Here is a 72,089-nt window from a genome sequence, read left to right as displayed (position 1 = left end):
TTTCTACAACCTTTCTTTGTTGAGGTGTACCATGACAAGATCTCCTACTTGGAATTGTAGGTTCTTTCTTCTCTCATCAACCTTTTGTTTGATCTTAGCTATGTTATCCTTCAAGACTTGCTTTACTGTTTCATGTATCTCCTTCATTAACTGAGCAAAATCTTCAGCATATTCACTCCTTATTGCTATATTCCCTAAGTTTCTTAGTTCAAGAATACCCCTTGGGTGATTTCTAGAGATCACCTCAAAAGGACTTTTGCCTGTGGTCCTATTTATGGTATCATTGTAAGCATATTCAACTTGTGCTAACACTTGATCCCAAGTCTGGCCATATTTCTTGGTAAGGCACCTCAAAATATTTCCTAAGATCCTATTTACCACCTCGGTCTGTCCATCTATTTGGGGATGGTATGCAGACCCAAAAGATAGGTTGGTGCCAAGTTTTTGCTAAAGTGTCTTCCAAAAATGACTCATAAACTTTGAGTCCCTGTTTGAAACAATACTCATGGTCAATCCATGTATCCTAATCACTTCCTTAAAGAACAAATAAGAAATATGGCATGCATCATAAGTGGTCTTGCAAGGTACAAAGTGGGCCATTTTGCTAAACCTGTCCACTATGACATAAATGCTATCAAATCCCTGCTTTGTCTTGGCAACCCCACTACAAAGTCCATACTAATGCACTCCCAAGGTCTGTTTGGTATGGGAAGAGGTTAGTATAAACCAGCATTTGAAGATGTTCCCTTGGCCTTTTGACAAACAATACAAGTTTCCAAATAATTTCTGACATCTTGATTCATCCGAGGCCAATAATAATACCTTTGGACTAACTCCTGAGTTTTGTTGACTCCAAAGTGACCACTGAGACTTCCATTATGCTTCTCTTGTATGATATTTTCTCTTAATGAACCTCTAGGAACACAAAGTTGCCCTCCCTTAAACAATAACCCATCTTGCAAGGTATTATAAAAAAACTCACTATGGAAATGGTTTTGATACTCTTTGCATACCTTATAAGCATCGGAGAAATCTTCATCATCTGGGTATATGTCTTTAAAAATGTCAATAACTATGCTTCTTAGTTGAATTTCTTGGATTGTCAAGAGTCTCCAACTCAATGCATCATCAACCTTGTTTAGTTGACACTTTTTGTGCTTGATTGTGAATGTGTAGGCTTGCATATACTCTACCCACTTCGTGTGTTTATGACTAAGCTTGTCTTGTGAGTTTAGGAAGCTTAAAGCTTGATTGTCTATGTAGACTACAAATTCCTTAGGAAGGAGATAGTGTCTACACTTCCTCAAAGCCTGCACTAATGCATATAACTCCAATTCATATGAGGAGTATTTCCTCTTAGCATCACTTAGCTTCTCTCTACGGAAAGATACTGGGCTTTCTTCCTGACTTAGGACAACACCTATTGCAACATTGCTTGCATCACACTCCGCTGTGAAGAGTTTTTCAAAACTAGGTAACACCAAAACCAGTTGAGTGGCTATCTTTTCTTTCAAGGTTTCAAAACCTTTATTTTCTTGTTCATTCCACTAAAACTTTGCCTTCATTCCACCTTTAATAGTAGCCAACATTGGTGCACAAATAGCATTGAATTGCCTAATGAATTTCCTGTAATATTGAGCTATACCATGGAAGCTTCTCACCTCTGTTGTTGACTTAGGAGTAGGCCAGTTTACTATAGCTTCAAATTTTCTAGGATCCATCTTGAGATTCCCATTTGAGAACACAAACCCAATTTAAACTAACTCCTGCTTCATAAATTCACACTTATCCAAATTTATGGTTAGTGTCTTTTCATACAATCTTTGCAGTACAAATTGCAAGTGTTTAACACGATCTGCCCTATTTTTACTGAAAATGACAATATCATCTAAATATACCACCACAAATTTACCTATGAATTCCTTCAACACCTCATTCATGAGCCTCATGAAGGTGCTTGGGGCATTTGATAAGCCAAATGGCAATACAAGCCATTCATAAAGACCCTCTGTTGTCTTGAATGTTGTCTTCCATTCATCACCCTCCTTGATCCTAATTTGGTGGAATACACTTTTAAGGTCAATCTTGGTAAAGTATTTGGCTTCCCCTAAACAATCCATTAGGTCTTCTATTCAAGGAATTGGAAACCTATATCTAATGGTGATCCTATTTATAGCTCTAGAGTTGGTGCACAATCTCCAAGTACCACCTTTCTTTGGGGCTAAGATAGTAGGTACAACATAAGGGCTAATGCTCTTCCTAATTAAGCCTTAGTCTAAAAGCTCTTGAATTTGTTTAGCAATTTCAACATTTTGTTGGGGAGTCATTTTTTAGGCCGCCTTATTAGGTAAGGATGCTCTGGGTATGCATTAAATTTGGTGGCTTATGGCTCTTTTAGGAGGTAAGGTGGCTGGCTATCCATACTCACTATGCCTTTGAACTTCTTCAATAGGTCTTGAACCTCTATTGGCAAATCTGGCTGCTCTTTCTTGTCTTCCTCCTTAGGCTTCACTACTAATGCAAACCCTATACCTTCACCTTCCTCAAGTGTCTTCAAGAACTATTTTTCACTCACCAAAAGAACATTAGGACCTGCTGCCCTCTTTTCACCTTCTTCAAGGATAGACTGAATCTTGAATGTGAGTCCATCTTTCTTGAATGAGTATGCATTCTTGGCTCCATCATGAATAGCTTGTCTATCAAATTTCCATGGTCTTACTAATATAAGATGGCATGCATCCATGGGTAGGACATCACATAACACCTTGTCCTTATACCTCCCAATGGTGAAATCCACCCATGCTTGCTCATTAACTAGGACATGTTGGCCTTTGTTCAACCAGGTGACTCTATATGGGTTGTTGTGAGGTATCCTTTGCAATTTGAGCTTACTCACTACCTCTTTTGACACAATGTTGTCTGTTGACCCTGAATCAATGATCACTTTGCAAACCTTGTCCATAATCTTGCATTTAATCCTGAATAAGGATCTTCTTTGGCTAGGCTCTTCTCTGACCGATTCTTTGATCAAAGTTCTCCTTATCATCAATTTGTCACCTACCTTTGATTCTAAGGAAACCTTTGAACTCTTGCTGCTTGAAGACTCGTCTTGAAGATAGTTCACTCTCCTTTCACTACCTTGTGATGATGATCCCTTCTCTAGACACCTATATGCTAGATGACCATGTTGGTTACAATGGTAACACTTCATTGTTGCAAAATATGAGGAACCTCTACCTTGTCCACTAGATCTTCCTCTAAAACCACTATTTGACCCCCTTCCTCTTTTGAATCCTCCTTTACTAGTGCCACTCTCTTGTTGCTCAGTGAGTTTAGACTCACCTTGTGTTCTTTGTTCAAAAGTTCTTCCTCCAAAGCATCCCCTACGGCCTCTATTGTCTTTTCCTCTACCTCTACCCCTATTGTTACTCGAGTGATGCCTTCTTTTCAGTTTTTCTTCCACTTTAAGGGCAATTTGATAGGTTTGATGAACTATCTTTGGGCTCATTAGACTAATTTCTTCTTGGATGTTCCACCGTAGACAATTTAGGTACCTAGCAACTTTGAGACTCTCTTCTTTCACTGCATGAGATCTAAGGCTAAGTTTGTGAAACTCCTCCGTATAACTACTAACATCAAGGTCCTTTTGTCTTAAGTTTTATCTCTTCCTATGAATTTGCACTTCATAGTCATCAGGGAGATAGACTTCTTTGATTTTGACTAACATCCCTTTCCAAGAATAGATGGGTGCTTTGTCCATTTTCTTCCTCTCATCTTGCACAAATTTCCACCATGTGAGAGCAACTCCTCTCATCCTTGACTTGGCCACTTTAACTATTTGGTCTTTAGTTATGCCTTCACATTCAAAATGGTTCTCCATGCCTTCTATCCATTCTAAGACCACTTCTGCCTCCATCTTACCAGTGAACAATGGCAATTCTTGTAGTGATTTACCACTTAAGGCCTTCAATGCTTTCAAGAAAGGTTCTTGTTATAGGACAAGGTTAGGTTCAGGTAGTTTGTCAATCTCTGACACTTCCTTACCCTTCCCTTTTGCTCCTTCAACCTTTACCAACACTTCATCTGCCTTGGTTTCAATCTCACCAATATTACTCTCCAATTCAATCAACTTCTCCTTCAGGAGTCTATTCTCTTCATCTTGATCATCCACTTTCTTTGCCAACTCTGCATTGGTCACCATGCTGTTGTCTCCTATAGATTCCACCGAGGACATCTACTCACCTAGCCCAAATCTTATCGGTTCTGATACTAATCTTGCTTGAGTCAGCTTGACTCACTGCAAGGCCTTTTCTCCTAGCCTAGTCTGGGGATACTCTTTTCTATTCCCCTAATCCACTCTAGAAACTCACTATCAAGGTTTGTTCCTCACTCCTCATGAATTCACTTTTGTAAATTCATCAACACATTAGACATCTTGCAGGGTTGCTTTGCCACTGATTAATCTTACAACTTCTCTCAAGTTGTTTCTCCATAACCTTAGGATCTTCTCTCCATTTGATCCCATTTCCCCTATTCTGAGGCTAATAGCCTAGACTCCAAAACAACCCTGCATATGATTTTTCTTAGTCACTGGTACCTAGCCAGGTTATCATCAGGCTCGCCTAGGGCCAGTCTGCTGAAACGATTGTCACAATTCCCTAGAATTTTATCAATGGAACCCTATAGTACATGTCTGTCTCTTCTTGACAACTTCCAATGATCGTGTGGATCCCATGATGGAGCTTCAAGATAGAGCCATGGCTGCAATTACTTGTCACCAACAAGAAAAACAAGAAAACAGAACAACAACGCTATCTACAGAGCCAAACTTGGCGCGATTACAGAATTGAAACTCACACAATGCAGGAAAGAAACTTCTACACTACCTACATCACCATTTGAAAATTTAAGCCAAAATTAACAACAGAGAGGAAACCAGGAAATGATGTTTTTATTTATTGTTCACAAAAAAACTGTCTTATGGAAAACTCCAAAATCTAACCGAACCCTTACAAAATGCTCATTGGGTCTTATATAGCTTCTGCACATGTTGTGCATCATCCCTGAATGAATGAGATGCACCCTCGACATAATCAGTTGTCTACAGTAACCGTCCTTCAATCTCCATCGGGTCATCGGGTCCACGCCACAGAAACACTTGGCTTCTGAAGAGTGACATCGAACAAACTTAGGCCATGATGAGTCCCGAACAAATTCCATCGATGGGTCAGTTTCATCGACGTCGAGAAAACTGAAGGTAGTTTCATCAACATCGAGCAAACTTCAGGTGGTGTCATTGACGTCGAGCAAACTTCAGCTACAGTGAGTTTCAAAATCATTTGATCGAAGGCTTTGTTTCATCGACGACCTCCGATAGGTGCTTTTTCCTCGGGTCTGCAAAATAGCTTGAACAAGATATGCCTAAATCTGATAGTGGGCTCCACTGCTGGTGGTTTAGGGAATATTCACAAAAAGAAGACAAAAAGTGCTCCAAGCTGCTCTAAGCTTGAAATGTAGTCCTTAGCCAAAAATGAAAATTTTCAAAATTTCAAAGGGTATTTTTTCACCCTTAGGTGCTCCTGCACCAGTAACTAATTACAAAAGGGCATTATCATTGACATAGATGTCAAGAAAGGGTATTTCTCATTATTCCCAATCAATAAGCTCATGGTGGACAAGTTGGAGATCAGATGAGGTGTAAGGGGTGATGAGGGTGATGGTGTTAATGTAGGCATCATCAAATATATCGTCAAGGTACTCGAAAGGTACTTCACAAAATTCGTCTTCATCAGAGTCTTCGATTTTAGTAGGAGGGTCTGTCGGGGTACCATTGATAGTGATGTTAGGAACATGTTAGTAACCCAAGCCCCTATTATGCTTGTAAGAAGATGGAGAGATGGGTTCTTATCTCGTTCTTATGGTCCAAGACCATGTCCTTTATAGCTTATCTTGTCTACTATATAAAATGCTTTAGGATACATCTGTTTCAGGATATTTGTTGGTGCTTCATCTTCTTCTTGATATAACCAAGAAGTGACATTAGTTTCTAGGCTCTCTTCATCAAGTGGGCCCCACTACTGAAAGGTGGGATTATTTCATTTCATAGTGGGTTTCTTTTGAATTGTTATTTCCTTTGGCTTATCATATGACTTAGGAGAGGGTTGGAGTTGACCCACATAGAGATTTTGAAGGGTTTACTCTCCACAACCATTTTCAATTATCTTGACTTTGATCTCAGATTTGGATGAAGTGGATGCAACATTTGATGGATCGGATGGAGGTGGTAGAGTGGGTGTATTAAGTAGGCAATGATAAGGGTGTTTCCCTTCAAGGAGTTTACAATACTAGAAAGGATGTGGATCAGTCGAGATGGTAATGTCTTTATTTGTAACAAAATTTTAGGCATTGATAATAGGGGAGGGAACGGCTTGAATGGAGTGAATTCATGGCCAACTAAGGAGAATGTTGTATGGGAGATCAAGGTAAGACTTGACATGTTGTTTCCACCATTGCAGGGCCCACTTGAAGAGGTAGTGTTATGGTCCCTTTTGAGACCCTTTCTGCATCATCATAGGCCTTTATTGTGATCTTACCGAATGGATCAATCAAGTCTTCAGAGATTCCCAGTTGTTTAATCAATTTGTATGTACAAAGATTTATACCAGATCCACCACCTATAAGGACCATCTTGATCTTATGCTTTTGGACAATAGCCTCAACATGGAGGAGTTTTTTGTGGGATGGGTCAGTGGGCAAGGCATGATTGGATGTGAAAATGAGGTGATGTTGTGCAGAAAGGTTACCGATGAGGGCTTGGAATTGGGTTGCATTAATGTTATCCACTACATGGGATTCTAGAAGGGCTTGCTCAAGGATCTCTTTATGGACGGGTGAAGTCTTGAGGAGTTACAAGATGGAGATCTATGGAGGTGTCTTACCGAGATGATCAAGGATATCATAGTGGTGGGTGGATGACATGGAGCCTTCTAGAGGAGGGGGAGGAGATCCTTGAAAGGTTACTCTTCCTATATGGGTAGTGACATGACAGTCATTCTGAGAATATGAAGTAGATGGTGAGACACCTTGAATGACTATCTTTTCTTGGGAGGGTCAATTTGATGATTATGGTGGAGGGAAACCTTGAATGGTAACCCTGGGTTTGTGAGAAGAAGGGGGAGGATTAACTCCTTGGATTGTGATGGTGTTGATATGGGTATCGATAGGTTCTATGCGGCCTACCAAGGAGTCAAAGTAAAAAATGTAATTGATGTAATCATAGTGAGCTTCATGAGATGATGAGGATTTGTCTTTACCATGCTTAGGAAAAGGGTCCTAGTACATCTTAAGTTTGTCACTCGAATTACTAGGTTTAGGAGTTGCAACCTCAATATCACCCCTATCAATTAGGTCTTGGATGGAGTTCTTCATCTTCATACACTTGCATGTATCATGACCGTTGACACGATGGTAGTCACAATATTCATTCTCATTATACCACTGAGGTTTATTTTGATTTGCATTGAAAGGGCGGGTCATCAAAAAGACACAACGTGAGCCTTAACAAGCTTCTGGAAGGTGACCTCAATGGGTTTAGCAAGCAGAGTGTACTCATGCCAGGGTTGATTGTTGGAGAGAGGAGGTCGACCTTAGACAAAGACATTGTTGCGAGGGTTAGGTTGAGTGTTGAATAGATTGTTGGTGGTGGTAGGTTTAGAAGGGATAGTCATGGTAGGGACATGCATGGCATTGGTAACTCCATTGATGATGTTCTTATTTTTAGGCCAATACTTGGGCTTGTCATTGTATGAGGAAGCACCTTGGTTAGATTTTTTATAATGTTTTAATTTTCCTTCCTCTAGGAGGACATACTCTAAGACTAGACCTTTCTTAGTTTTTTGTTCAAAAGTATCCAAGCATAAAAAACTTAATGGTTTAGATAGTTTTGGTACCAGGTTACGTTGGAATAACTCAATTTGGTATGACTCTGGTATGTCCCAAGGAAATTTCTTGATAAGATTCCACCATCTTTGAAGGAAATTGGTGAAGGTTTATCTAGGTATTTGCTTTGTATTGCATAAGTCCATCATAGAAGCATCATTCTCAATGTTGTAAGTGTAGTGGGACACAAACTTTTCTATTAGGTCTAGGAAAGACTTGATGGAGCCATGGGGTAGGGTGGAAAACCAAGCGAGGGCATCCCCACTAAGACTTTTAGGGAAAAGTTTTCTAAGGTAGACATTACTATAGGAGACCTCTTGACAAAGCATGAAAAATTCACGGACATGGTCTCTAGGGTCACCCTTACCTTTGATCTTCTCAAAGCTGGGTATTTCAAAACTAGGGGTATAAGGTGTGATTGAAATGGAAGGGTCATATGGACAAGGACATATTACTTTGAAAGTATAAGGTATCTTATTAGTCCCAACCTTAAATTGTTTTTATAAGGTCCTTCATGTCCTGAATTTCCTTCAAAAGATCAGGTTTTTGATTGTGGACATTAGGGATATGTTAGACCCTGGGATTTGGTTGGACATGGATGAGATACCACCACCACCACCAATATATTGGTAAGAGGAAATGAGGTGTTATGAAGTGATTTGAGGGTGTGACCCATGAATGGTGCTAGCGAGAGGTAGACTAGTGTTGATGTAGTTGGTCGAGTTGTGAAGGGGTATGGATGATCTTAGAGGATTAGAAATGTTTGGAGGAATGTAAATCAGAGGTAAAGTGGTCGCAGGTGCATAAGTTGTAGGTGGCGAATGAAGAAGAGGATCAAGAATGGACTTCTTTATGAGTTCACTTTCCAACGGTCTATCAAAATCTAGGGGAAAATGTGCCCCTTGGGTGATGAGCTGAGCCACAAGATTTTTGTGGTTGTATTTGAAAAATATTTCCATAATTTCTTGATTTTAAGGGTCTTCTATGAAGATTGCATACATGGATAAACCTTAGGTTGATCAACAAGTTCTTCTTCTTCTTCTTGGGTTTTTTTTAAAGGGGTGACTAGTCTCAGGCATCTCATTGCCTTCAGTGGCCATCTTCGCTTTTTGTGAGCGATTCAAGGCCATACACGGGTAATCTTAAAGATGAAAGTGATGAAAGGGTAGTTTGGAAATGATTTGGATTTTATGAGAAAAGATGATGAAAGGACTTAGCAAGATTTGGATTTGTTTTGAGTTGGATTGGATTGAAATTGATTGGGGATGGTCCTTGGATTATGACAAGATTGATTTGATTAAAACAACACCTTAGCCCTTGGATTAGGACTTATATGGGGATTGATGATGTTGACCACAAAGCTAGGTGACGACCAGGATAGGAAAAATTCAGACCTTTGGATTTAGGTGCAATTGATCAAACCTTCTTCTACTTAGGATAGGCTTACGTTCCTAAGAAAAATAGGGCAAAAGGATTAGGGTTTTGACCAACCCAAGTGATTAAGAAAAGGAACTTGGGGGATATTCTTTCCCAAGCACAAAATCCATTTAATAATTGATTAAAGATAAATGTCTCAATCAAACTTTCACAAAGTATCGACCTTAGGATGAGGTTGATTGATTGATTCAATGATTCAATTGATTTTTTGGAAGATTGGATGATTAGATTGATTAAGGTTGGTGGTTGATTGTGCTAAGTCCTTAGAAAAGATGGAAATGATTATGGAAGAAAAGGGGATTGATTGAAGGAAAGAAATGTGAGAAAAGAAAAGGTTACCTTAGATGGACAAGTGACTCAATATGTGATTTCAAGATATGGAAAGGTGAGGGAAATTTGGACAAAGGGATTCAACCACTTTGATTGAGACTTTGGGATAAACTCGATCTTTGATGGAAAGCACAAATTCTCAAGAATTCCTCATCAAACTCGTTGTTGTGACCATGAAGGTAATCATGGAAACAATGAAAAAAGGTTCTATATTTCAACAAGAGTTTGCAGTTGATATACAAGAATTTATGATGCTTGAGGATGTTAGAATAACCGGTGGACAATTGAGAGGGGGGTGAATTAGTTGTCAGCAGATTATATTAATCAAACCACTTTATAACCTTTAACCAGAGCAAATAAACATTGAATACCAGAATAGCAGAAATAAATACCAGTAAGAAATAAAACTTAAGAATGAAACAAATAATTAACACAATGCAACCATACCACATAACACCATGATTTGTATGTGGAAAACCCGATAAAGGAAAAAACCATGATGGAAAGCCTACCCACAGTCAGATAATACTTCTACACAAAGTATGTGATACAATAAGGGGTCTGCACATGCAGGAAGGCACATTGCCTAGAGCGTACTGCTCATTACAATGGAGTCTCATTGACTGCAAAGAGGTTATAATCACCTTAATATAATTGGACAACAATCTAGAAGAATGATCTGCCAATGATATCATCTACCATGCCTGATTATAGTCCCGGTTAAGCTCAATACCAGAGGCATTTGACCTCTTACATAAACCCAATTTGATCACCTATGATCGACCAAATCTCCTTCGCATATGATATTTCATTCCATGACCATTACCACCACAATCTACAATGAGATCTTACATCAATTAATACAAACCCTAAGGCCTAAACCAATTAGGTCGGCCACCTAAAAGATATTACAATAAGATCATTACATACATCCACATTACAATGATATGCCATGTCACCTTTAGACCAAAACAAAATTAAGCGATTCATAAATCATCCCAGTAACATGTAGAGAACGTGTTACATGATATTGATCCATAACTTGGACCCAAATAGATTCACCATGCCAAAGAAATGTCTCCAATCAGTCAAGTTATGAACAAAGATCTGTTAGGATAACTGATGAACAACTGAGAGGGGAGGGGTGGTGAATCAGTTGTTAATAGATTATAACATTTAATCCACTTAATAACCTTTAACCAGTACCGATAAGGGTTTACAAGAGTGTATGATAACATCCGATTACCAAGTCAATACCAACTAGCCAAAACATGCTCTAGAAGCATGTACCACATGTAACCAAACATATTCCATAGATCCAAACATGCTAGAAGTGTCCAACATATAGTCTCTTCTGCCGGTAACACTAGATCTTCTACCGGTAACCAAAACCTGTTTGCCGGTAACCAACCATAACAGATAGTGTTGACATCAATGACAAAGCATCAATGCAACACATAATCAATTCATCCATAATACCAACTGATGCTCTGCAAAAAGGATTAGAAAATCTGTTTGATGGCAACACACACAAGAGCACAAGAAACAAACGTTAGTGTTAGCAACAAAAGATTATCCTAAACAGGCATATCAAGAGAGATATTAAGCATGAAATAGAAAGCATATAAACATAGAATGAAATAGCTAATCAAGATGCTCATAGTTGCTCCTCCCTTGTTCCTCTCCTCTCCAAGTCCCAAATGAGTGTAGCTCTCAGCTTTTAGCACTAGCCATGGATGCCATATGGAGATTCAAGATAGTTGAATATGATAAGCAAATACTATGCAAGAGTAGATAGTGATGCTATGAAAAAGCTCTATGCTAATGCCAGTATAACAACAATACTCTAAAATGCTTCCCCTCTTTGTTTGAGGAGAAGGGTTCTATTTATAGAAGAAATAGGGAAATGAAGGGTTAAGATTGAGCAATCTTAACAAGGGTTAGGATTGAAAGTTGGGGATCCATGTGCACAATTGGCACCAATAAAATGGTGACAAGTTTCAACATAGGATTGGGTTGAGAGAAGAGGTTGGAGGCATTAAAGGCCTAAGAAGACCTCATGGTTATCTAGAAGATAAGGGTCAAGTCTAAATTAGGATTACCCACTGGATTAGGAGTTAATGCAAGGATAAACCTTTGTGCAAATGATTAAGAGATAATCATGGTCAAAGCATTAAAGGCTTGATGAGACCCTTGGGTTGGGTAGAGGTTGAGTCAAAACAAATGTTTTAACCATGTGGGAGGGTTTGAGGTAACCATTAATGGTTATTGGAGACTTTGGGGATTAAGTGGTTGAAGGTTGAAAGCCTTCAATGGTTATCAAAGACTTTGAGCCATTTAGTGGTTGAAGGTTGGAAGCTTTCAAAGGTTATCCAAGACTTTGAGGGTTAATTTGTTGAACACACAAAGCATTAATTGCTTTTCAAAGACTTTGGAGTCTTTGAGAAGTGACTCCAATTTTCTTAGGAATGTGACAATATTTAAGGGATGAATTTAGGCTAATTAGGAAGGGTTTAGAAGAATCTAGAAGGGGTTTAGGCATACAAGTGGATTTTGTAGGAAAATGCAAGTGGGAGAAATTTTGGTATTTTCAATTAAAATAAAATCATTTATTTCAATTAAATGGTGTAATTTGCATTTGGATAAATATTCAAATAAATATTAATTTATTTAAATGAGAAAATGAAGATAAAGCATTTAAATGCTTGAAGACTTTGAGGGAAACCATTAAAGGCTTGAAGACTTTAAGGAAAACCATTAAAGTCTTAAGAAGACTATAGAAGGAAGCCATCAAGTTTGAAGACTTTAAAGCCATCAAGTTTGAATACTTTAAGGGAAACCATTAAAGGTTTCAAGTGGGTGAGGATAAATAGGATTTTAAATAAATAATTTATTTAAAATAGTTGTGCAACTTGCTTTTGTAGGAAAATACAAGTGGGTGGAGGATAAAGGTGATTTAAATAAATTATTTATTTAAAATAATTGTGCAACTTGCTTTTGTAGGAAAATGCAAGTGGGTGGAGGATAAAGGTGATTTAAATAAATGATTTATTTATTTAAATGTGAGAGGTGGGATTTTGGGGGTTTTAAATAAATATTAATTTATTTAAATGTGAGAGAAGATTTAATTAAATAAATATGATTTATTTATTTAATTAATGGTCTGAATTTGGTTAAGTGAATTAAATCAAATAAATTGAATAATTTATTTAATTAATAGGAGAATAGGGTTAAGATGAATTAATTAAATATTAATTTAATTAATTATTAATTGATGGTTAAATAATCAAATAAATACTAAGTATTCATTTAATTAAGTGGACAAATTTATGTGACTACATTTGCCCCTCTTTGAGACGGTGCGGTTTATCGCGTCGTTTCAAAGAAAGAAAAATAGGTGTGAAGAAATGCCCCATAAAATATAAATTTAATGGGTGGTATGCCCCCTCGAGAGATGGGCCGAATTGTATTTTGAAAAATCGGGCGATCTCTCGAAAAAGAATGAAAAGTGGAGGGGAGGTAGAATAGAAGAAATTAGAACTAATGATGAAAGAATGGGAGAAAATGGAGTGAATATGAAGAAACAACAAGCCAATGAATACCCTGAGGTCATGCAAGAGATACATAGCAGATGTAGTGTGGGGTTTGGATTGATGCTATACAATTGATCAAAATTGTTTGGACAATCTGGTGCAATCGGTTTAATTGCCCCGGTCAAGTCAAAGCGTGACAGTTGATGTCAGTTGGTCGCTTGGACATGATAAAGTCTGAGTAAGTGAATCAAAGTGACCTGATGTGACTTAGACAATTGATGTAATTGCCCGATGAAGTCAAGGTATATGAAGCAAAATACTCGTTGAGACTTAGACAATTGATGTAATTGTCCGTTGGATTGTGTTTGATTGGTTGATCAATTGATAGTGTGTGCATGTGATGGATGGTTGTGGGGAATCATGGCAGCCCCGTTGAGACTAGGTCATTATGATAAATGCCTGATGTAGTCTAGGATTACCATAATCAATTACCTGTTGAGACCCGAAGATACATGATCAGAGTATCTGTTGATAGTCTAGGTGTGTGGGAGTCGATGTATCTGTGTAGACAGAGTAACTGGCCTAATTTTGTGGATGAGTGAGGATGGGAAGCGATGAAGGGATTAGGATGATGTTGATGATCAAGATAGGGAGGGTGAGGGGGGATTTGATGTTAGATAGAAGATATGGAGGACTTATGACTCATTCCTATGGAAGAAGAGGAAAATAGAGTATGCATTATTATGACTATGTATGCATGATATGCAGCTATTATGAATGTATGGTTGGTTGGAATGCAACGAAATGCAGTATATATAGATGAGATGGAATGACGATCCATGGTGCTTTATTTTTCATCATTGAGCTTTAAAATGTTGTAAGAAAATACAAGCAACTTGACATAAAGATTCAAGATGACCAAAGTATTTCTTACATGGATTTTTATATAGCAAGTTAATACAAGCAACTTGATATAATGGATCAAGTTGACCTGAGTATTGCTTGCGGAACAGATAAGGATTATCTCCTTTCATGCATGACTTGGAACGTCCTCCTTGATCTTAGGCTGATCATATCCTGAGACAAGTGCATACCGTAATAAGAGATAAAATCTTTATCCAGTTTGGATGAGGTAGGAGGAACCAAAGGAAGAGCATTGTACCTGCAAACAAACAGTATATACATAAAGAATAAAGAATAAGGATCCTTGGTAATGGTTCATGCTCATATGGTCGAGGTATACGCTGTAGTCAGCAAGCCGTAGTGATCTATGACTGCATTTTGCATAAGATCACGTAGCTTGGTGAACTTCCCACGTATACACCATTAGTACATGCCCCAGAACTTCATCGGAAATAATGCGCAAACGATACAAAACAATGCTGAAAGATCCCGATACAGATAAACAAATGATTGTACTCATAAATCAACCAAGTATTTGATAGATTAACATAATTTTCTTGTCAAAGAAAATGTCATCTTGTCTTTGTTTTGATAAGGAAGGATGCATCCTTGTTGAAGACAGTTTTGAGTGTTGATGTTGTTTGGTTTGATTGATAAATGGTCATTTTGTTAAGTATGTCGCAATGTTTGTTTTGGTATCTGCATGGATGAGTATGTACAAGGTGTTGCCATGTTTTTGTGTGATTTTTCAATGGTTTTGTCGATGTTTTTGGATTTTGAATTGTTTTGAATGTTTTTGGTATTTTTGTGAGATATTTTTGAATGTTTTTGGTATTTTTGTGAGATATTTTTGAATGTTTTTCGATTTTTGATGATTGTTTGAATGAAGAACTTAATGAATCATAAGACAATGTAGAATCCACTTCCATCAATAGGTTAAAGGCATTGCCCCCAGTTTTAGACATGACTATGAAAAAGCGGGATGCAAGATGTATGGAGTACTATCATAATTGCAGAGGAATAACAAGCCATGGTTGATGGATGGATGGATGTATGTATGAAGTAGATGTGATCGCCACAAGTCTGAAAGATAATGGAGCCATAGCCTTTACGAGTGGCGCCTGTTTGCCAGGTTTTCACCATCGTTCTTACCCAAGGTGCCACCGGAGTGGTTGTTCACCGTTTGGATGCATGATTTTTCTTTACTTTTTTGAATGTTTTTGTATTTTCTTCAAGAATTTTTTGAATGTTTTTGGTATTTTTCTGATATGTAGGGGAGCCTGATGCTCTGTACACCTTAGGTATAAAACCGTTTGAGGTGCATGCTATTGATTGGATCTGCAAGCGGTTCGCCTTCTGATGTAGCCAACTGATATGCCCCGGACCCGAATACAGCAGTGACAACATATGGGCCCAACCAGTTTGATTCAAACTTGCCTTGATGTTCTCTGTTTGGTTGGTTGCGAGGATTTTCTCGAAGAACAAGATCACCTACCTCAAATGTACGAGATCTAACTCGGTGATTGTAGCTTCTACTCATGCGCTGCTGATAGGCTTTGAGGTGATTGTATGCAGCTTGTCGCTTCTCATCAAGTAACTCTAAGTCCTGAAGACGTGAGACTCTGTATGCTTCATCATCGATGAGATTATGCAAGGAAACTCGTAATGATGGTATCTCAACCTCAATAGGTAAGATAGCTTCTGCACCATAGACCAATGAATAAGGAGTTGCACCTGTAGGGGTTCGAATGCTAGTTCGATATGCCCATAATGCTGGATTCAATTGAACATGCCAATTACGACCGGCATCATTGACTGTCTTCTTTAGGATTCTCAATATGTTTTTATTGGATGCTTCGGCCTGACCATTGCCTTGTGGGTAATAGGGAGTGGAAAAGCGGTGTTGGATATGAAATTTCTCACAAAGCTCACGGACATCCTGATTTTTGAAAGGAAGACCGTTATCTGTGACAATGGACATGGGCACACCATACCGGCAGATGATGTAATTGAGGATGAATGAGGCGATTTTCTTGCCGGTGACTTGGGTAAGTGGAACAGCTTCGATCCACTTGGTGAAATATTCGGTGGCGGTAATAATGAATTTATGGCCATTGGATGAAGATGGATGGATTTTACCCACAAGGTCAAGGCCCCATTGACAAAAAGGCCATGGTGTTGTGATTGGTTGCAGTTCTTGAGCTGGTGCATGTATTAGGTCGCCATGAACTTGACATTTCTTGCATTTCCTGACAAAGTAGTAGGAATCCTTTTTCATAGATGGCCAATAGTATCCAGCTCGCATGAGTTTCTTGGCTAGTGACGGACCACTTGAGTGAGTCCCGCAAATTCCTTCATGTACCTCTTCCAAAGCCTTTGTTATCTCATCTTGTTCCAGACATCGAAGGAGAGTACCATCAAGACTACGTCGGTATAGGGTTTCAGCAATAATGGTATATCGAGCAGTTTGGCGAATGAAGGTTTTACGTTGATTATTTGATTGGTTGGGAGGAAGGGTGTGATCACGGAGATAAGTGTAGAACTCACCATACCATGGGGATTCAGAACCGACAAGGCGACATATCATTTCGGATTCGGGGATATCATAAGCGGGAATCCAAAGCTGTTCTACCAAGAACTCGTAGCGTGTTGAATTTTGTGGAAGATCTAAGAGAGATGCGATGGTAGCCATGGCGTCAGCAGCTCGATTCTGATCTCTTGGTATCTGCTCAAAAGTGATAGTAGTAAATGATGTCTTTAGATTGTCCACCATTTGCTTGTATGGCATGAGTTTATCATCCTTGGTCTGATATTCATCGGTTGCTTGTCGAATGACTAGTTGTGAGTCGCCATATACTTGCAATTCTTTTAATTTCCATTGTACGGCTAACCTGAGTCCTATGATCAAGGCCTCATACTCTGCTATGTTGTTTGTGCATGGAAATGTGAGCCTGTAAGACTTCGGGATGCTATCACCTTGAGGTGTGATAAACAGAATGCCTGCCCCCGAGCCGTGCCTAGTGTATGAACCATCAAAATATAGCTTCCATGGTTGTACTTCTGTGAGCATGAATATCTCTTCATCTGGAAAATTGGAAATGAGGGGATGATCGCCTATGAGTGGTGCATCGGCCAACTGATCTGCAATAACTTGACCTTTGATAGCTTTACGGTCCACATACTCAATGTCAAATTCACTTAGAATCATCACCCATTTGGCCAAGCGGCCTGTCAATGCTGCTTTGTTAAGTAAATACTTGAGTGGATCAATCTTTGCAATGAGTTGCACCTTGTGTGTTAACAGATAGTGCCTCAGTTTGGTGGCTGCCAAGATTACTGCTAGGCAAGCTCGCTCAATAGGTGTGTAATTGAGTTCATAGCCCACTAGTGTGCGAGAGATGTAGTATACAGCACACTCTTTACCTTCTGCATTATGTTGTGCTAGTAGTACACCCAATGCTGTACTTGTTGCTGAGATATAGAGCAATAATGGTCTACTTGGATCTGGTGGCATCAACAATGGTGGATTCATGAGATAGTCTTTAAGCGCCTGAAATGCTTGCTGGCATCGGGCATCCCACTGAAAGCGGATGTTCTTGTGTAGCAGGTGTGTGAAGGGGTGACACTTATCAGCCAATTGTGCAATGAATCTGCGGATAGATTGAAGCCGTCCTTGTAGTGTTCTTAGCTGACTGATATTCTTTGGAGGTGGCATGTCCATGATTGCTTTAACCTTTGCTGGATCGACCTCAATGCCTTTGCTTGAGACAATGTATCCTAGAAGCTTCCCGGAGGTCACTCCGAAGACACATTTCTTTGGGTTGAGTCGAACATGATATTGTTCCAGTCTATCAAAGATTTTATCTAAGATGTGAAGATGTCCTTCTCTAGTAAGTGATTTTGCTAGTAAATCATCCACATAATCTTCCATTATAGTATGCATCATGTCATGGAAGATGGTGGTCATTGCTCTTTGATAGGTCGCTCCTGCATTCTTTAGACCAAAAGGCATTACATTCCAGCAGTATGTGCCCCATGGACATGTGAAGGCTGTCTTATGTTGATCCTCTGGTGCGATCTTTATTTGATTGTATCCTGAAAAGCCATCCATGAGTGAAAGCATGGCATGTCCTGCTGTCAAATCTACTATGATGTCAATATTTGGTAGAGGGAAGTCATCCTTTGGACATGCTTTATTTAGATCTCTGAAGTCTGTACAAATGCGGATGCCCCCTTTTGGTTTGCCAACTGGTACAATGTTGGAGATCCATTCTGCATAATCAATTGGTCTAATGAAACCAACATCTAGGAGTTTCTTGAGTTCTGTTTTGACTAGCACTGCAATCTGAGGATGCATCTTACGAAGCTTCTGCTTGACAGGTTTGGCTCCTTTTGCTACTGTGAGATGATGCATGACTAAATCAGGATCAAGCCCAGGCATGTCTGCATATGACCATGCAAAGTTGATCTGACGCTGTTGGAAGAACTCTATAAATTGAGGCTGTTCCTCTGGAGTGAGAAGAGATGCCAGATGTATGATATGAGGGTTTTCAGGAGTCCCCACATTGTATTCTTTGGTCTCCTCAATGAGGATCGTTGATCGTTCCTGTTGTGTATTAGCAGGGAGAATGTCAAACCCTTCATCCTCAGGCACCTCAGAGAGGTTTTCACCGTTGGATACGCTCTTTCTTTTTACTTTTGTTGGATCAAACAGTGCCACAGTGTGGTTTTCACTGGAAGATCCATGTTTTAATGTTATATTTTTGCAGCTGAAGGGTTTGGCATCCGCTCCGAAGTATGCTGCGCTATTAAGTTCAATGGCGAATCCAGCTTTGTGATCCCCGCTTGGTAGATTATCCCTTAATTCCAAAAAGTCAATGATAGCCTCATCATTTTGGAAGAGGTCAAGACATGGGGGATTTGGTTGATTCCATTCGATGAGTTCAGGGTGGATAATCGGCATTACTTCATCGATTAAGTTAAGTGCGGGAGATGTATCAGTGAGGGTTAAGACGGTGTGGTGAAGGTCGTTGATGGTACTCTCCCTGTCAGAATCAGGCGTAGGATGAGACGTAGGGTCTGTGGAAGATGTTTCCAGCTCAGGTACCCAAGTGGTCTTTATCTGTGCTTCTCCGTAAACAGGAATGTCTTTGCGTGGCGGAGGTGGTGATGTGTCTTCCTCATCTGAAGTGTTAAGTTGCACTGAATCGAATTCCCACTCATGTGAGTCGGTCTCTGAATCACTCTCCAGCATCCGATTGCTATACCATACTGGGATGTCTTTGGAGTTAAACACGACAGGTGTGATTGGTTTATGTATCCTTGTAGTGATCGGTGCTGCAGGAATTGTGATGGGGTTTAATGGATTTGTCACTGGAAGTATCGGTAATGGTGACTCAGTGGCTTCTGCTGGAACTACTGGTGCCATAGATGCTGCTGCGGGTTCCAATATAGTTGCTGCTACAAATGGTGTTGCTGATAGGATTACTGGTTCGTTTGATGGGATGAGTGACATTGGTGATGGTGGAGTTGTGAGCCTTGAGGGGGCAGTGGGGATAGTGCTTGATGGTGCTTTGATTATGAAAGGTATCCTCTTTGCAGTAGGTGGGCAAAATGGTTTGCTGGGTTTTCCTTTGAATCTGAGTTTAGGAAGGATCTCTTTTTCAAAGCCTAGGCCTGTATTACCTTTGGGCTTGAACTCTGGCAGCAGCGGTTCATGTCGTCCTTGTTTGCAGTATCCCAAAGCACTCTGACCATCATATCCCATTCTTTGCATAATGAGGAGGCCTTTGCCATATTGTTCCGTAGGAAGTGTAACTCGCGGTATGTCGGTGGTGATGGGATCCTTATAGATCCAGTCCGCTAGGTCCTCATCTTGTGTTTCTTCCTCTTGACTCTTTCCAAGGATGAAAGGCATTAAGGCACATGCTGGCGTGTTTAGTGGTTGCTGGAGCAACTGCTGTGGTTTACCATGTGTTCTAGGAGAAGTGGGCATTTGTCCCACACAAAAGAGCTGACTCAAGTTGTATTCTCCGGGACCTTCCTCTGCTACTTTCATCTTAAGCTTTTCTTGCTTGGGTATAGGGGTGTTTGAACTGGCAAGAGAGGCGGGACTTACATATGACGTGGAGGAAATGGCTTCCCTATTATTAGGAACAGTAATCTCTGGTTGATGGCTGATATTATGGCAAAATGCAAAGGGATTTGCATCGCCCAGGATTGTGATCTCTGCACCATTATGTGGGAACTTGATACATTGATGGTAGGTAGATGGAACGGCTTGCATGGCATGTATCCAAGGTCTCCCTAATAATAGATTATATGGCAGAGGAAGGTCCAGAACCTGACAAATGATATGCTTTACCACAGGGCCCACTCGGATTGGTAGTACCACAGCTCCTTTGGATGAACGCTCTGCATCATCATAGGCTTTGATGGTGATCTTCTTACGAGGATCCACTGATTCTATTGCATATCCCAATGCTGTGACCAACTGTAGTGTGCAAATGTTTAGGCCTGCTCCATTATCGATCAAGACTCGCTTGATCCTGTGTTGGTTGACAAAGCCTTCAATGTGGAGTGAGGCGTTATGAGGTTGTTGGAAAGAAGAGTTGTCGCTTTCAGAAAAAGTGAGACAAGGTGATGACTTTAGATTTCCAACCATGGCTTGAAATTGGTCTGTATTCAAGTTTGCAGGGACTGACGCCTCTTGGAGTGCTTGATCCAAGATAGTTTTATGAGATGGTGACAGGCGTAATAGCTCTAAAATGGATATAAGCGCAGGCGTTTTGTCTAATTGTTCCACAAGATTGTACTGCTTTGGGATGGAGGTGGTGCCTTGTGGAGCTGCCTTGATGGTAACTTTGCCACGACGTGTAACAACATTGCAATTTGAGGTGGGATTTTTGAAGGTGATAGTTGCAATTTGTTCACTGGCATCATACAGGTGATTGACAGTGTAATTATATGCAGCCTGCGTATAATCAGTGGTATCAGTGCCTCGCCTAGAAGTGGAAGGACCCCTTTGATCTTGTGATGGAAGTGGATTCTTGAACATCTGATGATCATTATTGGTTGTTTTTGGGTCATGTCCTTCAATCTCAATTTCTCCTCGATCAATAAGATCTTGAATGAGATCTTTCAATCGGTGACAATTACTTGTCTTGTGTCCTCTTCCTTGATGGAACTCACAGTGTTCAGTATCTTTCCACCATGCTGGTTTGACCTGAGGTTCATAGTTGGATAGCTTAGGTAGAGTGATCAAATTCTGAGAAATGAGTTGTCGCATCACTGTTTCAATGGGTTCCCCTAAGGGAGTATATGTGCGTTTTTGTTTTTGCTGACGAGGTCTTGGTTCATCTTGAGATGTGATGCGACCTTGATTAGGAGGAACATTTGTGTTATTTTGAGGTGGAGGATTTTGTCCTGCAAATCGAACCACAGGTTGTGCATTTTGGATAGTTCGAGCATCCACAACCCCATCTGTAGAGTTATCATAGTAGATAACTACTAGTTCACTACAATTTACATTGATATCCTTCAACATTTGCTTCATCCACAAAACTTGAGTTCAATTAGTTGCTGCTGCAACATACTCAGCTTCTGTAGTAGATAAAGAAATGCATGACTGTTTTTTGCTGATCCATGAAACTAGTTTCTTTCCAAGAAAGAAAGCTCCACCAAAAATGCTCTTCCTATCATCAGTATCTCCTGCCCAGTTTGAGTTAGTATATGCACATAAAGTGAAATCATCACTTTTAGAATACCATAAACCATATTATGTTGTCCCTTGCAAATACCGGAATATCCTCTTTACTACACATTCATGATTTTCTTTAGGATTACTTTGATATCTAGAAACAATATTTACTATATTCATAATATCCAGTTTAGTCTGAGTTAAATATAATAGGCCACCAATCATAGACTTATACCTTGTCAGATTTACCGGTGTAGATGTATCCTTGATAGATAATTTCTCACTTGTCACCATAGAAGTACTTACCAGTTTGGAAATATCCATACCAAACTTCTTCAACAATTCCTTCAAATACTTTGTTTGACAGATAAAAATGCATTTGTCAATTTGAGTAATCTGCAAACCTAAGAAAAATCTCATTTCATTCTTCATATTGTTAGAAAATTCCATGCACAATTTATCTTCTCCTCCAAAAATGATATCATCAACAAATACTTCAATAATTAGAATATCTTCATCAGTGATCTTATAATATAAATTACTATCATCACTGCCTTTAGTAAAACCAAGCTTCAAAAGATATTTATCCAACCTTGCATACCAAGCTATAGGAGCTTGTTTCAGTCCAGTTTCTGTTTCAACCTTTGCTTTAAAGATCTTGAATTTCTCAAAGGCTTCAAACTTCTCCCTTAGAAAAGTCACCCACATAATACTAGAATATTCATCAATAATCATCATGAAATACCTATCACCTTGAAAGCTTCTAGTCCTTGCTGGACCACATAAGTCAGTGTGAATCAAATCAAGTACATCATTAGATTTATCATGAATGCTCTTAAAAGAAGTTATAACTTTCTTTCCCATTTGACATTCCTTACATACCAGATTATGAGGCTTCATAATCTTAAGTATATCTCTAACTGCCTTAGTTGAACTGATCTTAACAATACAATCAAAATTAACATGACACAACCTCTTATGCCATAACCAACTCTCATCAATATGAGCAATCAAACATGTCTTATTACTAGTGTTCAAGTGAAAGATATTGCCTCCAGTCTAAATACCGGTTGCAATCTCCAAACCAGTCTTGTTAGTGATCTTGTATTTTCTATCTTTAAACTGAAGTTGGAAACCCTTGTCCACCAATTGACCAACACTCAAAAGATTATGATTTAAACCTTCTACATAGTAGACATTATCAGTATTATGCTTACCATCCAGAGAAATAATACCTCTACCTTTGATCATACATGCTTTATCATCTCCAAATCTAACTTGACCGCTATTGTATTCTTGTAGGGACATAAATTTTCTCTTATCACCAGTCATATGATGTGAGCATCCACTATCAATTACCCATTCATCTTTATCTTTAACTTTTGCTGCCAGGGCCTTTTCTTCATTCATGATAGCCGGTTCCGATTCATCTTCCTTTAAAGCATAAAACACCCATTCATTTTCATTGCCAGATCCACTAGCAGAGTCTTCTGCCGGTTCATCTCTAGAGTCATCACTTACTCCTTCCTCATCCACTATGTAGAATTGTTTACTGTTCTTGAATCTATATCTGTTCTAGTTAGGCTTAAATGATTTCTTAACTCTTTTCTCAAACCTTGCATTCCTTTCAGGACATCTAGATGCAAAATGACCAATCTTATTACATGCAAAACATTTAAAAGGTATTTTTACTTCATACTTACTTCCTCTCGGACCTTTAGGTACTCTTCTAGCAAATAAGGCTTCAAGTTGCTCAATTTCTTCATCTTCTTTCCTCGTGTGTTCCAACTCTTTTGCATATAGAACTTTCCAATCACTTTTTCTGGTAGATGATGATGATGATGATAATGATGATGATGCATGAAAAGAAGGTTCAGACTTTACAGCTCCAGAAGATCCAAATTCTTCAAGCTCAAAATCAGATAATTTCCCAATCAGAATGTCTTTATTAACTGAAGAGTTTGCCATTGTTCTCAACTCATTAATTGTAGTTGCCTTCATCTTGTAAGCCGGTGGAAGGGTTCTCACGAATTTGGAAACTATTTCATCTTCACTCAGAAATCCTCCACAACATTGAATTCCCATAACAATCTCATTTACTCTTTCCATAAACACACCAATTCTTTCATTATCTTCCATTTTTGTGTTTTCATATCTTACCCTGTAACCATCAAGTTTAGCAATTTTGACAGTAGGATCACCTTCATTCAGAGTTTGCAATTTATCCCACATAACCTTTGCCGATGATTTATCAGTTAATCCCATGATCTGCTGATCAGTAAGTGCACATAAGAGGGATTCTCTAGCTCTGCAATCATTTTCAATATTCTTGTCCAAGTTTGTAGGAGTAGGATTGCCAGATGCCGGATCATAAGGTGTATATCCTTTCTTAGTGATCTCCCAAATATCCTTGCCAAGACATCTAAGATGAGTCTCCATTCTAATTTTCTATATCCCATAATTTGTTCCATCAAGCTTAGGGATTTCTCTTCTGAAAAATAGTTGCCAGTTGATTGGAAGTGTTAGCTGCCATAGGATCTACCTCAAGTGGTTAATCTTCTACAGAAGAGGACCAAAGATATGATACCAATTGTTAGGATAACTAGTGAACAAATGAGAGTGGGGGGGGGGGGGGTGAATCAGTTGTTAACAGATTATAACATTTAATCCACTTAATAACCTTTAACCAGTGCCGACAAGGGTTTACAAGAGTGTATGATAGCACCCGATTACCAAGTCAATACCAATTGACCAAAACATGTTCCAAAAGAATGTACCACATGTAACCAAACATATTCCATAGATCCACACATGATGGAAGTGTCCAACAGATAGTCTCTTCTGCCGATAACACTAGATCTTCTACCGGTAACCAAAACCTGTCTACCGGTAACCAACCATAACAGCTAGTGTTGACATCAATAACAAAACATCAATGCAACACATAATCAATTTATCCATAATGCCAACAAGATCACCTTCTGCATCCTGAATTCCATCTAGAAGCCGCACCAACACCACTTATGCATCCTGTCAAAGATTCTCAATAAAATCTCTATTGGTAAAACCTTAAACCCTTACTGGTATAGGCTTACTAGAGTGTATGATAGAATTCGATCATCAAGTCAATACCAACTAACCAAAACATACTCCAGACACATCAAACCAAACATATTCCATTTATCCAAACATGTCGGTAGTATCCAACTGATAGTCCCTTCTGTCGGTAACACTGGTTCTTCTACCGGTAACCAAAATCTGGCTGTCGGTAACCAATCATAACAGCTAGTGTTGACATCAATGACAAAACATCAATGCAACACATAATCAATTTCTTCACATTTCCAACAATCTCCCCCTTTGACATTGATGGCAACACTAGATGTGAAAAAGAAAACATCTAAGTGCCAAGAAATGCCAAAAATTTCTCATAGAAGATATAACAATGAAAAACTAAAAAATCCTAGCAACTCCCCCTGAGGAGTGTAGTCTAATCTAAAACTGATCTGAATCTCTCTCCCATATGACATATTATGACATTATTATTCACATATAACTCTCTCCCTTTGACATCAATTCCAAAGATATGACATAGATATCAAAATCCTGTGAATCTCAAAGTTGACTACTCCCCTTGAGTAGTAGCACCACTACATCAATCCAGAGCAAAGGATAAAGTTGATGATGCATACCAGACTGATGCACTGCTCCATCAATTAAGTTTCTACCAGAGGGGTAGATAACCACAACCTATCTCTCAAATATTCAAATGCTTCCTTAGACAACGGTTTAGTGAATATATCTGCAATCTGTTCTTTAGTGTTCACATAAACCAATTTGACTTCCTTTTCCTCCACCTTTTGCTTCAGAAAGTTATATTTTATTGAAATGTGCTTAGTCTTAGAATGAAATACCGGATTCTTAGATATGTCAATAGTTGCAAAGTTATCACAATAGATAACTATCAGTTCACTGCAATTTACCTTGATATCCTTCAACATTTTCTTCATCCACAAGACTTGAGTGCAATTAGTTGCTGCTACAACATATTCAACTTCTGCAGTAGATAAAGAAATGCATGACTATTTTTTGCTGATCCATGAACTCAATTTCTTCCAAGAAAGAAAGCTCCACCATAATTGCTCTTCCAGTCATCAGTATCTCCTGCCCAATCTGCATCTATATGCACATAAAGTGAAGTTATCATCTCTAGAGTACCATAAGCCATATTCTGTTGTTCCTTGCAAATACCGGAATATCCTCTTTACTGCACATTCATGATTTTCTTTAGGATTACTTTGATATCTTGAAACAATACTTACTGCATTCATAATATCTGGTCTAGTCTGAGTTAGATATAACAAGCCACCAATCATAGACTTATACCTTGTCGAATTTATCGGTGCAGATGTGTTTTTGATAGATAATTTCTCACTTGTCACCATAGGAGTACTTACCAGTTTGGAATTATCCATACCAAACTTCTTGAACAATTCCCTTAGATACTTAGTTTGACAGATAAAAATGCCTTTGTCAGTTTGAGTAATCTGCAAACCTAAGAAAAATCTCATCTCACCAGTCATAGCCATTTCAAATTCATTCTTCATATTATTAGAGAATTCCATGCAAGATTTATCTTCACCTCCAAAAATGATATCATAAACAAATACTTCAATAATTAAAATATCATCATCAGTGATCTTGTAATATAAATTACTATCAGCACTGCCTTCGATAAAACCAAGCTTCAAAAGATATTTATCCAACCTTGCATACCAAGCTCTAGTAGCTTGTTTCAATCCATATAATGCTTTCCTTAACGTGAAAACAATATCTTTGTCATCTGTAGGCAAAATCTATTAGGTTGCTCAATGTATACTTCTTCCTCAAGTTCACTATTAAAAAATGCACATTTAACATCCATTTGATAGACCTTATAGTTCTTCTATGCTGTATAGGCAAGAAATAGTCTAACAACTTCAATTCTAGCTACTGGTGCAAATGTCTCACCATAATCAATTCCTTCTTCTTCTGATTGAATTCAGTTTTAACTACAAGTTCTTTTTGCTTTATAGTCCCAAATGAATTTTTAGATTCATCTTTCAGTGCATCAATAATAATCCTAGCATATGCATCCAAAATGCTTGCATCTACCTAATAACCCATTTCCTCAATCCATATCTTCTGGCGCATCACAACTTCCATAAGAGTTTCATCCTTTTTCACTATGAAATAAATTTCAGTTGAGTATTTCTCAACTATGTGCTTGGAATTCTTTCCCTTGACTTCATGGCTTTCTGAAATGATTTGAAGTATCCCCAAATATTCGCATCTCTTAAGTTTCCCAAACTGGTGATATCACCCTTAATCTGCCTGCCTACCGGTATATCAAAGGCCCATTGCCTTTTTCCCAAACCCACTATCTCATTCAAGAAGAAAATAATTAAGATCACTAATAGATTTCCATACCAGAAAACTCCTTTCTTTTCACCCTTAATCTTGCCTAAGTTTATAATCAACTCTTCTTTCATCCATTCACACAGATCATACTTTTCATCCTTCTTCAGCATTTGATATGCAACAAAAATGCAAGAGCTAGAAACAAAGTTAAGTCGATTAGATTGGGTTACCTTGTAACCTATAATCATACTGACAAATTTGGCATCCTTATCAGTAATGGTACTGACTCTCATTGACTGATTATCAGAGGTTGCACCTATGAGCTTGTTGATCTGATCATTGGATATCTTCTTCTCTAGTTTCTGACATATCTGAGGTAAGTCGGGATGGACTTGATTTCTTCCTTGGTGATCTTATGGGGTCTATCCAATAAAATAAATTCACCATGGACTCTACTTAGTACATACCAGATCATCTCATCCTCAAATTCAGGAATATCCAAGATTTCGGTTAACCCTAGGTCTGCAATATGCTTGAATTCAGGCTTGATGATTATGAAGTCATTCAATAGTTCAGATATGTAAATTTACTTGATCTCAAATATTCCCAAGTTCTCTAGGTTACAATGGATGTAAGATTTGGCATCTTCAACATAAATCACGCCTTTAGGAACCTTCAAAAAAGCATCAACCGAATCATCCAAAGTTGCAATATGTGGGCATCTCTTGAATATTGGTCTTGGATGGTCCTTAACCTCTACTACAATGGGAGTTGCAACAAAAATAGGGACAAAAGAAGAACCAACCTCCATTTTGAATGATTGAATTGGGAAAAAAACTTGGAAATAGTTGTCGGTGATAAACCCTAGATATCTCCTTCGAATGGTATTGAAATTGCTAATGGTTGCTACTAATCGCTTTGAATCACCTCTGACTCACTCTGTATCACTTTGAATGCAAGGTGAACACACTGAAGTGAATTCTTCCTTTTATCCTTTGAAAAACCCTAATTTGCCATCAACATAAATGCCTTCCGGTGAGACATACCGGATCTCGATTCAACATATATATGCCAGATAGACTTCTCAGAAGTTTGGAACTTCCTTCCAAATCTCTTTCCCAAGGAATATGCAGGATTTCCATGAAATTTTCCTACCTCTAAAGTATATGCCTTAGTTGTGGGATGAACTTCTTGCCGGTGTAGGAACATTCTGCTCTGTCGGTTGAGTAACCGGAGTAGTTTCACCTCCCGATTGATCATCTGACTTCCTAACCCATCTCTTGGTATGATCATGTCGAACCTCATTGATCTTTTGCTTTCCTTTATCATTTGATCCATCATTGCTAACTGGTGGATTTTTGCTTCTACAAAAGTTGGCTATGTGTCCAATATTGTTGCATGCATAACATGTAACATTGTTCATTTGAATTGCTTTTCTAAATCCAAAATAATTGCTTGACCTGCACTGATTAGCCATGTGTCAAAACTTTCCACATGCATGACATTTTATATTCATTCTGTAATCTTCTATCTTATGACCATACTTATTGCATTTGGAACATTGACCGGGGACAAAGTTATAATTCTGATTTTCTATACTTCTACAATGTCTAGCCATATGACCAAATTTATTACAAACAAAGCATCTACCATTAAATTTGTGAGAATTGAATTGTCTTACTGATGTCTTTTGGTTCTAGTTGTTCTAATCAATATCCTTACCGGATGTCTGATCTTCATTTGCAGTATCGGAGCTCTAACCTTGTTCAAATCCATATCCTCTGGAGTCTTTATTTTGCCTTTGACTCTCCAATAATTCATTAAGCTATGCTGAAATAGCCTTGAATTTGTCCTTATACTCATTTGCAATAGTCAGATCATCTCTTAGGATTGTCATCTATCTTTCAAGTTCTTGTCCATTGTTTTGGAATTGCGTTAATTTTGTTCTTAACACATCATTTTCATGAGCTAACCGGATGCATTCTTCAGATCCGTCCTTCAACGATCTAGCAAGGTCTTCTTCCTTTTTCTTTCTATCTTCAATTTTTTTTGCCATCCTCATAGTTAGGGCTTGTGTTTCATTCTTCATAACTTCATTTTATTGACTCATCTTCTGACATAGGTTCTTCAAAGTGTCCTTTTCTTCATCATCTTGATCTTGCAATTGTTCCCATAGTTCCTTCCTTTTGGCTTGAGCACTAGATAACTATTCTTGCAGAGTGATAATGAATTCTTTTGCAGATCTAAGTTCATCTTCCAACTTTATGCTCTTAACCTTTTCAGATTCAAAATCTTCAAGAGAAACTTGAAGCTACTGCCTTAAACACATCTCCATGGATTTCGGATTCAGGATCTCCCTCAAGCTGTTAGGTTTACTCCGAGGCACAAAGCTTTGATACCAATTGTTGGAATCCAAGAACACTGAGAGGGGCGGTGAATCAATGCTCTACCTAAATGTAAGATTTTAGCCTTATCAAAACATTCATTCATCAACCAGTAAACATAAATACAAGTAATTGAAACAAATAATGCAAACACATAAATGAACACCATAACACATAAAGTTTATACGTAGAAAACCTCAATGAGGAAAAACAACGGTGAGATTTGTGACCCACAATATTAGTTCACTGGCCATATAAAGAGATATTACATATAATAGGGGCTTGCACATCCAGGAAGACACACTGCTCATCACAAAAGTCTCATTGACTATAATCACTTTCTGATACAAAACAACAAAACTGAACTCATATAATGCATCTACTATGCCTGATTGAGTTCTGGTTAAGGCTATGACTGTTCTGGTTCTTAAACCCTAAACCATTGTCGGAATAACATACACCTTATGAATACCTTAGAAATCATCTACAGATCATTACAGGATATTTCTTTCACATACAAATGATCTCACATACATAAACTTTGCATGTCAGATCTAATCTCCAAAAAATGGTATCTCTTAAATGACCTAATAGACTGACTTAAATACCCTTACAAACATTTATGCCATATGTCGGCTTACACACAAAATGATAACACATGTCAGCTCATTACAAATACATATGAATTCTAAAATGCTTTGCTGGTATACTATCTTTTGCCAAATCTTCAAGTGATGTCGGCTTCCCATACCAATACCTAGTTTGTCTATTACCTTTGAAATCCTTGGTGTCGGTGAAGTGTCTGCCGGTGCCGGTGAACCGAAGTATGTTGCCAATGTCACCATCAATGACAACATAAGAAACTGAATGAGTGTCAATTGCCAATAATTTCTGCTACCTTGCTAATTCCGCACAAGGATTTCTCAGGTCCAGAGTACACTATTGAGATGGTGTTTCGACCAAGTGTTCCTGATAATTTTGAAAATTGGCAAGTGTTTAATGATGATCAACATGTGATAATTTTTTTTCAAACTATTGATAATTTTGATTACCTTTACTTTGAAGGCAGTTAATATCCTTCAAGAGATGCAGTAGAAGATGTTAATTCTATAACTGGTGAGAAGTTCTACAGTTGAAGGGAAACAAGATCCCTAAGGGTCTTGTATCTCTTGAGAATCTCTTTGACAAACATGATCGTTATGTCAAGAAGCAACATAAAACAACTTCCAACATAATGGAATATGAGCAGGTAAATTTGGGAATAGTTGATAATCCAAAAATGATTAATATTGGGAAATGTTGTTCTAGTGAGGAAAAGAAAAGGTTTGTTGCATTATTGTAGCAATATTTTGATGTTCTTGCATATTCCTATGATGATTTGAAGTCTTTCGATCGTAAAGAACTTTTCCATGAAATTCCCCTTAAGCCAAAGTTTTCTCCCTTCAGACAAAAACAAAGGCAGTATGACCTAAAGATATCTGACACTATTTTTTCTGAAATTCATCTTTCCTATTCATCATTCCACTTGGATAGCTAACATTGTGCCAGTTCGCAAGAAAAATGGAGAAATCTAGATTTGTGTTGACTTGCAAAATTTAAATCAAGCCTCTTTGAAGGACAACTATCTGTTGCCTATCATGGATCAAGTCTTACAAACTGTTATTAGGTCTGAGATGTTGTTTATGTTGGATGGATTCTCTGGATACAATCAAGTGGAGGTTTCCGAGAAAGATCAACATAAAATTGCTTTTACAACCCCATGGGGCACTTTTGCATACCGCAGAATGCCTATCAGGTTTATAAACGCGGGAGCAACTTTTCAGCATGCAATTGATTTGGGTTTTTGAGACTTTCTTGGTAAGTTCATTATATTTTACCTTGATGATTTGATTGTTTTCTCTAAACAACGTCACAATCATTTTCATCATTTATAACAAGTGCTAGAGAAGTGTCGATAGCATGGGATATCTCTTAATCCCAAGAAATTATTTTTTGGGATTACAGAGGGAAAGTTTCTTGGACACATTATGTTCTAGGAAGGTATCAAGATTGATGGTGAAAGAGTTAAAGCTATTTGCATTCTTTCCTTGCCTGTAAGTAAAACTGCCGTGGATTCCTTCTTCGGTAAAGTAAACTTCTTGCGAAGGTTCATTCCAGACTTTGTTGAATAGATTCGTCACATAGTTGACATGATGAAAGGAAAATCTCTTTTGAAATGGAGTCCTAAAGGAAAGAAATCTCTTAATGAAATTAAGGGGGCTATTGCTCATGCTCAAGTCTTGGTATGTTTGGATTATACAAAGGAGTTCATAATGTACAGTTATGCATCAGATAACACTTATTCAACTATATTGATGTAGAAGAACAATGAAGGCATTGAGTCACCCATTTCTTTTATGAGTTACCCTTTGATCAAAACTCATGTGCTGAAATTATCTACAATGGAGAAGCATACCTTTGTTGTAGTAAAAGCAGTAAAACATTTCAGATTCTACATTCTCAATTCTCATGTCATTGCTCTTGTTCTTGATATTGTTGTCAAGTCTATTCTAAGACAATAGGAATTTAGAACTAAAAGAGGCAACTGGGTTTCAAAAATTGAGGAAGATATAATGGAGATAAATCCTACTAAGTTGGTTCGTGGTAAAGGTTTATGTCAGTTAATTGCTGATAATAAGTCTAGTTAAGAAATAATGCTTGAGAGTGAAGGTATGATTGAGGATCTTCCCAAGGTTTTGTTTGTCAGCACCACTAGTGAGTAGTATTTTGACTTAGCATACTTCCTCACATATGGTGAGTGTCCTTCACATCTGTCACGTAACAAAAATCGTACTTTGAAGATGAAAGCAATAAACTTTTTCCTTTGGGACAATGGTTTGTATAAGAAAGGTATAGATGACAATTTCCTATGTTGCGTTGATAAGGAACAAGTTAGATTACTTGAAGCATTTCATGATCTGTCTGGTGGAGCGAATTTCTCAGCCCCTGTTATGACACACAAAATTTTGCATGAAAGATACTACTGGCCAACCTTGTTCAAGGATGCATACTGTATACATATAAAAATGGCTTTGAACGATTAGATAAATATTTTATATATATTTAATGTTTATTGTTCTATTAAATAAGTTAATTTGAAAAGATTAATTTATTTAATTCATTTCGTGTCTTTCTATTAATTAATTTAATTAAAATATTTTATTAATTAATTCATCTATCCTATTCCTCTAATTAATTAAATGTCTAATATTTAATTATTCTTCTGATCAATTAATTGAATATCTAAATATTTAATTATTTCCTCTAATCATTTGAATATCTAATATCTAATGATTATTCTTCTATCCTATAGTCTCAAATATTAAATAATTTCTAAATTATTTAATCTCTTATCCAACTCACCTTCCATCTCCACTTCATCTTTCCTTTGCCAACTCATCCATCATGTGGCTAAATTAATTCAACAAAAATAAAAAAAATAAAACATTTATAGCCACTTATCTTCAACCTCCAAATTTAATGAAATATTGTGTACATACACATATTTCATAACCTTCTTCTATATTCTCTCCAACATCCCTACATCTTAGGAAGGACTTGAGTCCACTTGTCCTCTCATGCCTAAATCTTCTCCAACCATCCCTAGATTCTCTCAGTTAGCAACCCAGTCAAGGTGAGATGAGTGACACTTGTCTTCTCCTTCTCCCTTTCTCTCAACCTTCACCTTTGCTCATAGCCATCCAAATCTGCAGATATGACCATGACCATTGATCTGGGTCACATCATCTTATCCTCTCAAAGTATATAAAAACATGAGTTTGAGTTGAGAAAGAGTTAGTCTTCAAGTGAGTTTTCAAAGCTAATCATTTGTGAAAACTTATGCATTTGTGAGTTTTAATATTGAAGCAAATAGCATAATCATTTAGCATAATCATTTTAGCATAGTCATTTAGCATTGCATATCATAGTATTAGTTAACTATCAGTTATTAGTCCATTCTTCATATGCCATCTTGGAAGCTATCAGTGCTTGTCTTAGAGCACACCATCTGTAACCAGGAATAGTGGAGTTAGGACACAATGAGACTTAAATCATGAAGGTAATAATAGTGTTTTTATTTTATATGTATTTCATGTAGTTTCATTGGTTGAGTTTGGATTTACTGTAGCATTTCCATTTGTATTTTGTGAAACTAATATGTTGCAAGTAATATTCTGATGATGAAATTCAAGTCGACACATTTTGGCGCCCACCGTGGGGCTCAGGCCTCGAACTTACCTTTTGTAATATCCTATCTTATTCTTTAGAAATCAATTTAACGCTTTTGTAAGTCAATTTCACGCATCTGTGAAATTTGACAACGCATTTGTTCAGTAAGTTAGCGCTTTTGTTTCTTAGGTTAGCATCTATTTTCAATAGAATAACGCTTTTAATCATGAATTCACGCATTCAAACATTAGGTTAGTGCCTTTGTCGCACATGTTAGCGCTTCTGTAATATAGGTTAGCACTTTTGTAATTTAGGTTAGCACATTTGAATAATCTTTTTTTACATTTGACATATGGTTTGGTGCATTTGACAATTGTTTTAGTGCATATGTTCTATGTTCTAGCGCATTTGAAATAGATTGCAAAATTTGTAATCAAATCTTGAAATTAGACTTGTGGAAGAACAATATATATGGAATATAACATTTAAGTATAAGTGACATTTCCTCTTCTATTTTCTCTTTCTTATACTTTAAGTTATATTCCATATATATTGTCAAGATGTTTGAGAGAGGTTTCAGACCTCTAGGAGTTATAATGCAAAATCTAGTTTTTGGAAGATCATCCAAATTTTAGACTTGGTCAAATTTCAGGGCATTTCAGGATCAGAAGTGAAAAATTTGTAACCAAAATTTGAAATTAGGCTTGTGGAAGCCCACCTAAGGTTTTGTATTTTCGCTAACTTCTTATTTTTTTATAGGTTTCGAATAGTTTATTGTAGATTTGGAGGAGTTAAGTTAGGATTTAGTGATTTCTTTTCTAGCTTTTTCAAAGTTGGTTAAAAAGAACTCATATTTCCTTTTGGGTAAAAAGAACTTCATTTTTCAATTTGGTGTTCTAAAAAGTACCTCACTTGTTTTTGAGCTTTAGAAATAATCACATTTGCAAGGTAAAAAGAACAACAAATCAAACATTTACTTTCTTGCAAGGTTGGGATTCACACCTCAAAATTTGCGCTCTAAAAAGAACAACAATCTTTCATTTTCTTGCCAAGGTTAAAAGCGCAATCAACCTTATTTTTTTTGCAAGTTAAAAAGAACAATCAACTTGTCCATTCTTACAAAGCAAGTTACTTTTAGCAACAATTTTCATTTTGTTGACCAGGATTTCCAATTCCTAGTTTAGAAAATTATTTGCTATGCGGGGCTAAAATAAACACCATGCTTGTTGGAGAAACATCTCCAAATAGAGGATAGATCACATTGCTATGGAAGGTTAAAAAAAACACTTATACTTTGTGTCTCGAAAGTGGTAGGCATATGCTCTCCCCTTAATTGGGTGACCAAAAAGTCAAACCCACTCTTTTATGCTTTCTTTACTTTCAAGCATTAAATCCTTTAAAGGGCATGCCTTCCCAAAGCCTCGAAAGGGCTAGTGTGAAGGGTACGACCCAAGTGGGTAACACATTTATCGCCAAGTTTACCAACCCACTATAATCAAATGTGGAAGCTAATGAAAATACCCTCCAACGAAAGTGTGTATTTGATAGCCTTCCCCTAGTATCCTTGTGATGCAAAAATCTTTTGTTCTAAAGGTTGGGAAGCCTCTTAAGTGAGTTTATCATTTGCCGCATTGAACGAAATCCTTACTACAAACCATAGAAATAGAATCTTTGAGCTAAGTCAGTTGCCATACATTGGCAATATCATAGTGCAAGGGTGGGGAAGAATTCGTCCCCAAGATTACTCACCATATATCTCCCAAGATAACTACCAACTGTGAAGCAATTCTCTTTGGGTTAATTTATGGAAAAAAGATAGAAAAACGGGCGTCCTCTAGGGGGTGACAAGGTTGTTTGAGTTGACGGAGTATCGAGACTAGTGGGCTATGATATTGTTGATGACCTTTGAATAAAGTGTCTATCTTATGTGTCCTTTATTGTAAATCAAACCAATGAAAACATTGGGGATTTGAAAATATCCTCACAAAAACATATACTCAATGTTTAGCATAGGGATGATCATTGTTTTCATGTGTGCTATGTCTTCTTATTATGAACATTGAAATATCTTGCAAATCAACCAATAAAACAACCAATTCAAAACTAAGAGCAAAGAGCAACCTTAGAGAGAAAAGAATTTCCAAATCCAACAAAACACTTTTTTGAGGTGGTTATCAACTTTTTAACTATCTTTAGGCAAGATTTTCATCCAACAAGATTAGGGGAGTCAAACCAAGTGATCAAGAGTTTATCATCCAACTATCTCAATGACAATAATACCTAGCTAGGTATTCAAGTTAGTCAAATCAAGTTTCTATATCAAGAGACTTTATCCATATCATTTGATGTGCTTTGTCATAGGGGCCTATTGAACAAACCCTCTGTTCAACTTAGTGAGCTTGAGTATCCAAAACAAAGTATCCATCAAGTCAACAACATCAACCTATCTAAATTGAAATTTTGATCACTCATGTGACCATCCCTTGTCACTTAAAAAACAAGAAGGTTATTCAAAGGAAATGAGTCCTAGCCTAAATCAAGATCAAGATACCATGGCTCTCCAATCTAATCCCATTTTCTATCAAGATCCTACCTATCAAGAATCTTATGATGATCCCCTAAAATTCTGGTATTCCATCCACGATGATCTTCTTTTATCTCAAGAGCAGAGTCCCATTCAACATCCACCTCCTAACATACTACAACATATCACTAGGTGGTAATAATAGATTAGAAGGTATCCCATAGTAGGAACGAAGATGGAAGGCGGGCGATTCCAGGATTCAAATTCGAGCGGGAATTCTGGATCGACATTGGGACAACATGCGGCAGATGGTTCAAAGATTCCTGCGGAAGGAGAAGGTTTAGATGGTAAGGACCCCGATGATCCCATGAACTTGGGGGACCCAGGGGGAGGATCAACACCACGTGAAGAGCAGTTAGCACTAGAGAGCGGGAAAGGGTAGGTTCAAACTTCAAAAATAGAAGATGACAACTCGGAAGGAGCCCAAGGACAACAAATGACTTGTGTTTCAGAGAACACGGTGGAAGGTAAAGATCATCTGGAAAAGGTTCTTTTGTCAACGGACCCTAAAGGGGACCCAATGGATAGACATGTAAGTGGTCCTCGTTGTTTGGGGTCAAGCCCAAAGGTAAGTCCTCATCACCTCTTGTTAAAAACTCCTCGAATGTGTCTCAGGGCAAGTTTGCTATCATTGTTCCCGACCAAATCATTGATCAAAATATCGCTAGAATGGAAAACACTTTGATTGGTTATTTCTTTGGATCTAGACCTAACATAGAGATAGTTCGTGGATTTATAAAAAGAAAGTGTAACTTGAAAGGTCAGGTAGATGTGGTAGCAATGAACAAAGGCTGTCTATCCTTTTCCTTTTCTTGTGATGAGGATAGAAGAAACATTCTATGTAGTGGGTCTTGGGCAATAGGCAAATACATCATGTACATATAGAAGTGGTACCCTAATGTAGCGAAAGGAAAGAACTTTTTGGCCCAAGTCCTGGTGTGGGTCAAACTCCCTGGGCTCCCAATGGAATTTTGGGAGGAAGACATTTTTGCAGGAATTGCCAATACCTTTGGGGAGCTAATCGCCATTGATCAGATCATGGCTTCTAGAAGAAGATTGATCTATGCAAGGATCTGTGTTGGAGTAGGACTTGACACGAACTTGCCAGAGGAAATAGAGATAGAATCAAAACTGGGGAAGTGTTAGCAGAACATTGTTTATGAAACAATCCCCTTCGCATGTTATCATTGTAAAAAAGTCGAACATTGGGCTAAAAAATGTCCATCTAAAGAGGATAAACCCCATACCCAAAATAAGGTTTGGAAAAAAGTGGACAAGCCACTAAAAGTTTAGGATTCCAACGACCCTAATCAGGAGAAGTAGTCCCAGATAGTAAGGGTGGAGGAAGAAATCACTAGTGAAGTGGGTAATGAACCAAAGACTCAGATGTTGGAACAGGGTGTTGAGCACAAAGAAAAAGACAACACTCAGCAAGAGGATCAGAAAGAGGACAAGACAGAGGTAGAGAAAATAGACAAACATCCCATAGATAATAAAGAGGAAGGAGATAACTTCAACCTTGTTTCAAAATCTCAAGATCAAGATAAAGAAATAGACTGGTTCCAAGAAGCCCAACCTGATACCATTTTGGGCCAAGGGCTATCGAAAATCTCATTAACCACCCCAGTAAAGGGAAAGCTGGCTAAGTCAGAGGAAAAAGATCCAAAAGGGGGAGATGGAGAGGACATAAAAAAGGCAATGGGGAAGAATGAATCAAAGCAGGGGGATGAAGAAGTCGCAAAGGATAAAAGAAAGAACAAGCAAAAGAAAAAGAGTAACAATAACCCAGTAAATAGTACACTGACTAGAAACACTAGAAGTAGGCTTGGTGATGTGGGAGCGCAACACACTTCTCCAGGAAGACACTCAAATGCCAAAAAAAGAACATTGGAAACAAGCAAGAATTTAGCAGATGGTACCCAAAGAACCATCTTTTAGGCAGGTATTTCTAAAAATCCATGAAAATCATCTCCTGGAATATTAGGGGACTTAATAGTCCCCATAAACATAATTTAGTTAGAAATATGATTAGAGACAAAAACCCTGACATTTTTTTGATTCAAGAAACTAAGATGGTGAAAGATAAAGTTGAAAGTTTGAATATTTTCAAAAATGGAGGAGTCAGCAAAGGTAGTTCAGAAGGTGCCTTGGGAGGAATTGTTACATTCTGGAACAAAAACAATATAGAAGGAGAGGTGTTAATTCAGGACAACAACCTAGCTTGTATTAGATTTAAGCACATTAAGAATTGCACTACGTGGGTCCTAACAAATTTTTATGCTCCTAACACTAAGACTGGCTGTAGCGAGATGTGGAGATATCTCACTGGGCCGAGAAGAAGATTTGCTGAGGACAACTGGATAATTATGGGAGATTTCAACACTCCCCTGAAGGAAAATGAGAAAAAGGGAGGGAGTCATGCTAATTTGGATAGCAGATTGGACCTAATGGACTTTATAAACAATAATGCCATTCAAGATTTGGAGTTGCAAGGAGTCAAATACACTTGGACTAATCGAAGAAGTGGTGAGAATTTGATTTAGGTTAGACTGGATAGAGCTCTACTTTCCTTAGACTAGTTTAATCTTCATGAATGTTCTTTATCTTCTCACATAAGGGCAGGATCGGATCATTACCCTATAACCCTAACGGCTGAAGTAAAAAATAGAAGGAGACATTTCCCTTATAGATTTGAAAAAATGTGGACTAGACACCCGGATCTGGAAAGTAAGATTAAGGACTGGTGGCAGGTCAGTATTGAAGGTAATGCCATGTATAAAGTGGTCAAAAAGTTGAAGAATGTTAAAGATAATGTCAAGAAGTGGAATGAGGACTACTTTGGGAACATCTTTACCTCAAAAGCATCGACCCTCTTAGAACTCAAGGAGATCCAAGATGAGATACAACACAATGGTTATACCTATATGTATAGAAATATTGAAGATGCTATTATGATGAGATATCATGAAATAATAGCTAAAGAGGAAATCTACTAGAAACAAAGATCGAGAAATTTTTGGTTAAAGGAGGGGGATAGGAACACTAAATACTTCCATATGTCCACATTTAGACATAAGGCTATAAATAGAATTGTCCAGATTAAAGTGAATGGCAGATGTGTTGAAGATGATGATTCCATGAGCAAGACTGCAATGGATTTTTTTCTCTAATCTACTTTCTAAGGATCAGAATCTGAATAAACAGGCCCAAAGGAAACTTCTTGACAGTATACCTACCATTCTAGGGGAAGATCACAATGACCGTTTAACTACCATCCCCTCCCATGATGAAATTTTGACAGCTGTTAAGTCCTTTGAGGGTAGCAAAGCCCCAGGTCTGGATGGCTTTCCCATGTTCTTCTTCCAAATGTACTGGCATATTATTGGAGATGATGTTACAAGAGCTGTGAAAGAGTTTTTTGGTGCTAGAAAACTTTTGAAAGAAGTTAATGGTACCTTTATAGCTCTTATACCCAAAAAGATGGGGGTTGATTCAATGGATCTTTTCAGACCTATAAGCTTATGCAACTCTCTCTACAAGATTATCTCTAAGGTCCTTACCTCTAGAATTCTCAACTTGCTTCCTTCCATTATTTCACCTCAGCAAAGTGATTTTGTCCCGGGAAGGCAAATTTTAGACTCTATCATCTTTGTTCATGAAAATATCCATTCTCTGGCCTTTTCTAAAAATGAAGGTTTTCTTCTGAAGCTTGACCTTTCTAAAGCCTATGATAGAGTGGATTGGGATTTTATGATGGATGTTCTTTCAGCTTTTGGTTTTAATCTTAGGAGTGTTGGACTTATCAGACAACTTGTTTCTTCGGCCACTTTCTCTGTGGTAATGAATGGCTCCCCCTCTCCTTTCTTTAAAGCCTCAAGAGGTCTTAGGCAAGGGGACCCCCTATCTCCAGTGATCTTTATCATCATGGCAGAATGTTTGGGGAGATGTATTGGAAAGCTAGTTGAGAAAAGGGAGTTTTGTGGTCTGAAACCTTCTTCGGCAGATCAAATATGCTCTCATCAACAGTTTGTTGATGATTCTATAATAATGGGAAAAGCCACTGTGAAGAACGCTAGAAGACTAAAAAAAGCTTTGGATATCTATGGAGAGGCTACTGGTCAGCTTCTAAACTGGTCTAAAAGCTTTGTTTATTTTATCAACACCCCGGAGAGAAGGAGGATTAAAATTAGTAACATTCTGGGTGGCCAAATTGGTAGCTTGCCTGCCTCCTATTTGGGGCTCCCTTTAGGCCAGGATCCTCCGGATACCTTTTGGGGATCCTTGGTGGATAAATTCCATAAAAAGCTGTCTGGATGGAAGGGAGCTCTACTTAGTCAAGCTGGTAAGGTTCAAACACTAAAAACCACTCTCCAAAGTATCCCCCTCTATGCCATCAGTCTATTCAGGGATTCCTACTAAATATGCTGAGGCCATTGAAAAAATACAGAGATCCTTTTTATGGACAAGGGTTGAGGAAAAGAAGAGAATGAACTTAATTGCTTGGGAGAAGGTCTGTAAGCCTATGAATAAAGGTGGTCTGGGCCTTAGAAGAATAAGAGACATAAATGAATACCTAATGGCTAAGCAGATTTGGAGAGGATATAGAAATCAAGGAGAGTGGAAAAAAATATGGGACAACAAATATAAAAGCCAATGTCCAAATCTTCAAAGTTTCCTCAAAGCGGAGATAATCCCAATTGGATCCAATATTTGGAAAAATATCTCTAGGACTAGAGACTTAATTATCAAAGGTACAAAATGGAAGTTGGGGAAAGGGAATCTTATTCAGTTCTGGGAGGATCCTTGGCTTATGGAGACCCCTTTAAATGAAAACCCCGAGTGGAACAGATATCAGAACCAATGCAAGGAAAGATTTGGAACCAAGGTGGAGGATTATTGGAAAGATGGACAGTGGAAAGACTTATCTCAAGTGGATCAGTCTTTGGGCGGTTTGAACAAAGTCATGAACTCAATGGTGAAGATTGAAGAAGATCAGTTAATTTGGAAACTCACTGCTAGTGGTACTTTTACTGTGGCTTCCCTTTATCATCAACAGTACAACAACATGGAAAGTCCTTGCTGGGCTAAAGCATGGATGAAAGGCCTTACCCCCAAGATCAACATTTTCTTTTGGATAGCCCTCCAAGACAAAATTCTAACAACAGAGAATATAAGAAAAAGAGGTATCAGTATACCAAGTTTCTGTACACTCTGTAAGCAAAATGAGGAGACAATAAATCATATGCTCTTCCATTGCCCCTTCTCAGCTGATATTTGGGGAAGTTGTCTGGATCAATTCAATATCAGTTGGAGCTTCCCCAACTCGATTCAGGAGATTTTCAAGTCATGGTATCATCCTTCAAAAAATAGAACTACTACCTTGCTATGGAGAATTGCTTTACCACACATGTGCTGGGGTATATGGAAAGAGAGAAATGACAGGATTTTCAAAGAAAAGTACACTAAGGCTAACATTGTGTTTGAAAAAATAATAAGAAGCATAGTGGAAAATATGAATATTATAGGTGGTATTGATAATCCTAATACTAAGGAGGATCAATTTGTCTATAAAAAATGGAGATTAAAAACTCAAGAGAGTATTCAGAGTAACCCTAGAGAGGGAGTGATATGGACCAGCCCAACTAGGGGATGGATGAAAATCAATTTTGATGGGGCCTCTAAGGGAAACCCAGGGGTTGCAGGATGTGGAGTGGTCCTAAGGGATGAATGGGGAATATGTAAAATCATAAAATGTATTCCTATAGGAAAATAGACCAACCATGTTGCCAAAGCCATGGCGGCTTATCATGGGATCATCCTTGCCAAAGAAGCCAAATGCACTAAAGTTTGGTGTGAAGGAGACTCCTTAAACATTATCAATTGTTTAAATGTGAAATTCCCGCTGTCATGGTCGATTAGTAATGCTATTAAAGCAACAAGGAAAATCAGCAAAGAGTTTGAAATGTGTGTCTTTACACATGTTTATAGGGAGGCCAACTTATGTGCTGATTGGGCAGCCAACCTGGCTTGCCAATCGGAAAACATCATCACTAATTATGGTGAAAAGGAGATTGCAAGTGAAATGAAATCCTTACTCAATCAGGACCAAAGCTACACAAGGAAACGTGGTACTTTCAATCATTATTTCTAATGACCTTTCCGCCTTTTTCGATGCAGGGCTTGTTTGAAGATAATGAGCTATTAAATAGGTGTCATATCATCATTATTTGGCATGGATTATGGGCGCTCTTACAGAATAACCACAGAAACCAGAGGAAAAGTTATCAAAATGAGAGAAGGCATTGCAAGGAAGGTGCTAGAAAAATGGGAGGAAACAAGAAGAGATTTGAACCTGCCTCATGTGCTGAATGGAGAAAGAACGAAAAAGTATGGAGTATCCTTCAGTAGGGGGGGATCAATGTTTTCATGGAATGACTGAATGGGAAGGACCCCACAATTACCAGTTACTTCATTAAGAACTGGAAAAATGGAAAAGTTCTGATGGGATCACATATGATGAATGTAGACAAAGATGTTATCGCTGAGGCCACAGGGATGACTACCGAGGGTATGAAATTTTACAGGGACATAGGGATATCAAATAAGGCTGCAGACAAGTTTCCTGTTACAGATGGTGAAAGAAGAAAGATGATCAAAATTGACAACTCCTACCACTCCCCGAAGAGAATTTGTAGGCCATGGAGGTTTGTCTTATTTGCCTCTATTGAATATATTACCTTAGACAGTAGGTTTACCAGGGCTTAAGGGCATCATTTCGTCCTTCTTAACCATTTCCGTCATGGTGAAAGGGTTAGCCTCCCCTAGTACCTAGCCTATTCAATGGATCATACTATAAAGGAGATCCAGGAGGACCCTAAAGGCGATCATGCCCTCCACTAGGGGCTCATGATCCTAGTTTACAAAATGCTAAAGGGGAAGTGCATTGAAAAGCCTATTAAAGGCAAAAATGCCAGAGATGAGACTACGAAAAGTAAGGATAGTGGTTTCAACTTTGATTCTGAGATTGAGGGAGAGTCAGAAGAAACTAGCAAAAAAGGGAGGATTAGGGCTAAGAAGAGGAGGATTATTGTGGAATCTGAAATGTCAGACTCTGAAACTGACTCCCTTGAGGAAAAACCTATTAAAAAGACGAAAGGGAAAGCCTTTGGAAAGAAGGCTCAGAAAAAGAACACTAAAAAGGGTAGCAATTTTGATCTCAATTATGTTCTGGTTGAGTCTAAGGAGGAGGATGATGATAATAAGAGGATTGATAGTCAGGACAAAGAAGGGGAGGGTAACCCAGTTAAGGATAATTTGGAAACTGTGGAGACTGTGAATACCACTGGACTGCATAACAAGGAAAAAGGGGGTCAAAGTGATAGTGGTGATAAAGATACCATTAAGGCCTTCAGTGAGACCATCACTACTCTGGTGAAGGATATTAATAGCTTGAAAATAGATACACAGGCCATAGCAAAAATTATAGTTGGTGACAAACCCTTGGCAGAGCATGTTAAAGAGTTAGTGATTGTTCTGCATAATGCGCAAGCTATTGAATGTATGGCTGGAAAAATCTTAGCCATGGAGAAAAAGGTCAATGAGATGGGTGATAGAAAGGAAATGGACAACAAACTGAAAGATTTTTTTAGCAGAATTGACAAGCTAGAGCACAATGTCAAGCAGATTGCTGATCAAAATTTCCAAATTCTTAAATCTTCGGTGGACAACATGAACATCTTCATCAGAAGGTATGAGAACAATGCAGAGAAGGAATGTGATAAAGAGTAGGTGAACAAGAAGGGTCATGAAAGGAGGACCAGAGCCAACACAAAGAATAAGGTCGACATCAAAGGTCGTGAGCTGGAGGATATGAAAACCTCGACAAACAACATGAAACAAATGGTTGTTCAGGCTGAGGAGATCCTGAATAGTATTTAGTTCCAGTTGTTGTCCTTGGTTCTGTCTCTTTGCTATCTTTTGCTTTCCTATTGCTTTCTAATTCTGAGTTTTATGTAATTAGGTTATGATGTTTTTAGCTGGGCCCATTCGGTGGGTTCATTTTGGCTTTTTGAAGTGATCAGGCACTTTTTTATGCTTTTCTGCTCTCCTGGCTTGTAAAAGGTTCGGGTGCCTTTCAAATATCTATTTTTACTTAATCAAAACATCCACCTCCTAAGAAAGAGCATGATATCCCTTCCATCTCCTTCACTAATCTAATTCAAAATCAAGAGAAAAGCACAAACTCAAATGATCCTACTCCAAGTCAAGATCAAGATCAAGGAATCCTTTCATCCTCCAAATCCATTTTAGGTCCTTTTTTTCCAAAGTCAATCTCTTCATCTTCCAAATCCATTTTAGGTCCTTTCATTCCAAAGTCAATCTCTTCATCCTCCAAATCCATTTTAGGTCCTTTCATTCCAAATTCAAACTCTTCATCCTCCAAATCCATTTTAGGTCCTTTCATTCCAAAGTCAAACTCTCCATCCCTTCCATCCATCTTGGGTCCTTACTTCCCTCCATCCACCATTCCATCACCCCAAATGATCCCTAAGAAAGATCAACAAAGGCACACATCTTTGAAATTCTTTCAAACATCTATCTAAACATCTTTTCAAAACTATTCTTCCATCATTTTCTTTATCTATTTTGGGTTCTTATATCCCAAAATTCAATTTTCCTCCATCTCTTCATCACTTCTCGAGTTGTGTACCAATACTCATCTTGAATACATTTCCATCTATCCTCACACAAATCTTCAAACATTCTATCTATTATCCAACACATCTATTCTATCCTTCCATCACTTTCATTCAATCCTTTGCATTAATTCTTCATCTGTGAAATAGGCATTTGTGTCATTTTGTCACATGCTTGCCCATACTCGAATCTCATGTTCAGTCCATTTCCTAGATATGTATTCATGATACACTTCATAATTTGAGGTTGTTCCTCTTTATAATTATCTTTTGGCTGGGATACACACTCAATCCAGAAAAGAACCACTTATCTTATCTTGGTACCAACATATTTTGATTACTACATCTCATACACTAAATCAATTTCTCTAAATCATTGTGATGTCTTAGTCAAAGACATGGCTAGTGAAAAATCTAAAATCTTACTTCAGAGCCATTGTAATTATCAAACCCATGTAAGTTTCATTACTTACAAGCCAATGTAATCAAAATAAAGAAAAGAAAAAGGCAATATCAAAAGATCCAAAGCATGATCAGGAAAAGAAATATCCCCCCCAAAAAAAATGAAATATCAAAAGCTTGGCTATGGGAATATGTGAGTAACTCCATCGAGGCTATGGATGCCTGGCTGGAAATGGAGCAATATTTGTGATATTACAACGATAACCTTGTTGGAGCTATGGATGCTTGCTGGTAGTAAGGCTCTATCCAGGATGCTTTTGAAGTCAGGGTAACTCATGTAGCTAGCCACATTATATTATGAAGATTACAATGATCATATGAGCCAGAATGAACCCAATTTCACACACATGGGTAATAAAAGACTAAGTACCTTGATCCGATTTGGGATTCTTCTTCCCTTTTGAGTCTATTTCCTAGTTGCAAGATATGTTTGGTTGAATTTTTCTGGAGGTTCTAAGTGTGGGTTGGGTCTCTATCTTTGAAAAGTTCAGGAACACTTATTCAGGTGGTGCTAAATACTATGACAATATTACATATCACCTCTTTACAAATGAAGACTTTTATACTTGGGGTCAAAGTTTCATCCACTCTATTCTTCATACCACATCTCCCATTATCCTTCCTCCACTATCCATTACTCTATCTAAATTCATCCAGTGCTATCTACGATCTTGCTTCATACTAATCTATACCATCTATCACTATCTATGATCTTGTTTTTCCTATCCATATCCTATCGCCATCCATATCCCCTTTTCCATCCTTGATCTTGATCAAAACTAAGGGCAAAAACATGATTTAAAAAAAAAACTCTTGACATGTCTCTTCATGTTCCATAATAAGATGCATCCATCTTTCACCCATTCTCTTCAACTCAACAATCCATCCATTCCTTGTCTTGCTATACATTGGGGCAACCAAATACATCTTTCTTCTAATCCAAAAAAAAACACCAAAAATAAAAAAATGTCTCAAAAACTAAAAATAAAAAAATATCAAAAGAACAAAATTGAAAATCAAAGCATGAGCGCATGGCCCATCCATCAAATCAACAAACAAAAAAAACTCTCAAAGTTTGCAATCAAACTGATCACATGTTGTATTAATCAATTCATCACTCAAAATCTATCAACATCAACATGTATTATACAGGGATAGGTACACTCGAAACCAGATAGATCGGTCTTACACGAGGTACTCACTGTTTGAAACCAAACATTCTTATCAATCATCGAATAAATCAAAACAATGACATAGATCAGTTTGACTGTTGGATTTTATTCTGGGTAGTCTTATCTTTATCAATTGATGACATGCCATGTTTCATCTCTCAAAAATTAGGAAAGACAAAAAAAAAATCATCAAAAACAAGTGGTGAAAACCTAGTAAACATGGGCTATCTAAAAAAGTGTGTTCTTTCATCTATGAGATCGCTTTAAGCACCTATCCACTCCATCATATCTAATCTATCACTTCCTAGCTTATCCATTCCATCTTTTGCATTCATTGCTCTGAATTGTTAGTAGGAAATATGTAGCTTACCAACAATTATCCATATTTGATATACTTGTCATAGTCACTGTCTTAGATTTTATTAGAATCAATCAATTTGCATTTGTATCCCGCCATGGTTTGGATCTTGATCAATTTATACATCCATAATAAATTTTTGTTTCCGCTAGGGGAAAAATCCTAATTCCTTTTGCTAAGGTGATCTTTTGAATCTTTGAAAATCCAAAACATTCATAAAACTTAGAAAAACCAAAAACACCTAGGGTTTTGAAACAGATAACGAGAAACAAAGAAATGAAGATCAAGGCATCTTATAACAACTGAATCGTGAAACTCATAAAATGAAGAATCGACCAGAAAGTAATAAAGGATTATCTAAGATCATTCATCAAGATGATTATATCAGTTAATGACCATAAGAACATGTGAATGACCTACAAGATTCAATGTTTATTTCTTGATTTTATTGCTAATCGTGTACTCTATGCGACTCAAGGATGTCCATGACTAGAGAAGCTATGATGGGGCATGATTATTTTCTTTGATTGCTATATGTGGTTTATCTCTTATTAATGTATGTACTTGTCTAAGGATATGATCGACAAAAGATCAAGGAGGATGTTCAGAGTCATGCATGAAAGGAGATAATCCTTGTCTATTCACCAAGAAATGCTCAAGTCAACTTGATTCATTATATCAAGTTGCTTGTATTAACTTGCTATATCAAAATCCATGTAATAAATACTCAGGTCATCTTGGATCATTATGTGAAGTTGCTTGTATTTTCTTACAACATTTTAAAGCTCAATGATGACATCAAACACTGTTACAAGACAAGCATACAAAGAATGGCAGTATCATTTTTAGTTAGATTGTTTCATTAGATCATTATTCATTTGCATTATAAGCATTAAATGTCAGTTGCATTATAAGCATTTCATTTCATTCACAGATCAATGGTCATGAATAAAGATTGAGTATACTTGGACAAACAAAAACAATTTGCATTTGGTCATTGTAGGTGCATTCATTTTTATAATCATTTTAAACATCATCCATTTCATTTAGTTTCATTCAATCATTGCATTAGTTTGCATTCAATTAAGTGCATTTCATTAATCATGTAGTGTATCATAATTATTATTTGCATTATCATTTCATTAACGATCATTTAGTTGCATCTTTGCACTTAGATTCATAATCATTATAAGCATTGCATGTAAAAATAAAAAACATTTGAATAACATATTGCATAATCATTCATTTGTATTCCCATATAGATCATTTCATCGACATATCATTTAAGTTAGTAATCATTTTCAGTTGTATCCAAGATCATCAAAATAAAAAATAAAAAACAATTATCATTGCATCATCATATAAATCATCATCATAATGAAGAGAAAAGATCATAACATCATCCATATAATCAATGCATATAGATCATCATCATATAGAATAACATGCATAATAAAGATCATCATTATATAGAGTCCATGTTTGCATATAGATCATCATAAAATAATAAAAAGTCCAGGTATACAATGATATCAGATCAAAAGTACAAATGCCTCATCAATAAAAAGTCAAGTCACGGCTGTCCTGTACCACTACCACCTGACTCTATCCATCTTTGTGGCTATGGGCGAGAAGATCCTCCAAATGCTTGTCTACCACGATCACCACTCCTTTGAGGAGGTCCCATGACTCCACCGCTGCTAGTATCCATCCCCACAATGGTATGATAACTACCTACTCTCTGGCTCTCTACAACTAAATCCTCATATACTTGTTGCCAACGGGAAGTCTCCTTCTCGGCCCGAACTAGTGCTCTAATAGTATCAGCTGAGAGAGTGCCCGATCCAACCTGCTGAATGTGATCAAGGAGGCCCTGAGTATCTCGCTGTCTCCTAATAGCTGCGTGTCTCTCTCTGTCATGAGTGTCTGTACCTATGCTCTAAGTTGATCTATCTGTGCTATGAGACTATCAATGGTCTCTTGCTCTGGCACATCCTGCTATGGCACATGAACCTCGATCCCCTCATCTCCACCTCCCCGTCCACCTGCTGGAATCTCATTCCGCGTAGCTCTCATAACCCATCATCTAATGAGTGGAACATGATCCTCTAGATCCTCATCCTCTCCACCATGTGCTGCAATAACCCTAGGGTCTGGCTGAATCTGACAAAAATCAATGCCTCTCCCGCAACCCCCATCCAGTCCAGTCATCCTACCTCCTCCCGTCGATGGCAACCCTCTCAGTGATCTCATCCCTACTCTGCCAGTATCCCTCCCAATCCGTCCAACCTCTCTCCCACCCATAGGAAGTGATCTCCCAATCCCGCCAACTGGTCCAAACGGTCCTCTGCGGACTCTCAATCAACCTCCTCTCCGTTTGGGTCTCCTACCGCCACCACCTCCATCTCCTCCCTCATCTCCATCCCCTCCAGCCTCCTGAGAAGCTCTAAGCTCTCGTCTACGTCTCCTAAAAATTATATTGAACTAACTCACTGGTCATTGGGATGTGAAGAATCCTATAGACATCCTCAAGTGTCACACTAATCTCACTCATGGGCAGGTGGAAAGTGTTATGCTTGCTATGCCATCTCTTGGCTAACGCTGTCAACAATCCCCTATTATGGGTAATATCAGGCATGTATAACAAGTGGTGTAATCCAAAGGCATCTATATGTCTCACCTTTTCCTGTGTAAGCTCTGGCACTAAGTGCCGCATCACCAAGAATTTCTCTCGACACTGGAGAACATCAAGTTTCTCCTATTACCAAGAGAATTTGATCATCAATCATCTATCTATCAAATCAAAGAGATCTCTAGTCTCTAACATCAACAATTGATAAATATTTTCACATGAATCAAATCAGGCTATCAAATCAATTTAAACCTATTAATCATGGTTTTCTATCAATCACTGAGTTCAATCAAACTCTGCTATGCTCTTCATCAGAAACTAATTCAGTTTCCTAGAGCTAATCCATCCAATCACATCAAATCGATCAATTGTTTATCCTATAAATCAATTGTTTATCCTATCAATCAACATTATCAAATCAAACAATCAAGTACCTATTCATCACAATTGCGCATCAAAATGCCTAAATCTAATCATCAAAGTGATTTTTTATTATGAAATACATCAAACACATTCATCAGAAGCAAAAGCGCTAATCCTTTTAACAAAAGCGCTATTCTATTGAACGCAGGCACTAAATCATACATATGCGTGAACCTTTTTAACAAAAGCGCTAAACTTTCGAGCATATGCGTGAACCAATCAAAAGCGTTGTTTTAAGCATCAAAAGTGCAAACACTGAGATAAAAAGCACCGACCAAGCAAAAGCGCTAACATACATCACACATGCACTAACAAAATGAGGACATGCGCTAACTTTAAATGCAAAAGCGCTAAAATAGAAAACAAAAATGCTAAACATACTTGCCGAAAATCGCAAAAAATTCAAAATAGCCAAAAATGTGCTAAACAAATATGAAAAATCAAACAACAAGGTGCAAAAAGTTTCGGATAAGATACATACCGGATACCCATACTCAGGAGGTTGTTGATATCGTCGAACATGCTCAAATTGATGGTTCTCTAATGGGATCACCATTTTGCCACCTCACCAAGACAATTTCTTCACAAAGCTGACAAGGATGCAAATGAAAATAAAATTAACTTTGGTTAATTTTATATTTCCTATTTGGAAGGGTAATTAATTTTTTTCAATGGGGCAATTATATTAATTTTTTTATGAATAAATTTAATTGATGGACCTTTTCAATTATCGCGAGATCAATCGCTTATCAAAATTATTGAATAAATTCATGATCAATCTGCCGAGGGGGCACACAATCAAGATTTTTTTTATCTCCATCAGGCTCACTATCGAGACTTGATTTAATCTTTGAAACAATGTTGTCTTGACATCATTTCAAAGAGGGGCAAAATATATACACATAAAAATGGCTATGAGCGATTAAATAAATATTTTATATTTATTTAATGTTTATTCTTCTATTAAATAAGTTAATTTAAAAAGATTAATTTATTTAATTCTTTTCGTGTCTTTCTATTAATTAATTTAATTGAAATATTTTATTAATTAATTCATATATCCTATTCCTCTAATTAATTAAATATCTAATATTTAATTATTCTTCTGATCAATTAATTGAATATCTAAATATTTAATTATTTCCTCTAATCATTTGAATATCTAATATCTAATGATTATTCTTCTATCCTATAGTCTCAAATATTAAATAATTTCTAAATTATTTAATCTCTTATCCAACTCACCTTCCATCTCCACTTCATCTTTCCTTTGCCAACTCATCCATGATGTGGCTAAATTAATTCAACAAAAATAAAATAAATAAAACATTTATTAGCCACTTATCTTCAACCTCCAAATTTAATGAAATATTGTGTATGTACACATATTTCATAACCTTCTTCTATATTCTCTCCGACATTCCTACATCTTAGGAAGGACTTGATTCCACTTGTCCTCTCATGCCTAAATCTTCTACAACCATCCCTAGATTCTCTCAGTCATCAACCCAGTTAAGGTGAGATGAGTGACACTTGTCTTCTCCTTCCCCCTTTCTCTCAACCTTCACCTTTTCTCATAGCCATCCAAATTTGTAGATTTGATCATGACCATTGATCTGGACCACATCAGCTTATCCTCTCAAAGTCTATAAAATCATGAGTTTGAGTCGAAAAATAGTTATTCTTCAAGTGAGTTTTCAAAGCTAATCATTTGTGAAAACTTACGCATCAGTGAGTTTTAATCTTGAAGCAAATAGCATAATCATTTAGCATAATCATTTTAGCATAGTCATTTAGCATTGCATATCATAGTATTAGTTAACTATCAGTTATTAGTCCATTCTTCATATGCCATCTTGGAAGCTATAAGTGCTTGTCTGAGAGCACACCATCTGTAACCAGGAACAGTGGAGTTAGGACATAATGAGACTTAAATCATGAAGGTAATAATAGTGTTTTTATTTTATATGTATTTCATGTAGTTTCATTGGTTGAGTTTGGATTTCCTGTAGCATTTCTATTTGTATGTTGTGAAACTAATATGTTACAGGTAATATTCTGATGATGAAATTCAAGTCAATACACATACTACTGGGTCCCCAAATGCGAGCAATGCTAGCAGTTTGTTGGTAAGCCTAAGCTGGCTGCTTTACCTCTCAAACCAGTAGTAATTAAAGAGCCTTTTTAGTAGTTGGGGCTGGATTTTGTTAGACCAGTGAATCCCTCATCCAACATAGGCCATATGTATATACTCACTGCAACAGATTATTTCACCAAATGGGTGGATGCAATTCCCACTAAGAAAGCTACTTCAATAGTGGTTTGTCAGTTCTTGAAAGAGAACATTGTTTCAAGGTTTGGTGAACTCCTCGTAAGATAGTTACTGATAATGCTTCTTGATTTTTATCTTATGAGATAATTAAATTTTATTTTGATCATGGTATTACCCTTTCACATTCATCTGACTATTATCTGCAAGGAAATGGGTCAGGTTGAATCAAGCAACAAGAACTTGGTTACCATTATCAAGAAACTTGTTGATGAGAAACAAAGGACTTGGCACAAAACTCTTTTTGATGCACTTTGGGCGGATCGTATCATGCCTAAGAGGGTAAGAAAAATGTCTCCTTTCCAAATTTTGTATGGGACGAATGTCAAAATTCCTATCACATTGGAACTTCCAGCTTTGAAGCTTGCCAAGGCTATTGAAGACGAGACCTACCAAAGTTCGCTTGATAAGTGGGTCATATTTATTTCTCAGTTGGAAGAAGCAAGGGCTAAGGTGGTAGATCGTATTTCTGCTCATCAAATTTAGGTAAAGGTGCTATTTTACAAGAAGGCAACATTTCATGAGTTCACTATAGGAGATCAAGTCTTGCTTTGGGACAAGAGGAGAGAACCAAAATGAATACATGGGAAATTTGATTCCCTATGGACCGGTCCCTTCACCATTCACCAAGTTTGTGGGGAGCATATCAATTTGCTTGCATATGCTAATAGAAATCCGTTCTCACTTCCTCATAGTGGAGAACACCTCAAGCTTTTCACTCAATGAGAAGCTTTTTAAATTTTTGTAAATGTGTAAATTTTTGTACATGTCTTTTTGCATCGTCTTTTGTTTCTTGACTCTATAGCCCAATGGATACAGACACTTGGCTAGATTCTACAACCTTCAATTGGTGAAGGTTGTTCCCTAGTCAGAGCCAACTGTTGTCGTCAATTTCAGCAGGACTGAATTCATAAGACAACCCTACAAAACTCATTTGTTTCGTATCTCACATACTCCAAGATTGGCCAACTTGTCTTGTAAGTCATGTCATTCTTTGTGTTTTAGTTAAGTGTCTTTTTGCTTTGTGGAGTTAGTTTTTTGTTATTATTTTTTATGCACATCGGGTTTTAAAACCTGACTTGCATGTTTTAGTTTGAAATTTTCACATCGGGTTTTAAAACCCAACGTGCAAGTTTGCTGCCTTGTGTGTAGGTCGGGTTTTAAAACCCGATCTACAGGTCCATCCTACCGAAGCTGTAGATTGGGTTTTAAAACCTTACTTGCAGGTGACCTTCCAGGAAGGTCAGGTTTTAAAACTCGACCCGCAGAGCATCCCACTTTAACTTAAGTGCATTTAATGCACTTCTTATTAAGGTTATAAACTCATTTTAAATGTTTTTAAAGGCATTTTTATCATGTTTTCCTCTGGTTTGAAGCACTTGGAGAATGAATTAGCCTGGGAAGTTTAATTTTAGCAGTCTTCTTTATCTGACTTTCATGGTCTCCAGGTATTTATTTGTTCTCATCTTTTCCTTCTTGATCTTTCTTGCATCTAGGGTTATGGCATCATCATTTTTGTTGCTTTCTTTCCTGAATTCACCTTTTTTAATTATTTTGTCGAGTTCATTTTTAGGTTTTTAGGGTTTTTTTTTCTTGTTTGCCTATCTTGGTCAGCATCGGGTTTTAAATCCTGATACGCGGCCAAGATATGTCTTGCCCTTACTTGTTTTTTCCCTATCATCAGGTCAGGTTTCAAATTCTGACCTGCAAGTCAATCTACACGTTGCGCGGGTCGGGTTTTGAAACCCAACCTATCGCTCATCTTGTTTTTCTTCAAGTGCAGGTCAGAGTTTAATTTCCAACTTCCAGGTAGTTTTACCCAAACTTGGATGTCGGGTTTTAAAACCTGACATGCTATTCGATCTGCCTCCAAGAGCATTGTCAGATTTTAAAACCCAACATGCATATTGTGATCTTTTGAGATGCAGGTCAGGTTTTACAATCCGAACTTCCAGTTTGTTCTACTCTATGTGCATGTCGAGTTTTAAAACCTGACATGCTCACTCACATGAGATAACATCATATCGGGTTTTAAAACCCGATATGTAGGCTAAGACCTTCCAAGTGCAGGTCAGGTTTTAAAACCCGACTTGCTGATTTTCCTGCTTTTTCTTCTTAAGTCATTTTTGACCTTCCAAATGTCGTTTTGATCAGTGAGGCATGATTTTTATAAATGCCGACTCTTCATGCACTCTTCTCTAATGTTGAAATACATCTTGTTGGAAAATGTACAAACCCTCTCCCAACAAATCAACATGAAAGAAGATGAAGTACAAGTATGATAAGTACTTGAATATATTCCCAGAGAGCTCCATCAAGTCTAATATGGATCAGATTTGGGATACTAAAATTGGACATATTGATATGAAGGAATTCCTGAAATAGGTTGAGAAGGCTCCCTAAAAAATGACTCATCTCATAGCAAGTGAGATTCACAAATATGCATCTTTTCTAGTTGCTGCGCATGATCCAAATTTTGTACTGGCAGTAGCATAACACTTTGATCCTAATACAAGATAGGTCAAAGATGCAGACGGGAATGTGATCACCCATCTAGATAGTGAGTACTTCAACAATGTTTTCAAGGGTTCCTACATAGAGGAAGTGGTGGACATTACTCTTTCCAGTGCACAAAAGTATTATGAGGAGAATGAAGACAAGTGTAAGAAAAAAATCAACAATGTTTCCTTGCAAAGTGCTTGAAACTCTACAACATATCGATGGCCAAATTTATTTCATCAAAGTGATTTTAATAAGGAATATAATGACATCGTCACTTTGTTGTCACAAATAAAGGGGCTTCTAGATTCTCATTATTTTTCAAACATGGATGTGGTGGTACATGAACATGATTAGAAAAGGGAATGAAAAGATATACTGGGGTGATAAAATCAATGATGCAATTTGCAAACAATTAAAAGAAGTCAGAACTACCTTGAAATTATACATGACTTCCTACCTAGTATATGCAGCCACCTCCATGAGGCAATTTCCAAAATTGTCTACAAAGGGTGACAAAAGGCAAACCCCAATGTGGGATTATTACTCTCAGATGATAATCGCCAATTGGAGAAGTCATTTATGAAGGGTTAATAATGCTTTCTTTTTTGTATGGAAGTGATTATTTGATGAAGAATTGCAGAAGAAGAGACTTTCAAATGCAACATTTATTAAAGTTTGTGAGTAAGGATGTGTTTTCTTGCATTTTCATACATTCACATACATCTATGTGGGTTGCTTCACTGGTGAACCCTTTATGCTTCCAAGGTATCCATCTGATAAGATCATTGTAATGGAGCTATGCCATCAGTTGGTACATGTACATGAGAGACAATCTTCTTCACACAAGACTAGTCTCAAGTATTCTCAATCTATTGGCAGATATTCAGTGACAACTACCCCCAAAGCCAAGAACATGGAAGAGGAAATGCAGTGGGTTACAATAAAAAGATTCAAAGTCTGCAAGAACTTTTATTTCCATGGAATGAAGAATAAGATCCATAGGAATTATGTACATGTGTACCGACTAGAAGATGTCTAGGAAGATTGTAGAGATGAGGAAGATGCGAGGAGACTCGATTTTAGTTGTCTCACACTTGAGAAGGTTGAAAATTTAAATTTGGCCAAGATTCCAGATACATGGGAAGATACTACCGATGATATTATGGATCCCATTTATTTTAAGAACAATATTGTTAATACCCCTCTCCCTCTTATTCAGTGGTCGCAAAAGGAAAACAAATCTATTTATGTGAGATTTGCTCCCATCATGGAAAATACCAATGCATGGCTGTTGAAGAAAGGTATAAGAATGAAGCAACTTCCGATGAGTTCTGGTGATGAGGAAGATGATGAAGGTCATATGGGTAAGACTTCAAAAATTAGAACCAAGAATAAATAGGACTTACAGGAGCCACCACCAGTTTCATCCCCCAAGTCAAAAGGGAAAGGGCCAAAGTACAAATTGACTATTAAAGGGACAACGAAAGGAGAATCTTCTCACTCTGCACAAGGAGATGTTTCTAAGGAACCAACATTACAAGAACCAGAAAAAGATCAGGAAAATGGAGAAATACCTCATGAAGAAGAGATACAGGATACAGAGGAATCAATTCCACTGTTAATTTCTACCACATCAGTAACAACACAGGTTCTTGCTTCAACTCAGGTCACCATTAATTCTATTGAATATGACTCAGAAGAGGAAGATGAAGAACCAGACTATGAAGGATTGGACATTATCAGGTCACAAGGAGAAGATGATAAATAATTTATAACATTGTCCAACCTTCCTAATTTTGATGATGTACCTACATCTATGATTGAATCTTCAATCTTATACTTTACATAAGAAATAGCACAAGTTTCTCAAGAACAACAAACAATGACACTTCCTTCAACTATTGTTATTACAGAAGCTCCGCCACTTGTTTCAATTGTTATTGCTATAGAAGCTAAACCACTAGTTTCCCCCACTATTACAATAAAAGCTTCATCTCAAGCTCTTAATGTTGCCGTTATAATTTCCATTGGACCAGTAATTCAAACTACTGCAACTACAAGAGACCACATCACTAGTGCTAGTAACTACACATGCCGATATCACAACTCCAACAACAAAATCGGATCTTCCCCTATGGTTGGATATTGTGGCACCTAAGAGAAAGAAACACGTAATCTCACTGGTGATTTTGGTTAATTAGGTCCAGTGAAATAGAAAGTCACTAAGAAGCCTAAGACTATTTCTAGAGTCTTGGTTGATTTGGTGAGAAAAAGGAAATATACTGAAGTCTTGGTGCTACCCTCAGACAAAAAAAAAGATAAGATTCAACCTGTAGATTATACTGTGCAAACTGTGGAACTTGGGGTGGAAATGCATGAGAGTGTTAAGAAAGACTCTCAATCTGCCTTGAATTCTCTCATGTGCAGACTTGATGAAGAAAGGGCCAAGAAGATAGAATAGAAGGAAAAATATGAACAACTGACTAGCGTACTTCTTAAAGTTACACAATCATCACAAGAAGTTGAGCCCATAGTTTCTTCTATAGATGAAGCAACACTTAAGAAAGCACAAGAAGTGGGCGCCAAGGGCAGGGTGGTAGAAGAATAGATTGATCCCTTGAAATTAGAAGGATTACATCTCCTTAATTTTGCTATCGAGCTCTTGCTAGATTTTGAAAGTACACAAATGTAGGTACTGTAAGTACAATCATTATTATCTTAGAAGGTAGAAGAGTTTGCAAAAGATCAGGCACTATGGGATAAAATGACAAAATACAAGGTAGATATCCTTGTTGAGAATAATGTGGTATTGACTCAAGGTGAGTATATTCAAACTCGAGCAATACTAGCACACAAAAATGAATTGACAAAGTTACTAGTCAATCACTTGGATCAAGATAGGAAAGCATGTGCTGATGGAGTTACTGATATTTCATCAAGGATAGTCGAGTTGCCTTACCAGTTATATGATGCAAATCACAAGGTTTTACCCAGTGATACCATTAAAAAGGAATCCTTTGCTATGATAAACCAGTTAGTTGATGATGAATTTTCTTTGTCATCATTCGACAAGTTAATTGAAATCTAAGTTAACTTGATTGACTTTGCATCCATATTGAAGAAAGCTAAAAGAGCATATGTAAAAGTTGGAGATTCAATTTCACGTGTTCATGCCATCTCCAATTCAGCAACAATGCCAGATAAATACGAGATGCAAGCTACGCTGGCTAGATTCAAAGAATTCCAAAAGATCAACGAGGGGGAGAATAAAGAATAAAGTTTCATTGACACTAAGTAGAATTCATGTAGTTTCATCTTTTCTTACTGTAAATTTTCTTGCATTTGCATTTTTATTTTATGCAGTAGTTGTATTCAAGTGGGACTCAACAGTTGAATTAGTCAACTATACCCACATTTTTCTCAACTCCTTTCCTATAAAAGGATGAAAAAATCTGCCAAATTGTTGTCTCAAGTGAGACTTTGAGTTCTTTTGTTGTGAGAATTAATAAAGTAAATAAAGAAGACAATTCTCTTTGTTTCCAAACTTTGAGTTGGGCAAGAAATTGTGTATATGAGTGAATGTTCTTTCATTTATTGCTTATATATGTTATTTAGTTCCTTGATGGTAGTAGTGTTTGGTTTATGTTGTTAAAGGAGCACTCAAATTGTGATTGTAGACTTTGAGCTATCTTTCATATTTGGAAAATATTATTGTGATACGGTAATTAAGCAAAAGGTTTTGTACTACTATTGATAACTTTTGGTTAATGAAAGTTTCACCTATAACTTGAAGACTTTGGGCTACAAGTTATAATAGTTATTAGATTGGAAATTGGATTGTACTCACATAAGACTTTGTTCTTATGCTGATTTAGGAATATATTTTAATCATTGTAAGCAAGTGTAGTTAGTCTGTTAGTTAGTAAGAAGTTTTATCAATTGAAGGGATATATGTTAATTCTGAAAAAAGAGAATTATACACCCTGATCTTACCCCCCGAATTTACTTTTAAGTTGTTGAAATACCAAAATTCTACCAGGGAACATCCCCTTGATGAGAGGAGAGACTTTGTATCAACATAGCTATGTGTGAAATACATATTTTGTCATTAGTACGCTGGTGACAAAATATTCACCCAACAGATTCAAACCCCGAGCTACACTTAGGAAACTGTCAGTAATAGAAAGGTGTTAGCTAGAGTTTAGAACCTGACCAACACACAATGTGTGTTGGTTGGATTCTACACCCCGACCAACATCTTGTCCAGGTTATGGTAAATAGAGGGGGTGTTGGTTGGGTTTTGTGACCCGACCAACATGATGAATCATATTTTGGTCAAGTCGTGAACCTAACCAACACTCCACCATTGAGCCTCCAAAACAATGGGTGAGTCTAATATGAGGGTTGAGATTCAAGTTCCCGGCCTCTTCACATATAATAGAAAAGTGAAATAAAAACCCTAGAAAGGAGAATGAAGAAACACAAAACAAAAATATGACAAAATGAGTAAATATTTAAGAATACAAGTTGTGTAATAGAAATCCTCTGATCTGACAACACACAAGGGGGGATGAGCATGGGTGGATGAGGAGAACACTGAAGAGTATCAAGGACATAAAACAACATGAAAATGAAATTGAAAAAGACTTTAAATCGACTTCTATAACCTAAGTGAAAGATGTAATAATACGAAGCATGTGAATTTCGAACTGCATTTTTGGTTTCAAAACCCAAAATACAGTCATCATAAGCTCTAAACTTGTATGTCAAGTTTTGAAACTTTAAATACATATGATTCTAAAAAGGAAATGAAAAATTGAGTTTTTTACCCAAATTTACACAAACAAAGGAAAAGACTAACTCCTAAAGATAAAAGCTGACAAAAAAAAAGACTAACGTTTGATCTGATCAAAGCAACTTTTGAGGGGTTCAGACCATGCACAAGAGGAACTAGAAATCACCTCTTAAAGCGCGCTTAGAGTCTGTGGGCTACAAAATAGACACATTTGGTAGGGGCTATCCCATAATTTGAGTCAATTGAAAATCGAGGATAATAGTATGAATGTATAAAAATGAAGTCTTATGAGAAGAACTATGCTCCCCATAACATTGAGTTAGTAGAGATATTGCATGCTTTTTAGATGCGGTGGCATTACTTGTTGGGAAAACCCATTGAACTCAAATCAGACCATCAAGATCTGAAGTATATCTTTTCTCAACCAAACTTAAAGGCCTGGCAAATAATATGGTCAGGATTAATTTCTAACTATGATTTTTAAATAAGATAAAAAAAAGGGTAAGGACAATTGTGTGCTGATGCCCTAAGCTGAATGAGAGATATCTCATCCATAGGCTCTATTTACACCGACTTGAGGACTTATGTCTTACAAAAATCAAGAGAAGATGAGTTTTAAATATATATTAAGGAAGATCTTTAGGCTAATCCTCAAGATCCAAGGTATGATGATTTCTACTTCAAACTACATGGTCAACTAAGGTATAGAGCTTGAATGTATGTGCTAGATTCAACATAATTAAGGAAATTAGTTTGGAGAGAGGTGTATTCTACACCATAATCAAGTCATTTACGAGTAACAAAACTCCTAGATGATGTTAAGCCCCTATATTTTTGGAAAGGAATGAAAAGAGATGCTACAAGTTTTGTGCTAATTTTCTTAGAGTGTTAGAGGGTTAAGGAAAAAAACCAACACCAAGTAGGACTTTTTCATCCATATGCCATTCTAGATTATAAATGACAAGTTATAAGCATGAACCTTGTGCAAGGTCTACCCATGTCTAGAAATAGGCATAACACTATTTTGGTGATGGTAGATAAACTTGTTGGCATTATAACAGACAATAAGAGATAGTTGGCATTATAACAGACAATAAGAGATTGTTGGCATTTCAATTAAGATATTGAGAAGGTTGTTGATAATTATGGATATAACTGATTAAGGATGTTTACTGTCTTCACAATATTATTTTGTCATTGATGTCAAGAAATTGATTTTCTGATTTAGTATGATGTTGCCATATCTTAAGAAGTATGCTTTGAAGAGAATTAAGATGTCGGTAAAAGACACAGAAAGAATGTGATGAATAAGAGGAGGAATAAGTTATTCAATGGGCAACTATTACTGAGTTAGACAATGATGAGATCATGTTGTTTAGATTGTTTTGATATCCTGCATATGCTATTGTTTGTAAGGTTAATACTATACTATGTTATTGAGCAAGGAACCTAGTCGGTAAACCCTAAGGAACCTAGTCGGTAAACCCTAAGGTTATCGCTATCGGTTAATGAAGGCGGAATGTCTACCGAGTGAAGTTTAGTATTTACCGAGTTGCAACCGAATAATAATAGAATGCATTGGATGAATACATGCATTATTTAAAGATGAAAGCTAATGAGCTGGTTATGATTAAATTTTGATACAACGCGTATGAAGTTTGTTAAGGATCTATGGCAATGGAAGATCGATAGGAAGATCTACAGCTCAGATTGAACCGCATTACCCTAGCACAAGTTCCAAGAAATGTATGCAAGTTCCAAGGCGAGGTAAAACATTTTCAGATCGAAGGATACATTGAACCTGGTCAAGATTGAAGATCTGGTGGCTATGATTGATCATGGGAAATGTGATCAAAGAGATTAAGCGGTTAGCAAATTGTTTATAAATAAGGAACTATTGATAAACAATGTATGCAGGCAAGTGTAAGCATAGGGATGCTACATAGTGATTATCGAGCACAAAAGCTTGAAGACTTGTTTGAATAACAGAGTAAGGAGCCCAACAGAGGGACAAGATAAGTCCTATGACTAGATTTTATTGAGCAAATAAGAATCTTCTTTAGCATTTTAGATGCAAAGTTGCAGACATACTCATTACTGATATTATTTGTAAGTGACAGAAAATCTCTTAACCGAGTGGACTTAACAGTCTTATTTGTAAATCCTCTAGCAAGGTGACATTCTGATTGAGTGTTTGAAACCCTTTAACAAGGTCACCTCTAACAAGGTGAAGATCCTAACAGATCTGAGGGAAATCCCTTAACTGGGTCACATCTAGCAATGTGTTTGTAATCTTTAACAGGATTTTCTTTTAACCGAGCATACTCTAGAAGAGTATATTTCTTAGTGGGTCCAAAATCCCATAGTGGTTTTTCCCTATTTGGGTTTCCATGTTAAATTTGGTGTTATGAGTGTTGTTATGATTATGTGTTCTTAAGTTTGCATGTTTTACAATTTTGGTTACATACATCTGTTAAAGCTATCGAGGTTGAATCTGTTGAATATATTGAAGATTAAGTTTGTATGATTCACCCCCCTCTCTCATCTTATTAACAATTGGTATCAGAACTAACAATTGGTATCAGAGCTTTGGACTCTGGAAGAAAAGTTTAAAGGTACTTGAGGAAAAGATCCAAAGATGTATAAGAGGGATGCACCGAAGTTGAACAAATCAAGTTTCTCTACATGGCAGAAAAGGATGAAGCTGCACCTATCAAGAATTGGAGGATATGATGTATATTATCTGGAGAATGATTTCATTACACCTAGCACCTATCCATTGACAATGGAAGAGATAAAGGCAAAGCAAGAACATATTCAAGCAATGATTGAAATAACATCTGCATTGACTGACTCAGAGTTTAATGATCTAGAAGGCTACAATGATGCCAAGGCAATGTGGGACAAGCTCATATCTGTGTACGGTGGTGATGAACATGTTCAAAGAGAAAAAGTGGACAGTCTAAGAGGACAACTTGAATTTATGAGAATGAATGAAGGTGAGAACATAACCCAGTACAATACACGGTTAAAGGAGATTGTCAATCAAATTAAAGGAGTAGGAGGAACCATTGAAGAGAAGGATGTCACTAGTAAGTTATTAAGAACCCTTCTACCTGCTTATGCAATCCGAGTCTCTACAATCAATGAATTGAGGTCTGTACCCGATATGCCAGTTTCTTTGGATGCTACTATTGGTAAGCTACATGCATTTGAGTTAAGTAACTTTGATAACAGTGGGTCTTTAGTAAATAAAGTTGAGTCTGCATTTAGTTCTTTTCATCTTGATGAATCTGATGATTACAATGATAGAAAGTATAAGTACTCTGAAGGGAATCACAGTGGAGCAAGTGAAAGATTTCACAAAAACATGGAGGAGGTACACAAACTTTATGGAGAAATCAGAAAGCAAGAAGAGTTTGAAGAACTATTAACCAGAAGGCTACCGAGAGGAAAAGGTAAGTACAAAGGAAAGTTGCCTTTGAAATGTTTTAACTGTGATAGAATAGGACATATGGCTTCTAATTGTCCTGACAAATAATCCAGTGAAAAGAGAGATTACTGAGATGACAGATAGAAAGATAATCATTACAGAGGACACTGAGACTTTAGAAGAAGAGATAAAAAGACATGTCTAATAGCTGATGAGGAATCTAATGATGATAAATCAGATGAAACTGATATAGAGGAAGTTGTTTATGTGGCTATCAAAGATGGATCAGATGAAGAAAGGTACAAAGAAAAAGCTTTAATATCTCACATAATTACTAATGATTCTTGGATCATAGATAGTGGATGCTCACATCACATGACAGGTGATAAACACAAGTTTGTTATATTAGAAGATTAGGATGGAGGTTATGTAAGATTTGGTAAAGATGGACCATGTTCAGTGAGAGGTAAAGGATCTATAGCACTTCTTGACAATGCTAAATGTAATGATGTTTATTGGGTTGAAGGTTTGTAATACAATTTGTTGAGTGTAGCACAACTAAACAATACAAGATACCGAATAGAGTTTCAAAAAGGAATTGTCAAAGTTCATGACAAGCATGGAAAGTTAGCAGCTACCGGGACACAAACAAAAGGTAACACATTTCACCTTGACTCAACTCAGAATAAGTGTCTATATGAAAAGATAGATGATACCTGGTTATGGCATTAAAGGTTTTGTCATGTAAATTTTGATAATCTGATCAAAATAAGCAAGATGCACCGAGTAAAAGGTCTACCGAGTCTTGAGAAACCTAAGAATGCTATGTGCCGAGGATGCCAAATGGGTAAGATGACAAGATCAAGCTTTACGAGTAAGTCCTACACTTCTAAGGGAATTTTAGATCTTGTGCATACTGATATTTGTGGTCCTATGAAAGTTCAGAGTTATTATGGTGATAAGTATTTCATATTATTTGTGGATGATTACTCAAGGATGATGTCAGTAATGTTTTTAAAAGAAAAATCAGAAGCTTTTCAAATGTTTAACTGGTACAAGGCAAGAGTTGAAAATGAAATAGGAAGACAACTGAAATGTCTTAGATCTAATAGAGAAGGAGAGTTCACTTCTGATGAAGTTAACTTATACTGCAATGATCATGGTATAAAGAGGCAAGTATCTGCACCGAGAACACCCCAGCAAAATGGGATAGCCAAGAGAAGAAATAGATCAATTGTGGATTGTGCAAGAACCTTGATGATAGAAAAGAAGGTACCTCAAACATTTTGGAGAGAAGCAATCAGCACTACAGTTTACACCCTGAACCGAGTACAACTGAAGAAAGGAACTTTGAAGACACCATATGAAATCTTGTATGACAAGAAACCTAATGTAAGTTATTTTAAAATATTTGGAAGTAGATGCTATGTTCACAAAGATGACAGAAATGGTAAGTTTGATCAGAAAAGTGAAGAAGGAACATTTCCTGGTTATTCTTCTAGAAGCAAAGCATTTAAATGTCTAATCAAATTATCTAACAAAATAGTAGAAAGTGCAAATGTGAAAATTGATGAATTTGTAGAAAGAAATGATGAAGGAAACTCTAAAGAACCAGAAGATTATGAAGGATTTGTATATGTTCAACCGAGAAGTCCTACCGAGAAAACTGCTGAAGGAAATGAAGAGAATATCTAGTTACCGAGTGATGAAGAAGATCATACAGAATCTACCGAGCCTATATTAGCCAAGTATGTCAGAAGGAATCATGCATCAAGTCAAATTATAGGAGATAAGAATGATCCAGTGATGACAAGGAATAAACTGAGACAGAACACATGTCTGATATCTGAATTTGAACCAAGGATAGTGAAAGAGGCATTTAACAGTGAAGATTGGATAAATGCTATGACAGAAGAGATTGATCAAATCAAGAAGAATGACACATGGACACTGGTCCCAAGACCGAAGGACAAAAATGTAATCGGTACAAAGTGGATTTTTAGAAATAAGCTGAATGAAAAAGGTGAGGTCATTCGAAATAAAGCAAGACTAGTTTGCAAAGGTTATGCTCAAGAAGAAGGAATTGATTAGGGTGAGACTTTTGCACTTGTGGAAAGATCTGAAGGAGTAAGAACATTGTTGGCATACACTGCTTACAAGAATTTCAAGGTATATCAAATGGATGTCAAATCTTCATTTCTGAATGGTATATTAGAAGAAAAAGTTTTTATTGAACAACTTGAAGGATTTGTTGAAGAAGAGAATAAAGATCAGGTATGTAAACTGAACAAAGCTTTATATGGTCTGAAACAAGCACCTAGAGCATGGTATGAAAGATTGCACTCTTATTTAATCAAGATTGGTTTTATAAGGACAAGTGAAAACAACAATATGTACATGAAGAATGATGAAGACAATGGAATACTGATCTCAGCCATATTTGTTGATGATATTATCTTTTGTGGAAATGACTCTTTATGCAAGAACTTTGGAAATGAAATGAGCAAAGAATTTGAGATGTCATTAATCAGTGAGATAAAGTATTTTATAGGTCTATAGATACTGCAAATGAAAGATGAGATTTTCATTACTCAATCCAAGTACATAAAGGAAATATTGAAGAAATTTGGAATGGAGGATTCAAAACCAGTAAGTACTCCTATGACTACCAACTGTAAACTATCAAATAATGATGAATCTGAATCTGTTGATGAGACACTTTACTGATCTATGATTGGAAAGTTGCAATATGCTGTTCACAGCAGGCCAGATATAGCACATGCAATAGGTATAGTTGCAAGATTTTCTGTAGATCCCAAGGAAACACATATGATAGCAATCAAGAGAATTTTCAGATACTTGAAAGGCATTGAGGATTATGGCTTAATATATCAGAAAGGAAATGACTTTGATTTAAAATTTTATACTGATGCTGATTGGGCAGGCAACATAGATGACATGAAAAGCACAAGTGGTGGAGCTTTCTTTTTAGGAGAAAGACTAGTGAGTTGACTTAGCAAGAAACAAGGATGTATTTCAAAGTCAACAACAAAAGCTGAATATGTTGCTGCAGCATTGAATTGTACCAATATAGCATGGATCAAACAACTATTGGAAGGCATAAACGAGAAAGTTATCGAGCCAGTAACTATATTCTGTGATAATACTAGTGCCATTAACATTTCAAAGAATCCTGTTATGCACTCTAAGACAAAGCACATCTCTATCAAATATCATTATCTTAGAGAAGAAGTTCAAGAGAAGAAAGTGGTGTTGGAGTATGTTAGCTCAAAGGAACAAATAGCAGATATTTTCACCAATCCACTACCAAGGGACACTTTTGAGTATCTCAAAAGTAAGTTAGGGGTCCTACCCCTATCTTCTACTCACTGATTGAGTTCGGTGAAAGTATCAATTCGATGACTCTAAAGAATACCTTTTAGGAGTTGATGCTGATTTACACACTTTAGGATGTTTTCTAAAGGTGTGCAGGAAACAAAAACAGGGAACAAGAATTGAAGAAAAAATGATCTAACCGAGACTAAGTTGATACCGAACAACAAAGGAATTACTTCACACAGGAAGAAATTATGTATTAGTTTTCTTTTGGCATTGTTGTCAAAGGGGGAGAAGACTAATGAAAGGGGGAGAGCATTTCAGCAATCTGAGAAATCACAATCACAACAATCTAAATTCGAATCTTTTAGGTCCAATCAATTGGTTTTGCCATCAATGCCAAAGGGGGAGATTGTTGGCATTATAACAGGCAATAAGAGATTGTTGGCATTATAATAGACAATAAGAGATTGTTGGCATTTCAATTAAGATATTGAGAAGGTTGTTGATAATTATGGATATAACTGATTAAGGATGTTTACTGTCTTCACAATATTATTTTGTCATTGATGTCAAGAAATTGATTTTCTGATTTAGTATGATGTTGCCATATCTTAAGAAGTATGTTTTGAAGAGAATTAAGATGTCGGTAAAAGACACAAAAAGAATGTGATGAATAAGGGGAGGAATAAGTTATTCAATGGGCAACTATTACTGAGTTAGACAATGATGAGATCATGTTGTTTAGATTGTTTTGATATCCTACATATGCTATTGTTTGTAAGGTTAATACTATACTATGTTACCAAGCAAGGAACCTAGTTGGTAAACCCTAAGGTTATCACTATCGGTTAATGAAGGCGGAATGTCTACCGAGTGAAGTTTAGTATTTACCGAGTTGCAACCGAGTAATAACATAATGCATTGGATGAATATATGCGTTATTTAATGATGAAAGCTGATGAGCTGGTTATGATTAAATGATTGATACAACATGTATGAATTTTTTTAAGGATCTATGGCAATGGAAGATCGGCAGGAAGATCTACAGCTCAGATTGAACCGCAATACCCTAGCACAAGTTCCAAGGCGAGGTAAAACATTTTTAGATCGAAGGATACATTGAACCTGGTCAAGATTGAAGATATGATGGCTATGATTGATCATGGGAAATGTGATCAAAGAGATTAAGCGGTTAGCAAATTGTTTATAAATAAGGAACTATTGATAAACAATGTATGCGGGGAAGTGTAAGCATAGGGATGCTACATAGTGATTACCAAGCACAGAAGCTTGAAGACCTGTTTGAATAACAGAGTAAGGAGCCTAGCAGAGGGACAAGATAAGTCCTATGACTAGATTGTATTGAGCAAATAAGAATCTTCTTTAGCATTTTAGATGCAAAGTTGCAAACATACTCATTACTGTTATTTATTTGTAAGTGACAGAAAATCTCTTAACCGAGTGGACTTAATAGTCTTATTTGTAAATCCTCTAGCAAGGTGACATTCTGATTGAGTGTTTGAAACCCTTTAACAAGGTCACCTCTAACAAGGTGAAGATCCTAACAGATCTGAGGGAAATCCCTTAACCGGGTCACATCTAGCAATGTGTTTGTAATCTTTAACATGATTTTCTTTTAACTGAACATACTCTAGAAGAGTATATTTCTTAGTGGGTCCGAAATCCCACAATAGTTTTTCCCTATTTGGGTTTCCACTTTAAATCTGGTGTTATGAGTGTTGTTATGATTATGTGTTCTTAAGTTTGCATGTTTTACAGTTTTGGTTACATATATCTGTTAAAGCTACCGAGGTTGTATCTGTTGAATATATTGAAGATTAAGTTTGTATGATTCACCCCCCCTCTCATCTTATTAACAATTGGTATCAGAACTAACAAAACTTACAAAGGTAACCCACTTTATTCCAAGAAACCTAACTAATCAAGCACTTGTCATAGCCCAAAAATTTGTGCAAGAAATTTTTAGGTTGCATTGAGTTCCAAAGAAAATCATGTTTGATAGAGATGCATGGATGACATCAAGGTTTTGTAAAAAATTGTTTGCAACCCTAGGAACTCGGATGAATATAAGTTCAATGTACTACCTTGAGACAAATAGTTAGGAAGGGGTTAATTGGGTCTTCTAAGATCCACTATGAATGTATCACATAATTCAACAATACAAATCATGGGAAGACTACTTACCTTTGGTGAAATTTTCTTAAAATAGCTCTTACCGATTTTCCATCAAGATGACATAATTTGTGGTATTATACAAAAGGAAGTGTTGATCTCCTATAATATGAGCAAGCTAGAAGATAAGATTAGCCTTGGTCCATAAATGCTTTCAAGAATGAAGGAATAGGTAAGGCTAGTTAGATAAAAATTAGTAGAAGCAAGTGATCAGAAAAAGAGTTATGTAGATGCAAAATGAACCCAGAGATAATTATCAATAGGGGAGAAAGTATTTTCAAGAGTCAAATTAAAGGAAATATCAATTATGTCTTGAAAATCAGCCATATTAGCTCTCAAATACATGGGGCCTTTGAAGTTATAGAAGTCATCAATTCAATTCCCTATAGGATTGTTATACCTCTAGCTCTCACCATACTACATAATATATTTCATGTATCTTATTTGAACAAATATGTGTTTGGTTTTGATCACATGCTCGATTGGAATTCACTACATGTGTAGGATCTAGACATGGTCATGATCAAGCCTCAAAAAGTGCTCAAGGTGTGCAATCTTTGCTTATGTAATCATGAGATTACACAATGTAATAGTGGGACCAATATGTAGAATACAGTGATAACTAGGAGGATTATGACCAATTTTGTCAAAATTTTCCTCATTTGTTTAATGTATTTAATAGTTAAATTACTCTTTTAATTTCATGTTAAAGAATTTGGCTCTTTTAAATTCATGTTGATATTCTAATCATTGGGGATGATGACTCTTATGGGGAGGATATGTTACACCCCTCCTTATGACATTATTTATGCTTTTTACTTGGACAATGTTTTTTAGTGAATTTACATTTAGATATGGTTTATATTAGCTCGATGATTTTAATGAGCTTTCATGGAATGAAAGTCTAACTCTAAAGATCAATGAAATGTGTTCAATGTTTTTATTTTAAATATATTAAAAAAGGTCATATGTTCTAGCCTAACTACAGTCATGGTTCTAAGTTGATTGCAAGACATACCACCCTACCCTCTAGGAGGAGATGAAGAGCATCATTGGAGATAGAGGATTATAGATAGGAGAGTAGATGAGGTTTCCATTTTGAGCCATTTCACACACTCACATTGGGATAATTTGTCCTTGGTTGAACCTTTGGTTGATTTCCTTATGTCTTGGTAGGTAAGTGTCGGTGAATTATGTTGACCCTAGTGTTTAGACCTAGACCTAGCATTTGTTAGTTTAGACTTTTCCTAGATCGTCACCCTCTTGGTCAAATTGTTCATTTAAATTAGAGTTTACAATATTGTTGTAGCATCGTAAATTGTACCCCCTTACAATTTTGTCCTTATTTGGGCCCTCACCTTGGTGTTCGTGTCCCAAGGACTGATTGGAGCCCTGATTCTACTCACACCATGCATATAGCTCATAATTTTCAAAAGTCACTCTCTTTGGCCCTCATTTCTTGGGCCTTGATGGTTAGCTCATGCTATAAAATTAAATTGTTTTTCAACAAGAATGTATAAAAGGAGGTCTACCCCTCTCATTTTGGGAACCACCTAAGAGATTCATGCAATCAATTCAAGCAATCAAGCATTCAAATTCAAGTGAGCAAGAAACCAATCTTCTTTCAAGAATTGGAGCAGAAGTAAGGTCAAGATTCAAGTATTGGAGTTGACATTCATGTTCTATGTTTATGAAGAATTCATGAAACCCAAATTCTCTATGGAGACAAACATAACTCCATTAAAAAGGTATAAAATTGGTGTTTTCAGACATTATTCAGCATCTCCCTCAAAAGGAGATCATTTCCATTACTGCAATTTAATTACATTATATTTCTATTTCATGGTTATCTCCAAAACTGGGTCTGACCTAAGGAAAACCCTCATTCCCAACCTATTTACCTTCCCTATTGTGCACATGAATAGGTATAGAGCTGCAATGTTTAGAATTGTCTTTATTCACAAAGACTAACATATTCCCCTTTGGATGATGAAAAATGTGGAGGACCAGAGCGATGAGCATTCTAGTCTCAACATTTTAGGAGCTCCTTCTGAAAACAGACCCAAACACTCTTACATTGCTCAAATCTAGGTTCATGGCTCGATCTGATGACTGTAGTTTACTGTTTATGTATTTTTACTTTAATTTCAACACATTTACCCTAATTTCAGCATTTTCACAATTCAACTTAAAAAAGGGAATCAATTCAAAACCTAGTGAATCTAATAGGATTTCTCATCCCTATCCTTTCTGATTTGAGGCTATATCTATTAGGTTCACCTCTCTTTAATGTAATGGCTCCGAAGTCTAAAATTAATGGTTTCTACTATATCTAGTGGTGGACACCATTACATTTTGGTGAGCTCGACTTCTTACACTTCCATTTTCTAATTTATGTTTCAAATTTGAGTGTTTATGCATTTCAAATTTAAATTTACATTTAAAAATTTAATTTCCAATTTAATTTCAAAAATTTAGTGGTTGAATTCACAAAACCCTCATTTTTAATTCTAAAATTGAGCTTTAGGGTTGTTTAATTTGGATTAATTATTTTAGATCTGATTATTCATGCAATTTAAAATTCAGAATTTCCCTCCTAGATCTCATTTTTAAATTAAATTACATGAATTTAGTGGTTGAATTTACAAGAACCCTAATTTATAATTCTAAAAATTATACGTGGGACACATAATTTTCAAATCAATTTTCAAATTAATCTTTATGATATGTTGTGCTATGATCTATATTCATTTATCTTTCAAATTCATAAATAAAATTGATTAATTAATTGGTTCATCAATCATTTTTACAAAATTTTGTACTGTTTAATCACAATTTTCAATTTTCAAATTTAAATTTCCCTCCATTGTGCATGAATTTTACTACTATTAGTCCTACCTACAATATTCCCATGAGAAGAAGTTGTAGAATTAAGGATTCTCAAGGTTTAATTACTAAGGATATGGAGCCTAATTTGGATAACTTATTTCATGAGAACGTTGGTGGTTCCTCTAATCCAACAAATGATTTCATTTATCCTCATTCTTTTCCTAATTCTCATGATGTGGATGAATCACTAACTAGGGTCTCCATTGACCAATTGGAGAAGATTTCCAATAAATTTGAAAATCTTCAACAATGGATGAGTCAACAATACCTGGAAAGTGAGGCAATCCCATTGATTGAAGGATTAAAAAAGATGGTTCAAAGTGATAAAATTGACATTGATTTGTTGTGTGGCCATGCTCATATTGTTGACACTAATATAATGCCTATGAAAAGTTGTGCCAAAGTCCTTGGTTATACTCAAGCTCCTAGTCAAGTTAATCATTCTATTC

This window comes from Cryptomeria japonica, chromosome 11, assembly GCF_030272615.1.
Source record: "Cryptomeria japonica chromosome 11, Sugi_1.0, whole genome shotgun sequence".
Taxonomy (NCBI): Eukaryota; Viridiplantae; Streptophyta; class Pinopsida; order Cupressales; family Cupressaceae; genus Cryptomeria; species Cryptomeria japonica.
Note: the sequence above shows the minus strand (reverse complement) of the source record.